This window comes from Ceratotherium simum, chromosome X, assembly GCF_057802395.1.
Source record: "Ceratotherium simum simum isolate JZ-2026a chromosome X, ASM5780239v1, whole genome shotgun sequence".
NCBI lineage: Eukaryota > Metazoa > Chordata > Mammalia > Perissodactyla > Rhinocerotidae > Ceratotherium > Ceratotherium simum.
This window is the reverse complement of record NC_141940.1, coordinates 45,014,791-45,086,879: the sequence shown is the minus strand read 5'-3', so window position 1 is coordinate 45,086,879 and position 72,089 is coordinate 45,014,791. Positions and strand designations below refer to the sequence as shown.

General features: G+C 38.1%; 2 protein-coding genes across 2 annotated transcripts in view; one reads left to right on the top strand and one right to left on the bottom strand.

Moving 5' to 3' along the window:
- The first annotated feature begins 32,889 nt into the window (after positions 1 to 32,889).
- TNMD (tenomodulin) lies at positions 32,890 to 47,743 on the top strand. The gene is made up of 7 exons (XM_004441005.2): positions 32,890 to 32,937; positions 33,103 to 33,234; positions 41,967 to 42,107; positions 42,316 to 42,417; positions 45,510 to 45,663; positions 47,059 to 47,225; positions 47,534 to 47,743. Exons 1-7 carry the CDS (start codon positions 32,890 to 32,892, stop codon positions 47,741 to 47,743), a joined length of 954 nt encoding a protein of 317 aa, XP_004441062.1.
- A 23,626-nt stretch (positions 47,744 to 71,369) lies between these two features.
- The window catches only part of TSPAN6 (tetraspanin 6), a 6,643-nt gene continuing 5,923 nt past the window's right edge, over positions 71,370 to 72,089 (bottom strand). Inside the window, exon 8 of the mRNA XM_004441003.3 lies at positions 71,370 to 72,089. This exon is cut by the window's right edge and continues 97 nt beyond it. The gene's annotated coding sequence lies outside the window, so the exon portion shown is untranslated.

Below are 72,089 nucleotides of genomic sequence, written 5' to 3'. Positions count from 1 at the left end.
TACACTGCCAGTATCCCCAGCAGTCTTATCCCTCCGTGTTCTCCTCTGTTCGATTACCTTAGTGTCTCTGAAATATACTATGAAGCCTGTCTGTGTATCCTTTACAGAGTGACTGACACATTCTACTTTCCTTTCAGTCTTTATCATTTAAAGAAGCACATTTGTACCTCTAATAAAAAGAAGCACTTGTCGTTTGACGTTTCTGTGTAAGTGTATGTGACACACCTTTCTCATTACCAGAGCTCTGTCAAGAAAGCTGGCTTGTTTGTTGTCTGCAATTCCTGGTGGAAGTAGGTCCTTCAAAGGAAAGAACATAAATGGCCATCAACATGCGGAAAGATGCTCAGCCTCGCCAACTGTGAGTGAAATACACATTAAAACAACACCAAAATACCATTTTTCAAACTGGCAAAAAAATTAAAGGATTGAAATACCCAGTATTCATAAGGGTTCTAGAAAACAGGCCCTCTTATACATTTAAACAGGTGATGAGAGTTTAAATTGGTACAGCCTTTTTAAAAGAAAATTTGACAACATCTAGTAACATTTAAATACATAGACATTATGACCCAGGATTTCCATTTCTAGTAATTTATGCTAAAAAAAGCCTTGTGTTATACAAGCATATTTGTTGTAGCATAATTCATATAGAAAAAAAACTAGAACAAATGAAATTTCTGTTAATGGGGGAATGGTTAAATAGATTATGACAATGGGATACTATGGAGTCATGCAATGAGGGAAATCTATATGTATTGACATGGGAAAGTATCCATGATAAATTAAAAAATATAGAAAGCATATAAAATATCATTCAATTTTTATAAACCAAAATAATTTATATATCTGAATGTATATTTTTATATGTGTATATTAAAAGTTTGAATTCTTACCAATCTGTTAATAATTATTACCTCTGGACTGTGAGATTAAACACAGAACAGATTGGTGGCTGCCATATGCAGGGAATGAGGGGTGGGGGCAATGGGTGAAGATGGTCAAAAGCTGCAAACTTCCAGTTAAAAGATGAACAAGTCCTGGGGATGTAATGTACAGCATGGTGACTATAGTTAATAATACGGCATTGTGTATTTGAAAGTTCTTAGGAGAATAGACCTGAAAGCTCTCATCACAAGAAAAAAAATTTGTAACTATGTGAGGTGATGGATGTTAACTAAACTTATTGCGGTGATCAAAAAAAGGAGGGGGACGGTGAACCTTCAGTTCTGTAATATTTGAATTTTTTTAACATACTAGCTGTTTGTAGTGTTTACATAGGTATATTTGGAAGCAAAGAAAGAAAAAAGGAAGGAAGAGAGGAAGAAGGAAGGTTAGCGTTAACTTGGAAGCCTCACTTAAACAAAATAGAATTGCTTTTGGAAAATAGCCAGGAATCAGAAGGCGGCCGTTGTATCTGACCTCTTCTAGACTTGAGCTTACAGGGAAAGCCCTCAAGGACACTGAGCAGGAAGCTTCTGGTGAAGAGCCCAGTCCCTCCTCACAGAAAACTGGTGTTCTTAGGTTGCACTACTAGTGATTAGAGCAGCCACATGCTTTAGGTAGAAAAGAAAGCATGACAATTGCTTTAGCCTTTGAAAGATAAATTGATTCAAATGCAAAAGCAGAATTCCCTCATTTCTTCTTGTGTTCTTGGTTTTAATATATACATCTACATATATGTATATATCAGCAGAAAACCTCTTCCCTCGGCTACACACGAAAAGTGGACCCTCATGTGGTCAGAGGTTACTGAACAGGTCTTGCTATTCCCAATGGCTCAAGTTAGGCAGATGAGGTCCTTGCAAAGTCATACGGAGAATCTGAGCAGATGGGTATCCCAAACACTGAGAGAAGACAAAAGGCAAGGGTTCAGGCAGAGCGTCAAGCAGGTAGCCTCTCTTTGCCTCTAGGCTCCAGACTGTGTGAACATCTCATTGTTAGACCTACGTTTCCCATAAATATATATTGGGGGGAAAAAAAAGAAAAAGAAAAACCCTCTAATCTTACCCTAAAGACTGGCATCTTTCCTGATAAGATTATAACTGAGAACTCAGTCAGCATCCTGGCCTTTCTCCCTGTTGCACATCTGAAATGTGGCCAGGTGGCATTGTGTCATTAACCAGAAGCAAATTAATGTAAGCAACAATTTACCATTGCTTTCATTTTCATCATGGAGACCATTTTTACCAATCCTGACCTTCACAATGATAGGAATCAATATTAAACTTATAAAGCTTAGCCTACTCAAAGGATGAGGAAAATAATGAAATCAAAATAATAAGCACCCAGAAGAAGCACAACTTATGTTGTTACAGCCATATTTCTTCACACAACAATAATGATTTTCAGAATAGCAGTAACTAGAGTTTGGCCACCCCTTGTGTGAGCTATTAGCCTGAGAAACACAGGCTTGTGATTATTAAGGAGGAAACAGTCATGGAATTTAGACAGAAGGGATGTTCAGTCAATACATAAGTCTATATTTGGTGAGTGAAGGCTTATCCTTTTTAAAAATAGACTAGATTACACTCTGAGTTCAACCAGGTAGAACCATACTCATCTAAGAAAAATTTTAAAAGATGGCACAGATTGCATGCCATCAGTCCAAATGTACCTCAACAATTCTAGTGGCAGGAAATCTTCACAAGATACTTTAAATTTGAGCTTTCCCATCAGCTATACTAAGTGATGAACCCTTAGTTGTGCCCAATCATTTAGGAGTCTGGAGTCTGCAAAGGTCAAGGAGTACGGGGTGGGGGTCTTTAAATCCTTGCTACTCAATGTTTTGTCCCCAGACCAGCAACATAGGCATCACTTAGGAGGTTATTAGAAATGCAGGCTCACAGGCCCCACTGCAGCCAGCCCTATGGAATCAGAATCTTCAGGTTAACAAGATCCCCAGGTGATTCATATTAAAGTCTGAAAAGTGTTGCTTTGGATGTTAGCTGGGAGTGGGACTTGCCTTATTTCAAGCACCAGAATCACGCCTCTAGTAGCCAAATCCCAGCACCTACCCTCATGACTAGTTCTGATGGCCCAACTCTTAGAAGATGTAAGTGCACAATGGTATTATCTAATGGTCTAATTGACCAAAATCTATTAAGTCCCTGCTGTGTACTCAGCCAAGTGTTAGGCCCTTAGAGAGTAACAAAAGACAAGCCCCTCTATTCTCAAGACTGAATCCTCTGGTTGGGGGAAGAGAAGAGAGGCAGATAGGTGCCAATCCACCTTTCCCACCTTCTCTCCCACTCTTCCCCCTAATGCGTTTCATACTCTAGCCATACCTGGCTGATCCCTGTTCTCCAAATGTGCCTTGGGCTTTTCTGGCTTTGTTCTCAATGTTCCCTCTGCCTGGAAGTTTTGCTGTCCACCTCCATCTTTGACTGTTGAAATCCTACACACCCATCAAGAGCCAGCTCCTGCCTACCCTAAATTACTCTGTCTACCATTCCCCGAGAGTGCATTCCCATATGTGCACCTTCACCATTATCCAGTAACATTTCGCTTCGGACTAGCAGAAAAGATTCATGAAGCTTTCCGAAGCAAAAAAGAAGTGTATTTTCGCCTTTCTCCCAGCTAAACACAATAACGCCCTTAATTCTTGTACTTAGGATTGTCTTTGACCTCTTCTTCTCCTTCTAAATGTTTGAGTTTCATTTCCAAAGCACTACTGAGGTAAAGCATTGCCAAAATGTCTCTCCTAGTTTGAAATCAAATTTTAGGGCTTCATGGAAATTTGAAATGTTTCACTCAGAGATCAAAATATAGTCCCCAAACACTGGGCTGCACCGAGAATATTACTCACCCTCCCACACGGTTTACACAAAGCAACAAACACACACTTGAACCGAGAGCCTTAAAATAGTCCCTGAGCAAGGCGCCTGAATTGACGGTAAACACGGGGTGTACTTTTCAGTGGATACTCTAGATGGTAGCATTGTGCATATTATTCTTTCACTTCTTTTTATTGGTTTCCTAATGCTTCATTTTATGTATCAGGAACGGCACATGTGTGGAGGGGAGATAGAAGGTGAAATATTAATTTTCTATTAATAGGAATCCATAATGAGGTAAAAATTAATAACAATATAAAAAGTTTCCAAAATTCTATTGCTTCTCAAGCCAGTTTCTCATCTCTTTTCCCCATTGCTCAAATTCTCAGAATTGCAGTCCACACCATTGACTCCACGGCCTCACCTCCCACTCATTTGCCAACTCTTTACCATCTGACTTTGCCCCCTCCCCACCCGGCCCTTTTGAAACCATTATTTCTTTAAGATCTCCGGCGGTCTCCTGATTCCTAGACCCAACTGGCTCTTCTCAGGGCTCATCCTAATTCATTTTTCCGAAACATTTACAAGGCGATTACCCCCTCCTTTTTTCCTCCCAATTTTCCCAACTTCTTTATTTTGAAAATTTTCAAACCTATAAAAAGTTGAAAGAATACTACAATGAGCAGCCACATATCCTTCACCTAGCTTCACCAGTTAACATTTCACCATACTTCCTCCATCCCTTCTTCTGCCTCCCTCCGTCTCCCTCCTCCCTTTTCTCTCTCCAGACATCATGACACTCGAAAGACTTCAGCATACATTTCTGAAGTTGAGGATATTATTGCACTTGAACCCTAAGTTCCTCAGCGTGCATCTCCTAAGAATAGGATTATCCTCCTACAACACGCTTCTTGAAACCCTTTGCTGTCTTTGCCTTCCCTTGGCTCTCCTTCTACCCCTGACCACAACTTTCTGGATGCATAATACAGAGAGGGGGGGAGGGCAATGAAGAGTCTGGTCCTGCTTCTGCCACAAACTAGCTTTGTGCTTTGAAAAGAAAAACATTTTACTTAACTATGAAAGTAATATAAGCTTACCATGGAAAACAGGGAAAATACAAAGTTTAAAGAAAATAAAAAGTATCTAAACCTACCATCTAGAGATGATTACTCTACATTTTTTTTTTACTATTTCACAATGCATAATATATTTTCTATAATTGAGCTAGTAGAATAGATAACACATTCTATCCTGGCTTTTTTTCACTTAAGGTTGAAAGTAAGCATTAAAAATTCTTCATAAAAAATTTTTATTGGCTGCATATTGTTCTATTGAATATAGTCTTGAGGAAAAAGGTACTTCCTTTTTAAAAATGAGCAAAGGGCTTAAATAGACAATTCACAGAGGAAAACAAATGGCCAAAAGTTCATGAAAAAAAGTGTTCAGCTTAACTAGTAATCAAAAATAATTTTAAATTAAAATAAGACACTATTTTCACCTACTAAACTAGCTAAGATGTTTTAAGAAAAAAATAATAACCAGGGTTGGAAAGGATAAGGAAGAATAGATACTCCACAAACACTGCTGATTAGAGTACAAACTAGTATAATTTTTTTGGATAAAATTTAGTAGTATATAATTTTAAAACCTTGAAAATATACGTATATTTTAACCAGCAAATACACTTGCAGGAATTTATTCTAATAAGATAATCGGACAATTGCACCACAATGTACACACAAAGATGTTCATAGCAGGGGGATTTATTAGAGATTGTTTCTAATTTTTTTTTATTTTTCTAAATAAAAAATAACATGGAATTAACTCAGTAAATTATGGCACAGTGACACAACAGAACACTAAGCAGCCATTAAATATATTGTTGTATTAACTATTAATAGAATTCTGAGGAAATAAGATTATGTGAAAACTTTGATATTCTATGTTAGACATTTCAATATTCTTTGAGATTTTTTTCCAATGAAGACTCATTACTTCTGTAATTAGTAGGGAATAAATATTTTTTAAATGTTATAGAAATATATTCATTAGCATGAAATATATTAACAATAAATTGATAATTGAATAAAGTCATTTATAAAAAACATGCATCGCATGATGCTATTTTAACATCTTTAATGAGATAGAATTCACATACCATAAAATTCACCCATTTAAAGTATACAATTCCATGGGTTTTGGTATATTTACAGAATTGTGCAAACCATCACCATAATCTAATTTTAGAACATTTTCATCGTCAGTAATTTACTCGTTTTATGACTGAACAATATTCCATTGCGTGGATATACCACATTTTGTTTACCCATTCATTGGTTGATAGACGTTTGGCTTCTTCCCATTTCTTGGCTATTATGAATAATGCTGCTATGAATAGTCATGTGCAAGTTTTTGTATGGACATGTGTTTACATTTCTCTTGAGTAACTAGGAGTGGAATTGCTAGATCATATGGTTAAACTATGTTTAACTTTCTGAGACACTGTCAAACTGTTTTCCGTAGAGGCTGCACCATTCTTCATACATATCAGCAATGTATGAGGGTTCCAATTTCTCCACATCCTCACTAATACTTGGTGTTATCTGTCTTTTTTATTATAGCTATTCTACTGCATATGACATGGCATCACTTTGTGGTTTTGATTTGCATTTATTTTGTGACTAATGATGTTGAGCATATCTTCATATGCTTATTAGTCATTTGTATATCTTCTTTGTAGAAATGTCTATTAAAATTCTTTGCCTGTTTTTTAAAAAATTGCATTGTTTGTCTTTTTTATCATTGAGTTATAAGAGTTATTTATATGTTCTGGATACAAGTTCCTTGTTATATATATAACTTTGCAAATATTTTCTTCCAGTCTGTGGGTTGCTTTTTCTTTTATGGCTGGTGCTCTTGGTGTCATATCTAAGAAGATACTGCCTAACCCCAGGTCATGAAGATTTACTCCTATGTCTTCTTGTAAGAGTTCTGTACTTTTAATTCTTATATTTAGGTCTATTGATCCATTATGAGTTAATTTTTGTGTATGGTGTAACCTAGGGAGTCCAAATTCGTTCTTTTGTATGTGGATATCCAGCTGTCTCGGCGTTATTTGTTGCAAAGACTTTTATTTACACAGTGAATTGTCATGACTCCTTTGTCAAAAATCAATTGATCATAAGTATTAGGGTATATTTCTGAACTCTCAATTCTCTTCCATTGATTTATGTCTCTATCCTATGCCAGCACAACACTGAGTTACTATTTTTAACCATATACACATATGAAGAGAAAAATAATCTGAAAATAAATATATAAAATTATTAAAAATAAAATATTCTATTATAAGGCTGTACCATATGTATTTAACTACTTCCCTCCTGTTGGGTATTTTAAGCTGCTTCCATATTTTCAATATTATAAGTAACATTGTGATGAGCATCCTTCCACAAAAACTCCTGGACTCACTGGAGTGGACTCACTGAGTCAAAAGTAAGAATATTTTTAAGATGATGATAGATATAGATAGGAAGGAAGGATATATACATGTTGAAATTACTTTACATAAAATCTGTATCGATTTACATTCCCAACAGGATATGTTACTTGGAGCAAGTCACTTATCTTCTCTGTGCCTCAGGTTTCTTATCTGTCAAATAAGGTTAACAAAGGTAGCCCTCCTTTATTTACAAGGATGCTGTGAGCATCAAATGAAATTCTTGGTAGAACAGAGCTTTAATAAGTTTTAAAAGTGCTACATATAGGGTATACAGACATATAGCGTATTATTATTTCCATTTATTTTGCCCGATTATATTCAACAAGCATTTATTGAGCACCTATTTCCTATAGAGAATTATGAGAGACTCAAAAATGAAATAAAAAATAAAAATAAATTAAAAAGTGAAGGAAAAAAACCATTTTGGAAATGAAAATTTATTGAGCAGATTGTAAGCTTCTTGGAGGCAGAAACCATATCTGGTAAAGGATAGAAAAGAAAACTAGTATAGTATAAGGAAATGTGATAGCTGCTATAATAAATGTTATAAACAAAATCCTTTTAATTTACAGAAGTTGAAATTAATTTTAGATGGGGAAATGAAAAAGACTTCTTAAAAGAGGTAGCATTTGAACTAGGAGTAAAATTTAACGAGGGTTATCATGTTGGGTTCTCATGCCTCATTGCAAAGACATTTTTGAAAAGAGATGTTTCCTAAGTCTACTCTGTTTCTGATTTGTTTTTCTTATTCTTATTTTTTCCTAGTGTTAAGATTTTATTCAACTAGAAAGTTAGGATTACTGTATCAGACCTGGAGTGGTTAAAGACACCTGTTGATGGTCAAATATTCAGAATACAGACATTTGGACGTGCCTTTCCCAGCAATTCTACTCCAGCTTTTCATACAATTGGAAAGATCTATTTATATAGTTTGACCTCATCCACCATATGAGGAACTGTCAAAATTATTGACTCTGATCAGATAAATTTTTATTTAAACTTATTACCATCATAATCTTATAGTCTTATTACTATCATAAAATGCTCGTTCTTGCTTGTTCTGCTTGTTCTTCAATCCTGTCGACATTGTATTGGGAGACAGTTATCCATAGGTCTATCACATTCCTGCATGTCTTGCAAGCATTGCAAGCAGAGACATTGACTATATTTTCAAGAATTTTTATATAGCAAATATCCATGAAAGACAGAGATAGTGGTCTCCTCTAGTGTGAAGGGCAGATTTGTTTATTGTCCAGTGTAGTGTAAGTTTTCCTCCCACTTTGCTCTTGTAGATAAGATCCCCTAGCCAAACAACCCTCCTTATCAGGGGGACAAGGCCCAGTTCCTGCTTATCCCTGAGTAGTGGGTTTCAGTTCCCTGCCATCCTGCAGAATTATTCCAACAAGCCAACCACATCTTCCCACAGGAACCAGGGGGCACCTTACCCTCTTGATGCTGCAATTATTGCCTCCCATAGCCCCTGGTTATTAACTCTGTTCCTGTGTGCAATCCGTGTGCCCTACAAGGCATGTGGTGTCCTCCTCCCCTGGTCTGTGAACATATGTGACTAATAAACTGCTGTGGATCTCATCTGTCCAGTGTCGGGTGTCATGTGCTTGACTATCCCCATAACCTTAGGGTGGGAATTCATTCTTCACCGATGGAGTAAAGAGTAGGTAATTAAAACTTCCAGTATAATAAAAATGTTTCTCTCTAGAGTAAAGGTTGAACAGGTTAATGTGCAGCGCACTATAAAAGATTTGAGTTCCCTAAGTGCAAAGTTCCTCAGCTGAGATGCAAACCCACTGTTTACACAGCTTCCACCCAGCCCCCTCTGCATCTTCCTGTGGGAAGGGGGCATAGGTGTGGCAAGGAGACCTGGCATGAACATGAAGCTCATGCTGATTACTGTGCAATGAGTAATGAAGTCCTTTGTCTCTGACCCAAGAGTTTCATGAAACTGGCATGCAGGTAAAGTCTCAGACCCTCCACCGTTCTTGACACATTGTACAGCCTGATATAACTGCCTTGTAGTGTTTTCCTGAGTGACATTTCTTTATTGATCAATCAGCATAAACCTATTTTGAAATGGTTCTGAGTGGAGCATAGTCTGGTTCAGTTCAAGTTAAAGACTTTGGTCAACCTGGTTCACTGATATCACAAGTTTTCTTTTTCATAGGTTATTAAGACCTACAGTATTGACTTCTACTGGTTTAAAAATGTCATTGCTACCACTAGGACACTGAAGAATAAATCACTGAAATCATTTACTGTTGCCTACGGTAAAAGATTCCTAACTAAATAAAGATGAAATTTACTGGGACATACAGAGAGGTTCTTATTATCCAAGTGTTCATTATCAGAGTCTACACAGTAAGTTCCTGCAGGGAGCAAAAGTTGGCATAACATGAAAAATATTCATCAATGAACTCACTGTAATAAAATTAGGTCTCAGTTAAACATCGTTCCTTGACTAATGCTAGTGTCCATCCCTGGCCATTGTAGCAATGGTCTTTCTTCTCTGTAAATATCCAACAATGCACAGTGCAAATTTGCAAAGTGAGATTGAAAATTTTGCAAAAGATGTAGAAGTATGAAGTAGATAAAAGATGTTGGCGAACTGCTCAAATAACTCACAAAGTCATTGGCAAATGATGACCTGGCAAAGTTAGATCAGTTAACAATTGAAGAGAAAATGGACAAGGATGATGATAGCACTGACATTTCAAAAGAGAATTATTTGAATAATAAAAGCTTATGAGAGTTCCTTGGGGAAAATGATGTAGCTCTCAAAACTTTTTGCAAAAATGACCCTCTAATGAAAGTCAAAAGTGAAATGAAGGGTATTGTAATCATGCTATCACATAAGTTTTTCAGAAAATTACACCTCAAAAAGCAATAATTCATTCTTTGTTTTAAGAATTAGAAAATAGTTGAATTCAAACCTGAATTGAGCTAAATGTAAGATAAACCTCCTGTCATAATTGTTTGTTTCACTTTTGAACTAAAATCTCAATCAAACCTTTTCTTTTTCCACTCTTTATCATGAAGCATCTCTCGTGTATAGATGGTAGGTATATATAACAAAAGTTACAACTGTGGCTTATAATTGACCCCAGTTTAGGAAGCACTGCACTAACACAAAGGTACCAGGCACAAATTTTAGGCACCTTGAAAAGATGACATCCAATGGCCAAGGATGAGTTGAGTAGGACAGCAGAGCTTCACATTAGTGATGGGACAAGTCCTTTCACATTATAATTGTAAACAGGTCCCAACTATTCAGACACACTTAAAACTCTCCAAGAACAAATAGCTAAAAGTAATTAAGGACAGGTTTCTTTCACTCTCCTCCTCCTCCCTCTGTGTGTCACTGCATCTTTCTCTACTCTATGAACACTATATCGCCCCACCCTGCCCTATTCTTACCCTTTTTACCTGAAAGCTTGACCCCATCCCACTTTCTTATAGTAATCCAGTCTGGAGGCTCATTTTCTTTACTTTGCCTCATCTTAAGCAATGATACTTTTGAAATTATAGTTTTATGTCCTAGCTACATTTTTCTGTACAATTTAAAATATATAATAATATCCAACATTTACTGAACAAGTACTATGAGCCAGATACTATTCTAAGTGCTTAATTAGATACTATCATCTTCATTTTATAGATGAGGAAACTGAGGCACAGAAGATTAAGTAACATGCTAAAGGCCATCTACCTAGAAATCTGTAAGAACTAATAAAAAAATTCAGCAAGGTTTCAGGACACAAGATCAATACAAAAGCCATTTGTATTTCTATACACTAGCAATGAGTGATCCAAAAATGAGGTTTTAAAAAATTCCATTTACAATAGCATTCAAAAAGAATAAAATACTTAGGAATAAACTTAACCAAGGAAGTAAAAGACTTGTACACTGAAAATTACAAAATGTTGCTGAAAGAAATTAGAGAAGACACAAATTAATTGAAAGACATCTGTGTTCATGGATTGGCAGGCCATATTGTTAAGATGTCAATACTATCCAAAGTGATCTACAGATTCAATGCAATGCCTCTCAAAATCTCAATGACATTTTTTCCAGAAATAGCAAAATGCATACTAAAATTCATATAGGATCTCAGGAGCCCCAGAATAGCCAAAACAATCTTGAAAGAGAAGAATGAAGTTAGAAGTCCCACATTTCCTGATTTTAAAACTTACTACAATGCTACAGCAATTGAAACAGTGTGATACTGGCATAAAGACAGACCAATGGAACAGAAGAGAGAGTCCAGAAATAAACTTTTGCATATAAGGACAAATGAGTCTTGACAAGGGTACCAAGACCATTCAGTGCAGAAAGGATGGTCTTTTCAACAAATGGTCCTGGGAAAACTGGATATCCAAACGCAAAAGAATGAACTTGTACCTTTACCTTACACCATATATAAGAATTAACTCAAAATAGATCAAAGACCTAAACATAAGAGGTAAAATTATAAAAGTCTTAGAAGAAAACAGGGGAAAAGCTTCAAGACACTGGATTTGGAAATGATTTTTTGTATATGACACTATAGTCACAGGCAACAAAAGAAAAAATAGATAAATTGGACTTTATCAAAATTAAAAATTTTTGTGCATCAAAGGACACTATCACCAGAATAAAAAGGCAACCCACAGAATGGGAGAAAATATTTACAAATCATATATCTGATAAGGGATGTATATCTCAAATATATAAAGAACTCCTACAACTCAACAACAACAAAAGAAAAATCACCCAATTCAAAAATGAACAAAGGATTTGAATAGACATTTCTCCAAAGAAGATATGCAAACAGCCAATAAGAACAAGAAAAGAAGCTCAACATCACTAATTATTAGGGAAATGAAAGTCAAAACCACAGTGAGATATCACTCCATACCCTTTAGGATGGCTATTATCAAAAAAAAAAAAAATGAAAAATGTTGACAAGGATGTGGAGAAATTGGAACCCTTGTGTGTTGTTGGTGAGAATGTAAAATTGTGCAGCTGCTGTGGAAAACAGTATGGCAGTTCCTCAAAAAATTAAACATGGAATTACCACAAAATCCAGCAATTCCACTACTGGGAATATACCCAAAAGAATTGAAATCAGGGACTTGAACAGATATTCGTATGCCAATGTTTATAGTAGCATTATTTACAATAGCTAAAAGGTGGAAACAACCCAAGTGTCCATCAACAGAAGAATGGATAAACAAAATGTGCCCTATACATAGAATGCAATACTATTCAGCCTTAAAAATAAAGGACATTCTGGCACATACTATAACATGTATGAAACTTGAAGACGTTATATTAAGTGAAATAAGCCAGAAACAAAAAGGCAAATATTGTATGATTCCACTTACATGAGGTACCTAAAATAGTTAAATTCATAGAGACAAAAAGTAGAATGGTGGTTGCCAGGGACTGGGGGAGGGGGAATAAGAAGTTATTATTTAACGAATATGGAGTTTCATTTTGGGAAGATGAAAAAGTTCTGGAGATGGATGGTGGTGATTCTTGCACAACAATGTGAATGTACTTAAAATGCCACTAAATTGTACACCTAAAAATGATTAAAATAGTAAATTTTATGTTATGTGTATTTGCCACAATAAGAAGGAGGGGAGGAGGAGGAAGACGAAGAAGAGAACTGATTCATCCTGAAGAACCCTTACCAGAACTTGTAGATTCCAAACACCTCAGAAAACGAGGGTGAGGCATGGAGTTAATACAGGGTAATTAGTTGGAAGTCTATATATGGAGTCATTGAATCACCACCTGAGATTCCAGGCAATTATGCCCACCACCAAAGGTTCATTCTATGGAGAAATTAAACCAATGCAGACCTAGAAGAAGTCAGGAGTGAATGTGGAGCTGAAAATAGATGGATGAAATGAAAGTCTGCAAGCTAAATGCAGGACCCCTCAACTCCTGTCCCCTTTCCCCTGCTCCCAGAATGCCAGCAACCAGGCATCTGGCTCCCAAAAAGATGAATTTGGAACAATATAAATAGGGATACTCTGAGAGATTTCACTCCCACCCTTGCCTCCATCCACCTCCTCCCCACCACCAGTCTCCTATAAGAAATCATTTTATTAGCTTCTTGTGTGTCTTTTTAACATTTCTTTAGATAAATATAAGCAAATATGAATATATATATTTTATTTTCCCCTATTTATGTCACAAAAGATAGTATGCTATATACTGGTTTTCACCTTAAAATTTGTGTGTGTGTGTGTGAGGAAGATTGGGAACAAATGTTAGCTCAGGGTCAATCTTTTTAGGTGGGACCTAAGCTAACCCTGTGCTAACATCCATTGCCAATCTTCCTCCTTTTGCTGAGGAAGATTGGCCCTGAGCTAACATCTGTGCCCATCTTCCTTTATTTTGTATGTGGGATGCTGCGACAGCATGGCTTGATGTGCAGTGCATAGTTCTGCGCCTGGGATCCATCACATCAACATGACAAAAAAGAAAAATAAAATCATATCAATAGATGCAGAAAAAGCACTTGACAAAATCCAACAGCCATTCATGATAAAAACTCTCAGCAAACTAGGAATACAGGGTAACTCAGTCAAGAACATCAGCAAAACAACTATAGCTAACATCATATTTAATGGTGAGAAACTAGAACATTTTCTGCTAAGATCTGGAACATGGCAAGGATGTCCTCTCTCACCACTCCTTTTCAACATTGTACTGGAAGTTCTAGTTAACACAGTAAGGCAAGAAAAGGATATAAAAGGTATACAGATTGGGAAGGAAGGAATAAAACTATCATTGTTTGCAGATGACGTGACGATCTATGTAGAAAATCCAAAAAAATTACAAAAAACTCCTGGAATTAATAGGCAATGATAGCAAAGATGCAGGATGCAAAGTTAGTATACAAAAGTCAATCATTTTCCTATATACCATCAATGAACAAGTGGAATTTCAAATTAAAAACACAATACCATTTGTAGTAGCATCCAAAAAATGAAATACTTAGGTATAAATCTAACAAAATATGTACAAGATCTATATGAGAAAAACTAAAAATTATGATGAAAGAAATCAATTAATAACTAAATAAATGGAGAGATATTCCATGTTTATGGATAGGAAGACTCAATATTGTCAAGATATCAGTTCTTCCCAAATTGATCTATAGATTCAGTGCAATCCCAACCAAACTCCCTGGACATTTTTCTGTGGATATTGAAAAACTGATTTTAAAGTTTATACAGAGAGGCAAAAGGCCCAGAATGGTCAACACAATATTGAAGGAGAAGAACAAAGTTGGAGGACTGACACTAACCAACTTCGAGACTTACTATAAAGCTACAGTAATCAAGACAGTATGTTATTGCTGAAAGAACAAACAAATAGATCAGTGGAACAGAATAGAGAGCTCACAAATAGACCCACATAAATATAGTCAACTGATATTTGACAAAATAACAAAGGCGATACAATGGAGCAAAGACAATCTCTTCAACAAATGGTGCTGGAATAACTGGACATCCATATGCAAATAAAATGAATCTAGACACAGACCTTATATGCTTCACAAAAATTAACTCAAAATAGATCACGGAACTAAATATAAAGCATAAAACTATAGAAATCCTAAGCATCACAATCCCTGACTTCAAAACATATTACAAAGCAATAGTAATCAAAACAGCATGGTACTGGTACAAAAACAGACACACAGATCAATGGAACAGAATTGAAAGCACAGAAATAAAGCCACACATCTACGGACAGCTAATCTTTGACAAAGGAGCTAAGAACATACAATGGAGAAAGGAAAGTCTCTTCAGTAAATGGTGCTGGGAAAACTGGACAGCCATATGCAAAAGAATGAAAGTAGGCCACGTGCTTTCACCATTCACAAAAATTAACTCAAAATGGATCAAAGACCTGAAGGTGAGACCTGAAACTATAAAACTCATAGAAGAAAATATAGGTGATACAATATTTGACATTGGTCATAAAGGAATCTTTTTGGATACCATGTCTACTTGGACAAGGGAAACTGAAGGAAAAATAAAGAAGTGGGACTTCATCATATTAAAGAGCTTCTACAAGGTAAATGAAACCAAGATCAAAATGAATAGACAACCCACCAGCTGGGAGAAAATATTTGCAAATCATATTTCTGACAAGGGGTTAATCTCCATAATATATAAAGAACTCACACAACTGAACAACAAAAAAACAACACCATCAAAAAATGTGCAGAGGAAATGAACAGACACTTCTCCAAAGAAGATATACAGATGGCCAATAGGCATATGAAAAGATGTTCAACATCACTAATCATCAGGGAAATGCAAATCAAAACTACACTAAGATATCACCTTACACCTGTTAGAATGGCTGTAATCACCAATAACAAATGTTGGAGAGGATGTGGAGAAAAGGGAACCCTCATTCACTGCTGGTGAGAATGCAAACTGGTGCAGCCTCTATGGAAAACAGTATGGAGATTCCTCAAAAAATTAAAAATAGAAATACCCTATGATCCAGCTATCCCACTACTGGGAATCTATCCAATGAACCTGAAATCAACAATCCAAAGAGGCTTATGCACCCCTGTGTTCATTGCGGCATTATTCACTATAGCCAAGAAGTGGAAGCAGCCCAAGTGTCCCTCAACTGATGATTGGATAAAGAAGATGTGGTATATATATACCGTGGAATACTACTCAGCCCTAAAAAAATGTAAAATCGCCCCATTTGCAACAACATGGATGGACCTGGAGGGTATTATGTTAAGTGAAATAAGCCAGAGAAAGCAAGACAAACATCGCATGATTTCACTCATATGTGGGATATAAACCAACACACGGACAGAGAGAATTGTATGGTGGTTACCAGAGGTGAGGGGGTTGGGGAGTGGGCACAAGGGGTGAAGGGAGGCATTTATATGGTGACTGACAAACAACACTGTACAACCAAAATTTCACAATGTTATAAACTATTAAGACATCAATGAAAACAAAACAACAAAAAAAAACTATAGAACTCCTAGAAGATAACACAAGAAGAAATCTAGATGTCCTTGGATATGGTGATACATTTTCAGGTACAACCTCAAAGGCACAATTCATGAAAGAAATAATTGATAAGCTGGAATTAATTAAAATGAAAAACTTCTGCTCTGAGAATGACACTATAAAGAGAATGAGAAGACAAACCACAGACTGGAAGAAAATGTTTGCAAAAGACATATCTGATAAAGGACTGTTATCCAAAATACATAAAGAACCCTTAAAATTCAACAATAAGAAAACAAACAACAGCATTAAAAAATGGGCCAAAGACCCTAACAGACACCTCACCAAAGAAGACATACAGATGGCAAGTAAGCATACGAAAAGATGTTCCACATTATATGTCACTAGGGAAATGCAAATTAAAACAACGAGATACCACTACACATCTACTAGAATAGCCAAAATCCAGAACACTGACAACACCAAATACTGGCCAGGATGTGGAGCAACAGGAACTCTCATTCATTGCTGATGGGAATGCAAAATGATTACAACCACTTTGGAAGACAGTTTGGCAGTTTCTTACAAAACTAAACGTACTCTTACCATATGATCCAGCAATCACACTCCTTGGTATTTACCCAAAGGAACTGAAAACTTATGTTCACACAAAAACTTGCATACAGATGTTTATAGCAGCTTTATTTATCATCGCCAAAACTTGGAAGCAACTAAGACGTCCTTCAGTAGATGAATGTATAAATACACTGGTCCATCCAGGCAATGGAATAGTGTTCAGCACTAAATAGAAACAAGCCATTAAGCCATGAAAAGACATGGAGGAATCTTAAATGCATATTATTAAATGAAAGAAGCTGATCCGAAAATGCTACGCATTATACGATTCCAACTATATGACATTCTGGAAAAGGGAAAACTGTGGAGACATTACAAGATCAGTGGTTGCCAGACTTTAGCAGGGAGGGAGGGATGAATAAGAGCAATAGAGAGGATTTTTAGAGCAGTGAAACTACTTTGTATGATACTGCAATGGTAGATACATTTCACTACACATTTGTCCAAACCCATAGTATGTACAACAACAAGCATGAACGCTAATGTAAACTATGGACTTTGGGTGATTATGACGTGTTCATGCAGGTTCCTCAATTGTAACAAATGTACCGCTCTGATGTGGGATTTTGAGAGTTGGGAGGCTGTGTGTATGTGAGGGCAAAGGGTATATGGGTAATTGCTGCACTTTCCATTCACTTTTGCTGTGAACCTAAAACTGCTCTAAAAAATAATTTTTTTAAAAAAAGAAAAATCAAAGGTAAATATATAAAAAGTGGGAGAGAAAAGATAACAAAATTCTAGGATTGATTCAGGGATCTAATATTCACCCAATCAGAGTTCAGAAAGAGAGAACATGAAGAGGATGAAATTATCAAATAGTGCAAGAAAATTTTCCAGAATTGAAGGATACAAGTTCCTAGAGTACTTTGTGAGCCCACCAAGTATCTATCAAAATGCACAAAAAAAGACTGACCACTTTGAAGTGATTAGTTTATCATCAATAGAAGCTAGTCTGTAGTAAGCTTATGTTGTGAAAGATATGGTTCTTTTTCAGTAGCTCTAATTTAAGGCTTGGTAATTCATCACAGCCACTTCAGTGGAGCTTTCATTAGAATCAGTTGGCTGAGCCAAGGTGCTAATGAAGCCCCAGTCATGGGCTCCAATCTCTGGATGGACCATTTAATTTCTTCTATTCCCTGGTCAGCCTCTTAGCATTGAACATGAAGGAGACAGAGTTAGAAAGTACAGATGGGTCAATACAAAACCACCTCCAATATGAGAAAAAAACACTCCAAGTACCTGTCCTAGTGGAAGTTCTTTATCTTTATATATAAATGGCAGCCTCCTCATTTTGGATAACCAAAATTTACAAATTATTTTATATATAGTAGTCAATTACTATCCACACATTAGGCTGGATCTGGGCCTTGAAATATTCTCTGGAGAAGGAAATAGTTGGGTTCTCTGTGTGTTTTGGTGGTTTCCTAGTTTTCTTTATTCACATAAAAATTCAAGCAAGAGACCAAAAGTAATTTTTCAGGCTAGCATTTCCAGGCACACGAATTTTATATGCCAGTCAGATTTATTGTAATAGGAATAGAATGAATTAAGTCAGCTGCTTCTAGATGATGTTTGTGATTGATTTTCCAGAGCACCTTGGCCACTGTTCGTTTATCTCCTACTGTTCTCAGTAAAAAAAAAAAAAATTAAAAAGCTCTTTGGACAGGCACCTGCTATTTTCCACCTATCCTCCTTGGCACCTACTACTGCACTGCACCACATGTTCTTTTCACCCAAATTGCTTGACTTTACCACGTCTCTCAGGTTTTTTCTCCCTACGGTCGTTGCTCTTTTGTCAAATTCTCTTTGAATAATCTCTTTCTTTTCCTGTCTCTCTCTTTCATGCTCACTTCTAATGACTCTTTTGGTAATATCCAAAAGGCTTATTTAGAAAGAAAAAAGATCAGTAGGAAGAAAAACATCTTCTCTTACTCCAGATTTTTCTCCCATTTTAAAATATGATATTCTATTCATCTTGGAGATTTTTTTTAAGTTTTCAAAAGTGAATATTAATCAAGCCACAGTATGAGGCAGTGAGGAGTACCATTCACTTTTTTATGCTTCAATCTTATCCAGTGTAAAAAGCAGTCACTAAACTACCCAGGGCTGATAACCCTTGAATATAAGTAACTTCTTTTTTTTTAAGCCACTGCTTTCTCATTGGTCTCTGCCTAAGCACTCACAGTAGAGTCCTCCTTATAAAATGAAGAAACTGAGGGACAGAGATTCATTGTGATTTGATGAGGGTCACATGGCTGGTCTGTGGCATTCAGAAATAGCCTGGTAAACCCAGTACACCAGACAGTCTTCCCATTCAATAGTAAATCATTAAAACTCAGATTTAAGTATAATACCTTGCCTTGGTCTCAGTGCCACAGCAGTCATTTTATTGTTTCTGGCAGAGAAGGGGGGGAAAATGAAAACTAATACAGTGGTTGAAAGTTAAATCTTTTTAACAGACTGACCTTAAAAAGAAGCTCACTATTTTCCTTCAATTCTTCCTTTTGCACCCCAGACTTGGTCCTACTTGAAGAACATATGAAAAAATATTAGTTTGTCTTCTCTGGGGATAACTATCCAGGGAAGAGCCCTGGAAAAGGATTCAGGAGACCCAGGTGCTGGTCCTAGGTGGGTCACTAACTAGCTATGTTAGTTTGGGAAAGTTATTTCATGACTCTGGTTTTCAGTTTTCCTACCTGTAAAAATAAGGGTTGGAGCAGAAAATTCCTAAGGTCATTTTAGTCCCAACCTTCCTTGATGCTATGGTCAATAAAAGAAAACACACTCTGTGAATAAACACACGAAGTAAATAGGGAAGTAAGAAAAGAGACTAACTGGTTGGTTAGGACATAAGACAATGCACAGAGAACAATCCAAAGAGGCATGAAGCTGAAAAGTATATGATGCTGTTAGCAACCTAAGAATGGCTTTAGATATCATTTGATATAGGTCACTCACTTTACAGAGAACCTGAAGACTTGGATTAGATGGTCAATTTCCACCCTTAAGTTGTCCTTTTTCGTGGGTTGATGTAGTTACTGATCAAAGGTGATATAGGATGATCTGAAAGCAAGAAGTCTTGACCCTAAGAGATGAAGAATATAGAAAGACTGAATCTGACCAATGAAAGACCTTAGCACCATTCAGTAACCTACAGAGGATGGACGCCATTGTTTCAGCTCAACACCAATGACATCATTGGTAACATAACAGAATGTTTGACACTTGGAAAACATTCTGTGAGGCTGTGCACCCATGTACACAAAAGTAGCCAAATAATCTCATGTTGCTGTAATCAGTGTATCTTTTGGGTATGTCTGTTCTCTGTTACATTGGAGTAAATGAGTCAGCTTAACTAACTTTTAGAAAGTGATTCTTCTACAACCATGCTTAGGTATGCATAAGAATTAACTGAGGGAAGTTGTTAAAATGCAGATTCCAGGGAACCACTCCTGGGATTGTGATTCAGTAGGTCTGTAATTACACCACCAATCTGTATCTTTAAAAGTATTGCTGGTGATTCTAACTCAAATCAGAGCATACTTTGAGAAACTCTGGGGTAGAAAGAATAGATGAGGCCTCTTCTACCTGGAACCTGCTCATATATGGCCCTTTAGAACAAGATCTTCCAAGCAAAGTGTTCCCTAGTGAGTTTTCCACCACACCCAAAAGCCGTAAGCAATACACAGAAAAATCAGGTATAATCCAAATCCAAAGATAATATTTACTGGCTGAAATATATATATAGATTGCTGATTATCCCCGCCACCCCACCCCCATCTTTAGCATCTTCACCATCATCTTTACTGGCTTTGTTCCTTGAGCACCACCTTACTAGTTTTGTTCCTTGAGCATTTTAACATTCTCTAATCTGCCCCAGACATTATTTTACTAAGCTTTTCAGCAGCGTTTGAAACATTTCATATTTCTCAAACTAATGAACATTCCCACTTTTTTGAAACTCGTTCTTCCCTTTACTTCCATGACACCATACTCTCAAGATTTAACTCTTAATTTTCTGGCAGTGACTACTCAGTTTCCTTTGTGATCTCTTCTTCTTATCCCCATTCTTTATTGGATATTGATCTCTGTTTTAGGCCCTCTTCTCATTCTAAACACTCTTATTGGGCAAGGTCATCTCTTCAAGGGGCTTCAATTAACATCTCTATGTTAACATCTACTAAATTTGAGTCTCCAGACTAGATCTCTCTCCTAAACTGAATAGTCAATCATCTACTTGACTTCTCCACTTGAATAATGCCCAAGCTCCTCTAATTCAGCATGTCCAAAACTAAATTTGCAAAACCCAATAGATCTACTGGCAAATCTAGCCAGGAAAATTAGGCAAAGAAAAGAAATAAAAGGCATCAGAATTGGAAAGGAAGAATTAAACCTTTCTCTATTTGCAGAAGACATGATCCTATAGTGAAAAAAACTAAAGAATCCACTAAAAAACTATTGGAGCTAATAAACAAATTCAGCAAGATTTCAGGATACAAGTGCAATATACAAAACCAATTGTATTTCTGTACACTAGCAATGAATGATCCAAAAGTGAAATTAAGAAAACAATTCCATTTACAATATCATCAAAAAGAATAAAATCTTAGGAATAAGTTTAACCAAAGAAGTGCAAGACCTGTAGACTGGAAACTAGAAAACATAATTGAAAGACATTAAAAAAGACCTAAATAAATGAAAAGACATCATCCTATGTTCATGGATTGGAAGACTTAATATTGTTAAGAAGCCAATACTCTCCATACTGATCTACAGATTCAAAGAAATCCCCATCAAAGTTCCAACTGCCTCTTTTGCAGAAATTGAAAGGATGATCCTAAAATTTATGTGGAAATGCAAGGGACCCATATAGCCAAAACAATCTTGAAAAAGAACAAAATTGAAGGAGTCACACTTTCTGATTTAAAAACTCAATCCAAAGCTACAGTAAACGAAAAAGTATGATACTGGCATAAGAATAGACACATAGGGGCCGGCCTGGTGGCAACATGGTTAAGTTCATGCACTCTGCTTCAGCAGCCCAGGGTTCACGAGTTTGGATCCTGGGAGAGGACCTACACACAGCTCATCAAGCCGTGCTGTGGCGGCATCCCACATACCAAATACAGGAAGACTGGCAACAGTTGTTAGCTCAGGGCCAATCTTCCTCACCAAAAAAATAAATAAATAAATGCAAACCTCCAGAAATAAACTCAAACCTTCATGGTCAGTTGATTTTTGACAAGGATGTCAAGACCATTCAATGGGAAAGGACAGTCTTTTCAACAAATGGTGCTGTGAAAACTGGATATCCACAAGCAAAAGAATGAATTTGGATCCCTACCTCACACCATATATAAAAACCAACTCAAAATGGATCAAAGACCCAAATGTAAAAGCTAAAACCATAAAACTCTTAGAAGAAAACATAGGGATAAATCTTCATGACCTTGGATTTGGCAATGGAGTTGTAGATATGACACCAAAAGTGCAGGCAACAAAAGAAAAAATACATAAGTTGGAATTCATCAAAATTATAACTTTTGTATTTCAAAGACATTATCAAGAAATAAGGCCACTGGTAGAATAGGAGAAAACATTTGCGAATCATATGCCTAACAAGGGATTTGTATCCAGAAAATATAAGATAATCTCTTACAACTCAATAATAAAAAAACAAATAACCCAATTTAAAAATGAGCAGGGGCCGGTCCGGTGGCATAGTGCTTAAGTTCGCAGGTTCCATTTCAGCGGCTCAGGGTTCACTGATTCAGATCCTGGGTGTGGACCTACTCACTGCTCATCAAGCCATGCTGAGGCAGCATCCCACATAGAGGAGCTACAACTCTACAACTCTGATACCTAACTATGTACTGGGGGCTTTGGGGAGAAGAAAGAAAAAAAAGAGGAAAATTGGCAACAGATGTTAGTGCAGGGCCAATCTTCCTTAAAAAAAAAAACAAAACACCAAGGGCATATGGCAAGACGTTCAAATAAATGGTATAAATATATTTTAACAAATGGGCAGGGGCCAGCCCGGTGGCGCAAGCTGTTAAGTGCGCACGTTCCGCTTCGGTGGCCTGGGGTTCGCAGGTTCAGATCCGGGCGTGCACTGACGCACCGCTTGGTAAGCCATGCTGTGGCGGCTTCCCATATAAAGTAGAGGAAAATGGGCACAGATGTTAGCTCAGGACCACTCTTCCTCAAGAACAAAGGGGAGGATTGGCATTGGATGTTAGCCCAGGGCTAGTCCTCCTCACAAAAAAAAAAAAATGGGCAAAGGATTTGAATATACATTAAAAAGGATATACAAATGGCTAATAAACACATGAAAAAATGCTCAACATCATTAGTGATTAGGGAAATTCAAATCAAAACCACAATGAAATATCACTTCACACTCACTAGGGTGGCTGTAATAATAAAAAAAGAACAATGACAGTTCTTGGCAAGGATGTGGGGAAATTGGAAGCCTCATACATTGCTGGTGGGAATGTAAATGGTGCAGCCACTGTGGAAAACAGTTTGGTGGTTCCTCAAAAAGTTAAACATAGAGTTACCAGATGACCCAGCAATTCTACTCCTAAGTATGTACCCAAGAGAATTTAAAAATATATGTTCACATAAAAACGTATACATAAATGTTCATAGCAACATTATTCATAATAATCAAAAGGTGGAAACAAACCAAATGTCCATCTACTGATGAATGATTAAACAAAATGTAGTATGTTCAAGCAATGGAGTATTGTTAGGCAATAAAGAGGAATGAAATGCTTATCTATGCTACAACATGGATGAACCTTGAAAACATTATGCTAAATAAAAGAAGACAAACATAAAAGGTCATATAACATATAATCCCATTTATATGAAGTGTCCGGAATAGGCAAATTCATAGAGACAAGAAGTAGATTAGTGGTTGTCAGGGGCTGGGAGAAGGGAGAAAAGGGAAGTGATTGGTAATGGATACAGGGTTTCTTTTGGGGATGATAAAGATGTTCTGGAATTAGATAGTTGCACAACTCTTGAATATATTAAAAACCACTGAAATGTACAATTTTAAATGGTGTATTTTTATGGTATGTGAATTATATCTCAATAAAAAGATCAAATATAAAAAAACAGTGGGTCAAGGGATATTAACAGGCAATTCACAAAAGAAATACTAACAGGACTACAATTAAAATGAGACGTAATTTTTTCAGTCTAAATCCAATGATTGTCATCCTTATAAAGAAAGGGAGATTTGGAGATACACAGATCCACACGCAGAGGGAAGAGGGCCAGGTGCAGACAGAGGCAGAGATTGCAGTGATGCAACTACAAGCCAAAGAATGCCAAGGATTGCCCAGAGCCATGAGAAGCTAGGAAAAGGCAAGGAAGACCTGTGAGAGAATAAATTTCTATTGTTTTAAGACCAAGTTTGGGGTCGGCCCCGTGGCTTAGCGGTTAAGTGCGTGTGTTCCGCTACTGGCGGCCCTGGTTCAGATTCCGGGCGTGCACTGACGCACTGCTTCTCAGGCCACGCTGAGGTGGCGTCCCACATACAGCAACTAGAAGGATGTGCAGCTATAACATACAACTATCTACTGGGGCTTTGGGGGAGAAAAGAAGGAGGATTGGCATGGATGTTAGCTCAGGGCTGATCTTCCTCACCAAAAAAAAAAAGACCAAGTTTGTGGTTATTTATGGTAGCCCTAGGAAACGAATACACTCTACTAAGTATCTATCCTACAGAAATGCTTGTAGAAGTGGGCAAAGATATTTACAGTGTACTAGTGGACTCATTGCAGCATTCTTTATAATCTCAAAAAGCTAAAAGTATCCTAAATGTCCATCAATAGATAATCAGTTAAATAAATTACAGTACATTCCATTGTATGTGGAATGTTATTCACCTATTAAGAATGAGTTCTTCTATACAGAAACTGAAATATAATAACGTACACTTGAAATTTACACAATGTTATAAACCAACACGACCTCAGTAAAATAATTTTTTAAAAAAAGAATGAGTTCTTGTATTGACAAGGAAAGATTTCTATGATATATTTCTCAGTGGCAAGATCAAGTAGCAGACTTGCTAGGTAAGTCTGTAATTGAATGCTTTTGTAAGATCATATATTTTAAAAACTATTAATACTGTATACATACACACATACATGTATATGTGTGTATTTTCACTTGAATAGCAAAGGATATGAAATAATACTCATTAAACTGTTAACAGTGGTTAATACTGAGGACTTGCATAGGTGAGGAAAAACTTTGATTTTTTTACCTCCTACTTTTTTTTTTCCTGGTGAGGAAGATTAGCCCTGAGCTAACATCTGTTGCCAATCCTCCTCTTTTTGCTGAGGAATATTGGCCCTGGGCTAACATTCATGCCCATCTTCCTCTACTTTATATGGGACGCTGCAACAGCACAGCTTGATAAGTGGCGCCTTGGTCTGTGCCCGGGGTTCCAAGCCCACGAATCCCAGGCCACTGAAGCGGAGTGTGCTAACTTAACCACTACACCACTGGGCCGGCCCCTTTTACTTCCTACTTTTGATAGATGTTTGCCAGTGAGGATGTACTTCTTTTGTATTGAAAAAAAATTTAAACACTCCTTCCACACTAAAATTCTTTCAGTTCCTCAAACATTTTATTCTTTTTCACATTTTCAGGCTTTTGTCCATGATTTCCTTCTGCCTGGAACACCGTCTCTGCCAACAACTTCGCCTGGCTATTCATCTTGCAAGTCTCAATTTCTTCATCACACTCTCCTGGAAGCCTGCCCTGAATACCCTCCCCCCTCCCTATAACCTTGTAAAGCTGGGCTCGGTGGCCCCCTCTCTGTTCCCAAGCACCCTGTACTGCCCTCAGATAGCACTCACCACACACTGGGCTGTGATCGTTAATTTACCTGTCCCCCCCACTACACTGCTTTATGTACTGCAGTATTCTCAATCAATATTCAATATTTATTGAATTTATTAATTGATTTATGGATAGAACATTACTGAAAGTCCTATTTCTTTTATTCCAAAGAGAAAATAGAGAAATATGGAAGACATTAAAGGAAGGAGCCAAAGAAAGATAACTCAGAGATATTTTTCTTTAATCCAGATAAGAGCTAGGTAGAGAGGCAGCAGGAAAAACAAGGCAGCCTGAGAGAAAAAGAGATCTGGAGGGCCCGGCCCAGTGGCTTAGTGGTTAAGTTTGCACGCTCTGCTTTGGCGGCCTGGGGTTTGTGGTTCCGATCCTGGGCACGGACCTACACACTGGCTCATCAAGCCATGCTGCAAAAAGTAGAGGAAGATGGGCACAGATGTTAGCTCAGGGACCATCTTCCTCAAGCAAAAAGGAGAAGATTGGCAACAGATGTTAGCTCAGGGCCAATCATCCTCACAAAAAATAAAAAAAGAAAAGAAAAGAAAGATCTGGGTAACTCGGTCTGTTATAACTTCGTCTCTCCCATGCAATCAATATTCCACCCACAATGGACTACTCAGTACTCCCACACCCCAAACACATACTTATACACCTTTATGACTTTGCTCGTGTTATTCTTGCAGCCCAGAATGCCCCTCCACATTTCCCTGTACCCAAATCCTATTTTTCACAGCCTTTCAACCTTGCAGAAACTTTTGACAGAGTTCACCACTGCCTTCTTTGTTAAACACACTCTTCTTTTGGCTTTTGTGACACTGCAGTGTTTTCCTCCCATTTTCCTGGCCACTCTATTTCAATTTCATTTGGCAGCTCTTCCTCCTCCATCATCTGACTTCTAAACCTGGAATTTCTACAGTGAAATCCAGCCAGCCAGAGGATGAATGGAAAGGCCATGGTTAAAGGACCAGTGTAACCCACAATGCCGAAAGACTGTGGAGCAATATCAACTCTTGAGGGAACCAAAGTGTGACCCAAGAATTTTATATCCTATCGTTTTGTCCTTCAACAGACAGGCATGCTATTTTTTGCATGCTATTCTCAAGTATGCAAAAGTTCAAGAAATGCAACACTTACAAGAGCTTCTTTTTAAAAATCTAATAGATAATAAAATCCAGACAACCAAGATATATATGAAAACAAAGAACTCAGGAATAAAGGAGCTGTGATAAAAGGACTAGAGGTAAGCATTGAATTCATTTGAACACAGAACCAAGACCAAACGACTTAGAGAATTCTAGGTGGAGAACAGAATGTAAATGTTATAAACTATGAGAAAGTAAAAATAATAATATAGCCAACAAAACTCAGGACATGGGAGGGGAAATGCAAGGGGGCTCATTTTGCCATATTTCATAGTGATAGAGCTCATTTCCTCATACTTATAATAATAGTTTATTATGTACCAGGCATTGTACCAAGTATTTTATATGGATTAATCTTATTCCTCACAACAGCCCAATGAAGTAAGCACTTTTTAGTCCTCATTCCAAAAATGAGAAAACTGAGGCACATAGAATTAAATAATTTGCCCACCTTATAGCTGGTAAGTGGCAGAAATTGTTTGAACCCAAGCAGGCTATTTCCAGAACCCATACTCTTAACCAACTACCCAGGGAATCAGTCAACACTATCAAAAATTGAAACATGGAGATAAAAATATAATGACTACAGCCTCTTTATATTTTTGAAATCTTTGATCTTAACTTTAAAATAGTCTTTCAGAGATTACCATTTCTTGAGGGGGAAGAAACATTTATCTGAAGTTTATCAATTCCTTTACTTTCACTTTGATTTATTTTCCTTTTGTTCAAGTATTTTAAAAACATTCATACTTTTAAAAATAACATGTATATTATTTCTATTAAAAGTTTTCTACCTATCCATTTATTAATCCTATATAATAAAAGTGATGCTCAGAATAATGTTCATTAATCTTAGCAGCTAATGTTTATGAAGTGTTTATTATCTGCCAGATAGCGGAGTAAGCACTTTAAGTGGATTATCTCATTAAATTATTACAACAATCTTATAAATACGTACAATTTTTTTTGCTGAGGAAGATTCACCCTGAGCTAATATCTATTGCCAATCTTCCTCTTTTTGCTTGAGGAAGATTCACCCTGAACTAACATCTGTGCCAGTCTTCCTCTGTTTTGTTATGTGGGTCACCGCCACAGCATGGCCACTGACAAGTGGTGTAGGTCTGTGCCCGGGAGCCAAACCTGGGCTGCCAAAGTGGAGTGTGCTGAACTTAACCACTAGGCCACAGGGCTGGCCCCAAATAGGTACTAATATTATCATCCTTTATTCAGATAAGGCTACTGAGGCATAATAATTGTTATTCCTGGTTAGTGCAGATTTGGAGGGATTTTTTTCCCTCTTTTTTGCACTTTTCTATATTGCTTGCTTATTTTATAATGAATACGTATCTTTTTTTGTAAAAACTTGAAAGCCATTCTAAAAGTGTGTTTTTAAATAAATACTATGAAGATTCCCCAGGGTTCAATCTTGAGCCTTTTTCTCTTTCTATTCTGTAATCTCTCTCTAGACCGTGTCATCAACTCCCATAGCTTTGAATACCATCCACAAATCTGTTTCCCACTATGTTTTCCACAAATCTATATTTCCACTCCAGGGCCTGTCTTCCGAGCTCCAGACACATATGCCCAACTGCCAACTAGACATCTCCTCTTGTATGCTTCATACATACCTCAAACTCAACATGTCAATACTCATTACCCTAAACTGGTCCTTCTTCATATTTCCTAATCCCAGTGAGTGGCACCACTCTCCACCTGAAAGCACAAACTATAAATGAATGAATCATCTTTTGTTCCTTCCTTTCTCTCACCCTGTATATCCAATCTATCACCAAGTACATGCTACCTCTAAAACATATCCCAAATCTACTTCTCTCCATCCCCATTACCACTTCCTTAGTCCAAGCCCATCATCTCTTGCAATTACCTCCTAACTGGTCAATCTTTTAAAATTATTGCCCCCTTATAAGTCACTCTTCTCACAGCAGCCAGAGAGATGTTAATAAACGTAAAAGCAATTATGGATCACCCATGCTTAAAACCTTTCAATGAATTCCCATTGTTTCTTAGAATAAACTTCAAACCCCTTACCATGGCCCTTGTGGCAGAAACTATAAATTGCCTACCCAATATGTTTCCCCCTTATATAACAAAACCAGGATTTTTGTTAGGAGTACTAATAGGCTGAGTTGAAAATAAAACCGCCCCAGACTCCATTTCAGTTAGGAGTGGCCATCCAACCCAGTTCTGGCCAGTAAGATAAGCAGAAACTTACAGGATAAGGGTTCAAGGAAAACTATTACTTTCCTGAAGGAAAAAGATGGACTCAGCTCTCATGTGTCTCTTGCCTTCCGCATCCTCTCCTTTTTCCTGCCTGGAGGTGGAACAGCCATCTTGGAAGCATGAAGATGGAAGCCACACTCAAAGAACCACAGAACAAAAAGATGGAAGCTTGGATCATGGAACTTGCATGAGCCCTGGACTGCTGACATTGAGGCTCCATTATGTCAGAAAAATAAACCCCTTATTTTGTTAAACCACCATAACTTTATTTCTATTAATGCAGCCAAAACGGTCCTAATAGATACAATCTTGTATGATATGGTCCCTGCCTACCTCTTTAGCCTTATCTCAAGCAACTTTCCTCCTCATTCACTGTATTACAACCACACTGACTTTCCATTTACTCTTCAAATACAACCTCTTTTCTGCTTCAGGGTATTTGCATGTGCTGTTCCTTCTGCCCGGAATAGTCTTTTCCCCAGTCTTCACTCGCTAACTTCTACTCATTTATTCAGGTCAGAGCTTAAGGGATGTTTCCTCAGCATGGACTTCCCTGAACCCCCAATCCAAATTAGGTGCTTTCATAGCACCCTTAATTTTTCCTTCTTAGGATGTTTCATAATTTATATTTTTTATTAATTTACAGGATTTTTTCCCTTTTAGTTTAACTTCTGTCTCCCAACTAGACTCTGAGCTCTCTAATGCCAAGGTCTGTATTTCTCTTGTCCAGTACAAAATATATATCCAGCCCATATAACAGTGCATGCCACATAGAGGACACGGAGTAAACAATGCTAATAAATGAAAAATCTACTGAAATTTCATGTGCTTTGTGCCATTTTCCCTTCTCTCTTGGATCATAATTAATCACTCCTCCCTCTATGCTTCCATGGCATATTGCTTTGACCTCTATTTTAATTCAATCCTTTTAACAAATAAGACATGTTTTAAAGGATCTCAAAGTCGGTTCAGGAGAAAAACACATAAAAACTAATTATGATACAGTATAATAAGTGCAATATTTGAAGTATGAGCAAAATACAAAAATAGAACAAGGGAAAGGGTGATGAACTCAATGAAGTGGTAGAGATGAGGCCAGGAAAGGCTTTCAGGAGCTAGTAACATCTAGGCAGCATTTTGAAAGCCAAATGGGAATTTTCCAGGTAGACGAGGGGAGGAAAGGAAATCCAAGCAAAGAGTATAGCATGTTCAAATGCCCTGTAGTGTGAAAAAGTAGAGGATGTAAAGTGTAAAATGTAAAGAAGGCATCGTAGGCATAGTATGAGTAACATTGTTGAGGGGAATCATCTAACACAGTAAACATAAGTTTCTCCATGAGACTACTCTCATGCCTTTCTTTTTTTTTTAAGCTTGGCCAAAGAATTGTAAAACAAATAGAACTATGACTTATATTTCATAAGTTACATAATCAATTTCATGCATGATCATGTCTACAACAATCAGAAAATTAGTTTCCATCACGACATTAGGATGTGGATGAAGTCACATATACATGCTCCATGGCTCTGCCCATGGAGATCTGAGACCCCCAGTTGGCTCCATCTCTATGGAGGAAATTGTCCAAAATCAAGGCTGGAGAGGTAGGCAGGGTACAGACCATGAAGTTTCTATGATGTCACCATAAGTAGCTTTGATTTTATGGACAATGAATAGACACAGAAGGAGTTTAGGCAGGGGAGAGATTATCCTCAGATTTGAGTCTTAGAAAGATCACCTTGAAGGCAATGGATTGGAGGCAAGGAAACCAATTAGGATTCTATTACAACAGTAAAAGTAACTATGAGAACCTCAACTAAGGCAGTGACAATTGAGGATGGAGAGAATAGAATTGGGGAGATAATGCACAGGCAAAATTAACTAGACTCAATAATTGATTAGGCATGGGGATGGACAAGAGAGGAAGAAATTAAGGCTCATTTGGAGGTTTCTATTCTAGAGACTGATCATTGTGTCTTTTAGTAAGAGAGGTAATACAGAAAGAAAAGGATGTTTGGAAGGAGAGATAATTAATTCAGTTTGGAACATGTGGTATTTGAGGTGCCTGTGGAATATCCAAGTGGAGATGTCTGGCAGGTTAGATGGACACATGGGTCTGGAGCCCTAAGAGAGCAGCCTGGGTTAGAGATATGGATTTGAGACTTGTCAGAGAAGATGACAACTTAAAGTAAGACTTTAGCAGTTAAGATAGAGAAGAAAGAATAACCTTCAAAAACTTGAGAATTTAGAATCGATAAGATCTGGTGAATGGTTGGATAAAGGAAATGTGAAAAAGAGAGAGGAGTCTAGGACAAACCTCAGGTTTCTGGTCTTGGAGCCTGGGTGGTAGATGGTTCCACTGTTATGGACTAAATTGTGCCCCCCCCCCAATTCTTATGTTGAAGCCGTAATACCCATTATCTTAGCATATGACTGTACTTGGAGATAAGGCCTTTAAAGAGGTAATTGAGGAAAAACAAGGTTGCATAGATGGGCCCTAATACAATATAACTGGTGTCCTTAGAAGAAGAGGAGATTAGGACACAGACATGCATAGAGGGAGAATGCCATGTGAACATGAAGATGGCCATCTACAAGGCAAGGAGAGAGACTTCGGAAGAGACCAACTCTGCTGACACCTTGATCTTGGACTTCCAGCATCCAGAGCTGTGAGAAAATAAATTTCTGTTGTTTAAGCCACCCAGTCTGTGGTACTTTGTTATGGCAGCTCTAGCAAACTAATGCAGCCACCAACCAAGATTAGGACTATGGGAAAGAAAGTAGGTTGGGGGAAGGAGTTGTTGAAAGAAGAATTTGATGTGGGACATGTTGAGTTTGAGATTCCTGAGGTACATCCAGGTAGAGATATTCGAATGGCTTTGAAATTCAAGAGATAGATTGGGGTTATGGATACAGATTTGGAAATCATTGACATGTAGGTGATACTATAAAATAAACTGTAGGAGTGGATGATGAGATCATCTAAAACGTGTGTATAGAGTGAGAAAATCTCAAGGATAGACTCTAAGGAATATCAACATTAAGGAACAGACTGAGGAAGAGAACCTAGGAAAGGAAAATAATCAAAGAAATAAGATGAAGAGAGAGAGAAAACATACAATTAACCTTTTTAATCCTGTTTTTAATTATAATTAATTGAGTACATACTGATCTCAGCCCTCAAAGAGCTTTGACATAGTGGAGGAGGAAATACTTTATTCATTTCTGAATCTCCAACACCAAGCACAGTACCTGACATTTAATATCCCTACAACAAATATTTGTTAAATCGAATGGAATTGAAATTAGGACTTCATTCCCTTTTTTGTTTTGTTTGCTTATTTCTGGAGTGTGCAGCATGTATTGCCACTGATATTTTAAGTTCATAGTGAAAAATCATTTCAATGTGTCCTAGGCTTGGTCCCCTTCCAAACCAACCCCCAGGACAATAGTTTTTATTATTACCTTCTGTCTTTGCCATTCTGGATGGAATTCTGTGCACAGAAGTTATATACATATATGGGTATATCTATGTAACAAATCACAGCACAGGAGCCCCCTGGGCTCCCTCAGGCTCTGGTATGACATATTTGAGCCATATAAATTCAGCTTCTCCTCTGGCATCTGTTAGCCGACTCACTCGCAACTCCACCTCAGCAGTGGTCTCTCAGTTCTCTCAAAGCAGGGAAAGAGTACTGTGCGCTGAGATACCATGGCTAAGAATCCTCCAGAGAACTGTGAGGACTGTCACATTCTAAATGTAAGTTGATTCATATTTTCCCCCTTTTGAGCAGAAGCAGGGTTTCACAGATTTGTCATATTGCAATATGAACATTAGAAAGTGAAATCAAAGGTGACTTTGAATCATGGCTTGCTATTCTAAGGACAAATGTGTATTGTTTTATTCTCTCTCTTCTTTGCTTAGGCAGAAGCTTTTAAATCCAAGAAGATATGTAAATCACTTAAAATTTGTGGATTGGTGCTTGGTATCCTTGCCCTAACTCTAATTGTCCTGTTTTGGGGAGGCAAGCACTTCTGGCCGGAGACACCCAAAAAAGTAAGTAAACGTACATTATTATCCAATACTTCTGTTTTGAGTTTGATTGAATTTAATTAGTGATTGATATGTATATTACTCTGAAAATGAAAATCATTAAGTCCCTTTGGTGTTTATTTTCTGGTGGTATGAAAAACTGAATCAAGATTTTACTCTCTTTTATTTGCCTAATTATTTTGGAAAGGGAAACAATGTGTTTTCTGTATTCCGGTTAGTAATGATAGGATGTAGAATTACCCATTCTTTTATGATGCTTGGCTTTAAGGAGTTAAAACTCCCCTTAGAAGCAAAATTTTTACTGTAAGAAAAAATACTTTCCATCTTTCTTTCAATTACCTGGGCAGAAACTGATGGAAAAGTAATTATACCACCACATAAGAAGAAACCACCAGAAATGGCAGCAAAGGATTTTCAGGGATTATGTTTCTGACTTAATGCATCTACTGTGAGAACAGGAAGCAGACTCCTTTTCAGAAGGAGCAATTCTTATACCTGAGTTCACATTTATTTATGACTTAAAAAAAAAAAAAAAAACTAGCGCTGTTCAGCTCCTCACCAGCCACAATTGTCACTGTCCCACTGAGATAGTAATGCCACAAGGTAGAAACAAGCAACACCAAGTCATTATCACAGGTATCTCAGAAAGCTTCTGATATTAGGGTGATTTGGTGAAGCTTGGCTGGCCATTGTAGTTGGTATTAGTGTACCTTAGTGTCATTGTTACTCCTGGGCTCACACGCAATGGGCAAGTTTAGATGTGACACAAAGAAAATCATAGCGGCCGGCCCAGTGGCGTAGCAGTTAAGTTCACGCACTCTGCTCCGGGGGCCCAGGGTTCGCCGGTTCAGATCCTGGGCACAGACATACGCACCACTCATCAAGCCACGCTGGGGCAGCGTCCCACATAGAGCAACTAGAAGGATGTACAACTATGATATACAACTATCTACTGGGGCTTTGGGGAGAAAAAAAGGAAAAAAGGAGGAAGATTGACAACAGATGTTAGCTCTGGGCCAGTCTTCCTCAAAAAAAAAAAAGAAAGAAAATCAGAGTCCCTCATGCTAACAATTTCCATTTGAAAGAGAATTAATAAATGTACCAGCTACAAGGTGTGAAGATGGTTTTCTGACTTTGCCACATTTTTCTCTCTGCATGTGGGATGTTGTTGTTGTTACTGTTTTTATTAATTTGTTGTCATGAAATGCTCATTTCTATTTGATAACAGATGTAGGAAGGGAAAGGCACAAATCCAGGAAGGAGGATAGGAAACAAGAAGAAAATGTGCTGTCGTGGACCATTAGGAGCCAAAGGAGCGATAGGAGCAGAGGGAAGAATATAGATCAATGAGAAAGGAGAGGCAGAGGGGGAGAAAATAGAAAATCAACTGGACAAGTGTCCAGAAGAAAATAGAGAAGTAAGGCATAGTCACACTTGTGTTCTTCACCTCTGCTGCCATATCCACTTACATTTAGTCCCAGAAGCTACTTTATCAAGTTTAAGTAGCAGGGGAAATGAAAAGCAAACCAGCCTACTTTGTTTGCCTTTTTATTTATATCTTGTTCCAGAAAAGATTTCAGGCATTACCCAATGCCTATTGTTAGTCCCTTCTCTCTCTCTCTCAATCTCTCCCACTGCTCTCTGCTTCTGAACTACTTACTGTTCACATGTCTTTCTAGAAAAGCCACCTATATTCTGGCTAGCAAGGTGGGCAAAGCAATCGATATCAGGAAGGAAACAGCAAATGAATAAGAGTGCCAAAATGCATTCCGATCCAATTCTGCTACCACTTAGCTAATTCCCAAGGCGGCATGCTGCCCTGCAAATTGAATCTTGGATTCTCTTGACAATCACAGATGAGTTAGAGGACAATAAACCCTTTCATTCTCCATGGCCATAACGTACTTAACTGAGTGTGGTAGGTAGCTAGCCCTTTTGACCACTCATACATGCCTGCCTAAACATGGGGCCAGATGGCCTGTCTTGTTTTATTGTAGCCATTGGTACAGCAAATGCTATTCTGAAAGGATTCATATATTTTTCTGAACTTACAGTGCTATTTGCCTCAGTGCAACTATAAATCACTAAGTGGGGACCTTGCTTTATCTTGCAAGGTGCCAGACTCACTAACAGGGCCCATGGTCCCCTCTGCTTCCGTATTATATCATCTTTGCTTCTCACTCCAGTTTGCTTTTTTAATGGATTATAAGGAGCAATCCTGTGATTTCTCAAACCACAGTAAAACCTAGTCAGTGCACACACAGAAGAGGAATAAAGTTTATCAAGAATCACATCTCTTGTGAAGTAATCCATCTTGGGACGTAATTTTCGAGAGGGATTCTCAGAAATGAACAAAGTTATTATAAAGTAATTTGGTAAAGGACAATAGTGTCTTGTGGGGCAAGTTTTTCCACCATGAACAAAGGTTGTTTGTTCTCCATTCCAATGGGGAGTTGCAGTTTACTGTCTTTGATATTTAAGTCTTGGCCTTCACCACAAGACCAGGCTGGGTCCATTGCAAACTAAAGAACTAGCAGGAGGTGTGGGTGCTTCACTCAGTCTACTACTACCTTCAATTCCCAGGCAAAGAGCCTAAGAGACCATCTGTGTTTCCAATGGCTAAGACTGCCAGTAAGCCTGCCTCAGAGCTGACTTATGAATCCTGGGAAGAGAAAAGTAGTCAGATTAGTCTTGGAAGATTTGCAGAGGAAAAGGATCCAGGCATCTTGCACAAATTAAAGACTCTCCTCTTAAGAGTATGACCTAGCAAGAAACAACAGTTAGCAGATTAAAACCCAGGCTCTTCTGGACTTTCCTTTATAAGCATGTGGGGCCTGTGGGGACTGCAGGGCCCTTGGTGGAGAGAATTATTGATGCTGCTCTGCTTATGGACAGCAGGGATTTGTTTGCTGTCCTTCAGCTTCCTCCCAGCTCTTAGTGTTTGCTCCTGTAGTCTCAACCACACCTCCTTTTTATTTTGTTTTTCGACATCTGTTTATAATAAACAGTGTTTATTTAACATCCCACATCTGGTGTTGCCATTTCCATGCCAGTAAGTCTTCCCCCTCCTTCCATTACCTTCCACCTTGGTGTGTACAAAAGATCCAGATTCTTGATCCCAAAGGGGAAGTAACACATGCTTGACTCCCTCTCCTCACACACCTCAGGCATGAGCACACGCACATGTGCACAAGCACGTGCGCGCGCACACACACACACACCCACACACCATAGAGAGAAAGGAATCAAAATGAAGTGAAACAAGGAGAACTAACTCTGGGTGACTTGCTGTACTCCTTTACAGGCTACAGGCCCCCAACCCACAGCCACATATCGGAACCACTTGAGCTGAATGAAAGCCGGTCCATCGAGCTCTGTATTCAGCTCTCTTAACCAAGCAGAGGGAACCTCCTCAGTCCCAGAGATTTTCAGAGAACATCACAATGAGGCTCCACTTCCAGTGACTGCCCAGGGATATTTGAAGGAGATTCCCTAGAGAAACATTCTTGCTTAAAACTCCCTGTATTACACATTTAACTTGAAACAATTAGAAGCCAACTCCCCAGCTAATTAATCCAACGTGGAGAAAACAAGTCAGAAAAATCCCAGCCCTTAAACCAACAATTTATAGATGTAGCACAGACCTTGTAGCCTATCCCCTCCGATCTTTTTTAGAATGAGGCAGATGAATAATAAATTAAATTAATGAAATGCTGCCCTTCCTGCCATATATAGGAACTGCCTGGTGACTTTAGGGCTGTTTAGAAACCACAGGTCCTAAGGCCCACACAGCAATCAACAGATTCCTGGGGATGTCCCCTCAACTTCCACATACTACCAGTATGAGATGAGAAGTGGTAGGCATAGGTGAGCATCCTTCTGCCCTCCCTCACACCTCAACGGCAGAGGATCGTTAAAGCAGGCTCACTCAGAACTGTGAACCCAATATCATTCTAGGCTGAAAATCCTTTGCTCAGAATTAGCACTTTCTTGCTAAGTCTGGATCCAGCTTTCCTGTGCCTATTTCTCTAATGCTAGCATTGGTCAGAGATCAACTTTCTTCACTCCTCTTCTGGGCACACAGGGGATACAACCTGGGCTTTCCTACACAGCATTTTGGTGGATGAAATGTGGGTCTGGAGAAGCATTCATACCCTCAAGGAAAAGTTGAAGTTGTAGCTGGAATCTCTTTAGCAGGGGGACAGAGTTTCACTAGATGGTGCCATGCCAGTATTTTAAAAAAGAAGATTTCTTTATTTTCCTCCCAGACCATTGCGGGAGTGAAGTTCACCCTTGTCCAGCAACTCTCACTGGGCCAGCTCTTGCTTTGGGCTACTCAGGGGCAGCACCGATTATGTAGAGCAGGACTCTGGCTACTATGGGCACATTCTTATCCAGTGTCTTCATTCTCCTAAGGCAGCATTTGCTGAGCAACTTATGTGGCACCAGCAAGAAAAGCCTGGGTCTTCAAAGGGAGCTGTCCTTTAGTGGCTGAGACTGGGACTGGGGCTGTAGGATTCCAGGTAATCAACAGATAGTAACAATCCAATGGTCAACCTGACAGGTGTCAGCCCAAATCTAGGTAGAATTGATTTTGTCAACTATGCAACACTACATCTGGCAAGGGGTGGGAGATAAAGATGGGAACTGAGCCTCCAGAGACATTTAGTGACTTGCCCAAAGTCACACAGCTTGTAAGTGGCAGAGTTGAGGATAGGACTAGAACCTGGTCTAGGGATTCTTTCCACTATTCTTCAGCTGCATTTAAGAGGAAGGGATGGTGGGGGTAGTGGGTAGAGGAGAACTTCCCAGCCAGCTTGAGTCTATAGATGAAAGAAATGGTTTTTTTCTTGTTGAAAAAGAAGAATGTCTGTGCTGCTTATGCCAATTTTTTTCAGGGCTAAGAACTGGTGATTGAAGATACAGAAGTCCAACTTTGCATAAGAAACAATCTATCTGCTCTGTGTTGGTAAAGAAATACCCAGAGGCCCTTTAATTCCCACAGGCTAGGTCGGTAATAATATGGTACAGTGCATTCCCTTTCCTTCCTTCCAGCCTAACACCTGCTACCTGGCTATTCCGAGCATGTACTTCACCTTTGGACAGTGTACCTCATAAACAGACAGTAAAGGATGAAGGTGGAGAGAAGAGCAGCTAGATTAATCACAGGCTTCAAAAAAGGAACCTAAGCCAAATGTCCTCAAATCCCTTTCAGGACAGGCTAAAGCTACTTGCCCCTAAAACAGATCCATCACGCTGAGGTCTGAGGCAGCTTTGCTCTTCATAAAAAGGTTTCTTTTCTGATCTCAGAGATTGTCACAAATTGAGGCAAGAAAACAGGGCAAACTGTGAAAGGGGGATGTTAGGGCTCATTTGTTGCCTGAGTGGAGGATTTAACTGGACTGAGGAAAGAATTCCTAGGCAGGGAAGAGAAATGAGTTTGTGTTCTCTCCATGTTTGGTCGGTGTGGTCTTCTTAAATCTCTCACTGCCTGGGCTTAACCACATATCTACCTCATTTCACTTCTGAGTCATAATCTACTCCACTGGCTTCCCTGTCCCACTCCAGTGTTCTGCTCCTTGTAGTTAAGACCAGCCTTATGTGTGGGTGGAGTAGGAACCCATTTGAGTGATGCTGGAAAGATGCCCTTGTCCCCAAAATATCTCTATTCCTGGTGATATTGTGTTTAAAATCCACAATTAGTAATTCATTCCTTTGAGTTAAGTATTACACTCAATTTTTTTTTGACATACAAATTCCCATCACTAACATCTTAGTGTGAAATCATTTGTCAGATTGATTTCTTCTTTGACATAAGGTACCTGAAGCACCATGAAATTTCTAGATGTCTACACAGGAGGCAAAGGGGTAGAGGGAAATGGAAAGAGGCAGAAGGGCTGGGAGGGTACAAAGTAAACAAGATATTAAAAGAACAGAAAAGGGAAACTAGAAGCACCAAAGATTAGCTTTCCCTATTTGACAATTTGACAGAAGTGTACTCCTCATCATACTCTGTCCTTGCTCTCTGGAGTAAAGCTGAGTTGGGGCCAGTCTGAGATGAGCTACTGGGAGCCCACTCACCCCTCCCTCAGGCCAATCATCCTGTCTTTGCTCTAGTTTGTGCCTGGAGAGGACAAAACCATTTATTCCTTCATCTCCAGAAAGACCCTCAGCCCCTGAGCCAGTGAGCTTAGTAGAGAGAAAAGTACTCGTGAGGCCAAAGGCATGAGCTCAGTCTCTGTATGGGCCAGTGAAGCTTGCATAGCCATTACCCAGGTAATGTGCTCCACAGGGACCCAGGCGAGACAGTATGTCTGGATTTGCTCAGACCCATCCCTGAACAGTCCAAAGTGGGCCACCGGCATCATCTTCCTAGACAAAGGGCAGTTTGTTCCAAAAGGACACCTTTGATAGTGTAATTCCATCTGGGTGAATATATAGCTCCCCACCCCTACTCCCCACTCAGGATTCATACATAAATGAAGTCATTCTGATCACACTCTATTTAGCAACCTACCATTGCTAACAAAAGTCAACAAGCTGGTTAACGAATACAATCAGAATGGACCTCTTCTCCCCCACCAAAAAAAAAACTCTTTGAAGGAATGTTGAAAATAATCAAGATCTGCTGAGCTTGGCAGTTTCCAATAGTTTTCATGTAGCAAGGTGTCCAAGTGAAGTGCACTGCCAACAGTGCAGGAAAACTCATTCCACAGAAGTACACTGAAATTCTAAATGTCACCAGTATGGTTCCATAGTCTTCCACCAATGATTGAAAATACAGCCTGTATATTCTCTTTTGCCCAGGTAGGCAGTGTTCCAATATCCCCTAGTCTCTAACCTCATTTTTCCATGCAACAATCCATCAATGGTGTTACTGATGAAACAAACACCCCACCCTACCCCCAATGACTAGTGGTGTCAACATTTGTCTCAACAATGGATAGCATTTCTAAAAAAATTCCCCCCTGTTGGGAGATCTGACAAGACTGGATCTGAAGTAGATGCCTCTCTCCTCTACTTAGGTCAGGCCGACTGGGAGCTCAATTTGTTGCCATAGGTAGAAGTTTCTCAAGCTGGCTGCAAAGCTGGAACTGAGGACACGTTTATAACTAGAAGCAAATAACAAGCCTACAGGAATTTGCTACCTATCACAAACCACGCCAGACTTCCTGAGTTAACTCTGCAACTACTGGAAGGTTCTAAATACTGTTTTCAAATATGATCTCTTAAAAGACCTTGCCAATGCTCAAAATCTCTCTTTAGGAAGATGAGAATTTGCCATTGGTGGGAAAAATTTATTTAACAAATACTTAAGCACTGACCACGTCTCTTGTTTTCCTATTCAGCAACTACATAGACTTTTCATGCTTGAAGTAACATTGTTTCTACAAACTATTCCAACTTGTTTTCCTACTGGAGTTGGGGAAAATTTGACCAGGTTAAAGCAACATTCGGTCACAGACACCAGCAGACATTAAAAAACAACCCAACCCAGTGCAAGCTGAAAAGACTGTCACTGGGAACCATGTCATTAGAAAGCAACGTTGGCTGTGTAGATGACTTAATTTTTCAGGCTTTTAATTTAACAATTTTTTTTCATAAGGAAAAACAAGTATGAAGAAACTTGATAGCCAAAGACCTCCTAACGACAGAGATAAGATAGACTTCCACATAGCACCATCAGGTCTAGCCTGGTTTGTGACGGGTAGCAAATTCCTTTAGGCTTCTTATTTGCTTCTGGGTATAAATATGTCCTCGGTTATAGATAATGGGCTTCTCCTAAACAGAGACACTCTATGGACCTGATCCTCTTTGTCCTTAGAAAGAGAAGTGTCGCTTTTAGAGGGCAAAAGAAAGACGGGTTTTGTTTCAACCACTCAGGAACGACCTGATAAGCAGCCTTTCCAAGGCACTCTGCTTGGGAGATCTTACTACTTAGTGCAGGGCCCTTGATCCAGTTGTTGAATTCTATATATGGGCGAATCTGAAGAACTTGAAGCCGACTGAATCAGGTTTGGAAAACAGAACTCAGGAATAAGCTGAGTGGAGTTGGTTAGCTCATAAAAGAGAAGGTTAAGGGAAGGTAATAAATGTTTCCTGAAGTTTAAAGGGCAAAAGGAAGCAATTGAGGTCAAGGTAAGACTATTTCCTAATATTGGCCAAGGAGAATGGTCTTCAGATTCTAAAAAGGACACACCCAAGACTGTTGAGGCAATATTAAAGCCCTGGATAGATAAGGAGATAAAGAGCAATACCTAAGCATTCTAAATGTGTTCAAATCTCATTCTCAGCCCTAGTGAATTTCATGGGGAGTGAGGGAGTGACCACTGAGCGCTTGGAAAGGGAAGTGGTAGCTTAAAGGAGCAACATAGGCTTTAGGTGATCCCTCTGCTTAACACAAGGGGAAAATACTTTACAGGATGGTTTACAAAATATCATTTGCTATTTAGTCAATGCTGCCAAGAAAACCGTTGGAATTCTTAGTAATTAGTTCAGCAACTTGGCTTGAATACAAAATACTGGCTCTGAAGGGATCCCCATATGAGCTCCAGCGCCAAAAAGCACCTCACTTTAATCTCGAGTCTTAGAGAATTCCCAACGGTAAGCTGCTGAGATGGCACTTCACTACAAAGGTTCTGGAAAGAGAAGGTGCCCCAGATATGACCCAATTAAAGTGTCTTATGAAGGGACACACTGAGTATCTTAGAGCTTGTTTTCCTCTGTTCTCCCAGACATATGACATGGAGCACACTTTCTACAGCAATGGAGAAAAGAAGAAGATTTACATGGAAATTGATCCCGTGACCAGAACTGAAATATTCAGAAGCGGAAATGGCACTGATGAAACATTGGAAGTACATGACTTTAAAAATGTAAGTTGGATATATTCCCCCTAAGCCTTCCCACTTAAAATATTAGAACATTTGAGTCAAGTTAAAAATAGCCTTCAGCCTCCATTTAATTTATAAGACAAAGCTTTCTCTTTGAATTCAAATTTTGCCAGCCTGGGGCCTGACAGATCATGAAACTCATTAATTATGGCTATTTCAGGAAGTTTTGTTATTTTTTTCTGTTTTACAGGGATATACTGGCATCTACTTTGTAGGTCTTCAAAAATGCTTCATCAAAACTCAGATTAAAGTGATTCCTGAATTTTCTGAACCAGAGGAGGAAATAGATGAGGTGTGTAAGAATAATTATAGTGGTAGTAAAAGCCATCATTTGTTGAGTGCTAACTATGTGCCAGACATTGTACTAAATGCTTTACTCTCATTTAACTCTCACAACGACCCTATAGATAGGTACTATTATTATCCCCATTTTCAGATGAGGAACCTGAGACTTAGAACTGAAAAGTGACTTGCCCAAGGTCACATACCTAGTGAGAAGCAGATTGGGATCTTGAATTCAGACCTTTCAAAAAACTAAACATGCTTTTAGGTGCAACATTATACTTTTATACCTGGGTAGCTGTTAACATTATGGACATTTTCTCCCAAACCAAAGATTTCTAGTAAGAGGGGTGAGACAGAGGAACAAAATCAATCCTGCCTAAGATAAAGTCCTAAAAAGAAAAGTCCCAAGGCCACCTGGGATCCTTGCCACTTTTGTCACACTGTGACATTCACCTATTTTAAAGATTCCAGTTCTTTCACCTCATCTTATTTTATGCTGGACTGCTAATGGAATAATTCACATTTAACCTCACTAGGAAAGGTAAAAGCAAAGAAGGTAAGAATTACAGTGTAATACAAATTCTCTGAAAACACACTGCTAGGCCAGGGTGAGGTAAGCGAGGGTCCCCACGCAGTCACCGAATGGCCCCTGAAGGCCTAGTGAGAGATGGATTATTATTGGCTAAAATACAGCCATCAATAAAGCCCTTGAGATTGAGAATGACTGAAATCACACTGGAGAATAGACTTACAGTTTACATGGACTAAGAGTGGTGTGGCTCAGTGGTTATGAACATGGACCTAACATCCTATGTAGCTACCTAGAAACTTGTCTTTATCACTTAATAATTTTTTCTTCTTGAGGAAATTGCATGGCCTCTTTGAATTTCTGGTCTTTATCTGCAAAAATGGGAATAATAACAGTAGCCACCTAACAAGGTTGTCAAGATTCGAAGTTTGAATGAATGAATGAATTCACTTAAAGTACTTTCTTAAGTCCTCAATAAAATTTAGCTCTATTATTATATTATTTAAAAATTAAAAAATAAATCCCTTGAAGCTCTTAATTTTTCCCTGATATTCTGTCTATAATTACAATATGTTGCTATCAGTGGAGGAAGAAGGGGAACCTTAGCTAAGGCCATATCGTGGCAGCATACCCCCACTGTAGTGAGGAAGAAGCAAATGTTTGTTTGGATGTTTTGTTTGTTTTACTGTTTAACTGGTAAATCTAAAATAAGATTATGGCAATGGCACAGTGGCCTCTCTATATACTGTAAAAACCTCTTTCTCTTTCTTCCCTCTCTCTCCCCCATTCTTTCTCACTTTTCTCCTACCCAACTCTCTCCATCTTAATTCTCATCTACCCATTTACCTTTTTCTTTTCCTTTCCTCATTTTTTGGTTGGTGAGTTTGAGTGAGGAACATTTTTTCCTTTCCCTTACCCAAGTCTCCGAGCTGTCATTGGCTCCCATAGATATGCTACTGGTCTCCTCCTGGCCAGAGAAGCTGGCCATTGTTACTAGAATTTCTAAGAAATAGAAGAAGATTTCCCCAAAGATAATGTTCTGCTCCCAAAGTCTATGACAGTGAAAAATTTTGTAGATTTTTTTTTTAAATAAGCATAAGTTAGATGCATCTGAGGAATAGAACAACATCCAGGATATTAGGAACTACTATCAGAGGCAAGGATAAGATGAAAGGAGAATCAATAGGATAAAAAGCTACTATATCCAATATCATATACTGCTTTTTACAGAAAATAATGTAAGAATTTGAGTAAGGCCAGCCAGCAGTGAAAGTCTGAACAGGATTTATTTTTCTGAAAAAGACAAAGGCAAAGGCCCATGATGTCTCATTTTAGCCCTAATTTATTCTTCAGTTAATTCTTCTGAATCTTTTAAATAACACAAGTATGCGTCTTGCGATAGACTACTTTATCTTCAACAAAATCCTATTTTTTATGTTCAGGCTACAGATTTTTTTTTTATGAGGCAAATCTGTGGTCCTGAATGACAAAACTCCTCCTATTCTGTACTTCCCTCACCACTGTATCCATGGTTTGTTTGTGCATGTTAAACACACAGAGCAGGTATATAAATAGCCCTGATTTTGGTAACAAAGCTACTCAGCATACCAACCTCATTTTATACAGTCCCTTTCAATGCATCCCAAGGTCTTTAGAGACTCAAGGGCAAAGGAGCTAAGACTTGAAGGTTTTAAATGACTAGGGGAAAAATTATACAAAGCCATATTTCAGAGAAGAAATAAAAACAGTGAAATCATAAAGCTAGAAAGAAACAAAAAAGAAAAGGAAAAGCCTTATTAAGAGTAAGACAAGTAAGTAAGAACTAGATACACAAGACAATTACTTCCAATACTAGGAAATGAAGAGAAGACAGCGTTCTTGACAATACATAGAAGAAAGGCTACCTAAAGAGAAAACACTCTGAGACAAACTCTAAGCATCTAGAATGAAAGGAGTAAAATAGTGGTAAGGCCAGTGAAGTCACAAGCTGGAGACTTGACTTTAAAACAAAAAAGACATCTTTTGTACTACAACTAGCTACCATTAACAGGCAAATCTTGTAAAACCAATTGCTATTGTTCAATTGCAAAGTTCAATTGCTATTGAATTGATCTCAACAGTTTGGATTATAGGAGTTTTTTCAGGTTGAGATCAAATCCTGCTTGTCACCCTAGTTGCAAGCCTAAAACAAGGCAGGCACTCACAACATCCATTTAAAAGAGAGAAAACAAATGTAAATCACTCAGGGTTCCAGAAGCCCAAATTAAAACATACATGGCCCAGTGGGAGCCCAGAAAATGATGGCGAGCCTTCTTGACTTCAAGGGAAATGGTAGCAGAGAAGGCTCCTGTTTCAGTGAGCAGCCTTACTGTTAGACCTGAGAGGGAGGGAGCAATTGTTAACTCTCCCAAGGACACCTACTGTGTGCAAGGCACAGAACTAGTTCACTGGCAGCTCTGGGATTGGAATTGTTATTCAGACTCAAAATATAGTGTTTTCCAGTATCCTTTAATGTCCCATTGTATTAATTTCTCTGCCTGTCCCCACCCTAAACTACTTTCTTCTCTCAGAATGAAGAAATTACCACAACTTTCTTTGAACAGTCAGTGATTTGGGTCCCAGCAGAAAAGCCTATTGAAAACCGAGACTTTCTTAAAAATTCCAAAATTCTGGAGATTTGTGATAATGTGACCATGTATTGGATCAATCCCACTCTAATAGCAGGTATGGCCTCCTCCTTCTCCTCTTCCTCCTCCTCCTCCTCATCTTCCTCCTCTTTCCAAAGTCAGTAACAGATTAATGTTCCCAGGATTCAGAGACTACATTTCTAGGAAAATAAGTGATCAGCTTATATCTTCTTAGATGAAACTGTATATGCTGACTGCCAGTGAGTAGGGAATTTTTCACAGCCAAGTTATAAATCAGATAAATTAATGCTGACAGGCTTTTAAATATCCCAGCAAAGGTAACGCCACCCTAATGTGACTAGTGATAGCAAAAAGCTAATCTATCTTTCTTTGCACATCTATATTTATCGCAGTTGGGATACCAGACTATTGCTCAAACTGCTGTGTGCCCAACCCAAGCACAGAGGAGAGAAGAGCCAAAATAATACTCTGTTGTCTCAAGAAGGATTCTCTATGCAAATGGTGGCATTCTCCCCAGAAGATAGGACCGCAATACAAATTTCTTTGTGTCTGTTTTAGGAGTCACTATAAAATTGAGGGCTAGAGGTCCAGAGTAGAAGAGTCCAGCTCTCAACTTCCAGTCAGCCCATAGAGAAGGCAAAGGTCCCTGAATGTCTTATTCTGCCCAGCTAACATAGAATTTTGCCTCCCTCATTCTGGACAGCATAGATTACTATACTACCCAAGAAAGGCCACTCCCATCAATGAAGGCATCTATCCGTAATCTTTCACCTCAAAAAAAAGCAACTAAATTCAATATGGTACCCTGGATTGGATGCTAGAACTTCTGCTTCAACATCTTTTTTCTAAAGGACATTACTGGAAATAATGATGAAATCCAAATAAAGTCTGTAGTTTAGTTAATAGCATTGTACCAATGCTAATTTCTTAGTTTTGATAATTGTACCATGGTTATCTGAGAGGCTAACATTAAGGGAAACCGGGTGAAAGGTATACAAGAACTCTATGCTATCTTTGCAGCTCTTTCATAAGTCTAAGATTATTTCTGAATAGAAAGTTAAAAACAATTTTTGTTCAGATAGGAAAGACGGAGGAGGACAGAGGTCACCGAATCAAATCAGGCAATCAAAAATTATTTATTGAGCACCTACCGTGGGTAAAATCATTGTGGGAGACAAGAAAGTCCCCTGTCCTCAGTTTTTAGTATAGTATGCTAATAAGGCAAAGCAGTAAGTGTTTGATGCCAAACAAGCAAAGAAGAGGTCTGTGTACATGGGAAAAGTCAGGTTTGTTTTGGAAAATCTCCTTAAAATATCAGCTGAAGGAGCTTGGAAAAGGGGTTCACGCACGTCTAAAAGATGGCAGTGAGAAGACACAAGGAAAATCTCTGTTCCCAAATGCTGTTCCCCAAGCACGTCTTTCAGAAATGTTATAAAGCAGTTGCAGCACAACTTTGTATTTATTACCTTAGTTTCGGAGTTGCAAGACTTTGAGGAGGATGGTGAAGATCTTCACTTCCCTACCAATGAAAAAAAAGGCACCGAACAAAATGAGCAGTGGGTGGTCCCTCAAGTGAAGGTGGAGAAGACCCGTCACGCCAGACAAGCAAGTGAGGAAGAACTTCCAATAAATGACTATGTGAGTTATGTTCACATTACTCTTGTTAGAGGAAAAACAAAGAGCCCTCACAAAACTCACTGCCCCTCAGATCAAAGTCATTGAAAGAAGAATGGTCATTATTTTAACAAAAAATATTTAAGAAACTTGGAATCCCCAGGAGGCTCATTCAAAATCAATCTTGATCTCTATTGATGTATCTCCATGATCAGGTTAAGGCACTTAATTTCTCACCAGTCCCAAACTCATATAATCTTATAGTCCCCCCCGCTTGGTGGACCTCTACCTAGTGAACCTTCCCCTCCAACACTGGCTTCTTCTTCTTTCAGACTGAAAATGGAATAGAATTTGACCCCATGCTGGATGAGAGAGGTTATTGTTGTATTTACTGCCGTCGAGGCAACCGCTACTGCCGCCGCGTCTGTGAACCTTTACTAGGTTACTACCCGTACCCATACTGCTACCAAGGAGGGCGGGTTATCTGTCGTGTCATCATGCCTTGCAACTGGTGGGTGGCCCGCATGCTGGGGAGGGTCTAGTAGCAAGTTTGAGCTCAAGGGCTTAAACTTCTGGCAGCCAACATATAATAAATGCATGCTACTCAATGAATTTCTGCCTATGAGGCATTTGGCTCCTGGTAGCCAGTAATCCAGAATTACTTGTAGGTAATTCCTCTCTTCATGTTCTAATAAACTTCTACATCATCACCAATGGCCTGATTGCTGCTGAACACCCTGGGTAAGTGTTTGCTAAGAATATTTCCTCCAAAGGAAATGGAGCAGATCCGTCTAACATGGATGACAACGATGGAAACTTGCATTTCATCAGGTTTGGGAAGTAGGAAAGGGCAAAGTATAAGGATTCTCCAATACCATATTTTACTGTGCTGTATTGAGAAAGTGGAAATGAGGGGCTGATGATAAAATGTCCCCATAACTGATGCATAAAAACTTATTCTTTTGTGCATAGTCCCAATGTTTAATTACTTGAGAGACATATTGTGGACTTGCTTAAGCATCTATTAAGCCGCTAGACAGGCAGTCAGTCACAGCAGGCCAACACTAAAATATTCCAAGTGCTCAGACTCAGCAAAGGAGAAAGCTAACCTAGGCAAAAGGGTCCCAGGCTCTCCTCCTGTGAACAGGAACTCAACTTTGGACAAATTCAACACTTCATAACTTTCAGGTCTGACTTCTCTTTAGATCAGTGTCTGGTTACATAAGTTTCCAAGGCAATTGTCTGGAACAAGGGGACCCATAAATATCATTTACAGAAACAAGCATCATAGGAAATTACTGAAGTGAGGAGTCAAATGGGATTTTTTTTTCCCTCCAAAACCACAAGGAACTAGCATTATGCCACTTTCTTAAAGGAAGGGTAAGGACTAGTTCCCAATCACCTAATACTTTGCTTGGGAAAGAGAAAAGGGGCAAAGGGGAGAGGAAAAGAAGTGGTTCGAGGGAAATATTAACTTTGATGTCCCAGCCAGTTCTAGTTTCAAAATTCCTGTTCTACCAATCTATCACCCCTTCTAGTTTCATTTGAAAGTAGCCCCTTCATTTCTCAACTTCAAAGTTATTGTGTCATGGAAATATCTGTCTGGCACTTTCCATCAGAAAAGTATTCTCAAAGAGTAAAATCTTCACCAAGATGCCTGTAGGCCAGGAATCATTTTCCCCCATTTAACAGTTGAGGAAGCAAATAGAAATGGATTTGCCCAAGGCTGAGTTAAGATTAGCCAGTCATTAATTGATAATTAGCATACATGCCATACTTGGATTACCAATTTTCACAGAATGAGAGCACAATAAAACATATCTAACAATGCAACATCACTGAAAATATTTTCTTTTTTATTAATGATTTAGAAGACATCTGAGAATTTTGGAGTATTTCGATTATCATAACAGACATTAATTTATAGTTGAAATAGAAAAATGTAAAAGACGTGAGATTAATTTGAGGTTGTATGGACTATATGATGTTATATATCATTGTTTTTTAATAAATTATTCATTTGTAACATTGGTTTTTAAGATCAGCCAATAATTTTAAATTCGTGGGACGCTCAATTTTATGCAGTCTACATTGTACTATATATACTATGCTCTGTGGGGGATAAAAATTAAATAGGAGGTATATTTCTTATTTCCAAAGAAAAATAAAACACCTAAAATATGTAAGTGCAGAAACTACATAACTACTACTACAGTTGTATGTGGCATGCTATATACACGTGCACATGCACACACACACACACAAGAAGTATAGAACGTTCCATGTCACATTTTAGGCCTAAGAGTTCCTACTCACATTATCTTAATTCTGGAAGCATTTCCTGTTCAACTGAGATACCTCAACCTCCACATAATTTCGCATTGGGAAAGTGTGATCCCTTTAATGACACAGACCGTGAATCCAAAAGAAATACAAGGATGTGCTTAAAGAAGCATTCGAATCATCTCATGCTTAGGAAAAAAAAACAGCAGACAAACAAACAAACCTGAACACATTAGTCTGTCACTTCATATAGGCCCAGGCCAGGCTGGAAAAGAAGTATGATATTGCTCTCCTGTCGTAGATTTTTGCCCCTCATTTGAGTCCTGTGCAGACTCTTTACATCATGCCTTGTACTTCTCTCAGACCAACCCCACTGAAGCTAGAGCTACCTCCCTTCCTTCCACCACCCTTCCCTAAGCCCAGCCTCCCCATCACAAGGAGTGACACCAAAGTAACCCTGACCTCCCAAGTGAGAGACCTTGCAGTAATTCTAATGTATCCCTGTCCTCCACTCCAGTCTCTCGCCAAATACTTCCGGCTTGTCCTCCTAGACACCCCGTCAGTTATGGCTTATGATGCAGGCCACAGGCTATCTCTTAGCACAGCTATTACAACATTCTCCTTGATGAAGTTCCCAGGCTGTAGATTGAAGCTAGAATACATGCTTTTACACAAAGTTTATTTTTCACTTATAGATTTTATTAATGTCATTTCCTTTTCTGAAAGTCTATAATAGCTACTTACTACATTAAGGATCAGGCCTAACTTGCATTCAAATAGTCCTTCCTCAAACCACCCTTAACCACCATCTTGTATCCCTTGTCTCTTACCACTACCCTACCCACCCCCTTTGCTTGTCTCAGGTACATTAGCTTCATGCTCTATTTGTGCAGTCATCCCATCTCCTTTACAGAGTTTTCTCTCACTAATTTGAAGAGATTAAAAAACCCCTTTTTCCTCTTACCTAAACATGAAATCTAAATCCTCTCTACTTATTCTATGCCTGTATAAATTAATATGTCACTCAGTGCACATCTCATTTACATATGAGTTTAACTTGCAAGTTCTAAAAAGGGGCCCATACTCTCTCCCATTTTGCTCGGTCCAGAACATAGCATAGTGTTGAAAGTACATAAGTGGCCTTTAAATGGTTTTTGTTTTTTTTTTTTTTTTTGATTGAAGGCAATGAGATAGAAGAGAGGGAAGAAGGTAGAAGAAAAAGAGGAGGTTGTAAAAGAGCACAGCTACAAGGCTCTTCAAAATATTATTACAAAAAGTTGGCCTTGAGTTCTGTTCAAATTTGGGATGAAAGTTCTTATCTTACTTAAATCCACTTTTGTATTCCTTATCTTTTGACACAGTCTGTTTCTACAAGGATGAAGAATTCACCTAATCCCATAATGATCAAAAGCATCAATGATTGCCTGCAGCTCGATTATCTATTTCCATTATACAAATGCAGGCTTTTTGCATTTACTTCTCAATTTTCAATGATTCCACATACAAAAAAGAAAAAAAGGCAAAAAGCACATCTTGTGAAGTCACAAGAAATATCCTATTACCTTTCATATTCTTTGGCGGATCTAAATTCCAATCAAGAAGTCAGGTGAGGTGAAGTCGTCCATTGCTCCCACTCAGCATAAGGGCACTATGCATTAGTGTGCTCAGCGCCTTCCTGCACACCTAAAATGGCTCTTTGGCAGGACTAGGGGCAAAGGAAATCTATTTTGAGACTTTATATATAAGCCTCACTGTCTGGCAGAGTCCAAAACTGTCACTTTGGCTCCTAAAGTCTAATGCTGAAAGCTTACTGAGATAAATATGGACCTTCTCATTCAGGCTGTCAGGAAATGCGTGGGTCTATCTTATTTATACCCTTAAAAAATGATTTCATTTTGGCTTTCCTTTTTTAAGAAGTTTCATTCTAGGGCTTAATTTTGCTGACAACATGCTGTTCCCTAACAAAAAGGAAAGTGGCTCCATATTAAAAACCAGGTATGAATGTACACACAAAAAATATTGTTCGTGGCTCATTCCAAAGTCCTACTCCTAAGTCTCCTCTGGTCTCTTCAATTAATTCGTACAAAAGCTACTTACCCAAGGACTGCATTGATACTTTAGGTCAATAGTCAACCCTGGCATTTGTAGCCTAATGAGTGAATAGTCACTTGTATACTTGCTGCTTTGATATTTGGGTTCCATTTGCCCATCTTTTCTTCCTTTCACTTTGACATTCAGACCTATTGTCCTTGCTAAAAATGCTCAGAAAGAGAGAAGCAAATTGAACCAAGGGAAACAGATCAAACCACAATAAATCCCTCAACCAAAACAAACAAACAAATATAAACCAGCAACTCCATAGTGCTGAGTTGATCTCTGTCTAACAGTGATATGAATATATTGTTTATATTTATCCTTCCTTGCTGATGCTTTCATTTGCCATTCTGAATTTTCCACTGACAGCAGTATTTCTGCTGGTCTTACTTATGGAAATGTTGGCTACTGAAACACAGTTCAGGCTCAGACCCATATCAATCACCAGCGAGCCAAGAATAAGACACTTGCCAAAAGTAGAGGATTTAGGGTACAGGCTCTAGCTATGGTTGAGTTGCTGGAGTAGAGAGTAAAAAAGCAGCAATGTGACTAGCTACAAATAGAATACAGGAATTTGAGCTTGTTTATTTTGCAAAGGGGCCCATGTGGCATGCCGACTCACAAATTCACCATGTCTACTGAAATCCATTCCTTGGGGTGGGTGGTGCCTCTTCACAGCACTGTCGCTCTAGCCATGTGTGTCTATCTGGTGCACCACTGTGATGTAAATCCCCCATGTTCTCAATAATAGCTTTTGATGTTTTGGTTATGCTAAATCATATCATGTTGAAATCAGAATGGTTTGTGGTTGACCTTTTACATTTCCTGTTCCTCCAAACTACTTCTCTCTTTGAGAGTGTCTTTCTAACAGAGCATGTCAATCTAGGGTAACTGTTACACTAATATGATCAACAAGATATGAAGAACCCAGCATTCCACTCTGCTAGACACTGTGGCATGGCAGATAGAAAATAGGTTATCCTCTTTGTTGTCTAGTCATTTACAATATATTTGGCATGATAAGATCTATGCCCTTTAAACAATTAAGAAAGTATGAACCAGAATTTTTTCAGAAGGACTTAGGATAGCAACAATTCTCCATATGCTCTCAGAGATGAAAAACTTCTCTCTTAAAGCCAACAGCGGTGGTTTTCTCAGAATTAGCCTACCAATTTTGCTGAGAGATACAGCAAAGTCCTAATTTCCCAAAGATATTTGTCTTCTGTCTCCTTAGAATCAAGTTCAGCTGCATATAACAGAAAATCCCAAAATGATATGACTTAAACGAGGTACAGGTAGGTAGTCCAGGAAGTCCAGTCAGCTGACCCATGCACCTACCTTTCTGCTCCACCAGTCTCAGGATGTGGTTTCCATCCTCAAGGTCATCTCCTGATTTGAGCTAACTCTGGTTCTAGCCATCATGTTCACATTCCACACTGGCATCACAAAGAAGCTGGGCGGGACAAAAGGCCACACTCTATCTTTTAGGGAGACTTCAGCTTACATGTTATAAGCCTGAACCTAGCCACATGGCCAAATGTAGCTTCCAAGGAGACTGGTAATAGTCTTTATTCTAGGCGCCCTACCACACCAAATGAAATCACGTTTCGGTTACTGAGGAAGAACGCAAGAAGTCATGCTGGGGGAGGCAATTGCCAACATCAGCCACATCTAGTAATTTGTTACAAGATCTAGAATCCCTATTATTAAAGTCATCCCTTTTGTATTAAGTTACTGTCTCTCAAAGTCTCTGTTAACTGCAAATATATTACTTGGAAAGTGGTAAAACATTGACAAATTAAGACCCATTCTCATCTGATCACAAACCGGTTAGATTAATTTTTTTCTCTGAAGAATGTGATCATAAGTAAAGGGAATCAAAAACACTAATGGGAAATAAATAAAGGATACAAAGGGAAAGCATCCACAGGACTCTGAAGTTAAGGCACTACAGGTCAAAAGGCTGTGGGTAGGGAGAGAGCAAAAACCAATTTTGCTTACTTCACACAGTTTTGCTGAGGACTAACCCCACATGTCTACGTTGATAGAATGGTATGCAATTGCTGTAGTCTGTAGATCATACCAAAGACAGTAGATCACAAAGCAAATAATTCCATTTACTATTATCTTTTGCAAGGCTTTTGATTTTCATTTTTACTAGCGAAGGCAGGGAGAGTGGTACTAGGAGGTTTAGAATTGGTTGTAAAAAGGAGACAAGAAAAAAACTTTCAAATAACTATAACTCTTATTTTGGAATCAAAATAGAGCACCATTTTGAAGAAAAGTATGGAGACAGGTTTTCCTTTTAAAAACTCCTCATCAGTTTTTGGAGTGAGATCATTATAAAATAAATATGATTCATCAAAGAGGTTTTGCTTTGACAGACTTAAATTGACTAACGAAAGTTCATCTTCTGTAGAAGATGTGTTTTGGGGAATCAAAATGTGTCTAGTAGAGCAGAGTAAATTTCATGACACATCATACACAGAGCAGATGTGAGAATCTAACGCCAGGAAAAACAAGTTCTAGTTTACTGTCACCCAGGGAAATTTCCCTTTTCTTTCTAGCAGCTGATAATCCACATTTATTTTTCTAAATCTTCATTTTTTTGCTCCATCAATGGATCCCATTCGTCATCCCAATGAATATAACTTTGAGATATAAAAGGCTGTAACAAATTTCTGGACCAATCCCAGGAGCATAAGCCTTTATATTCAGAGAAACTACAATGACTATTTTGGCCACCAGAGAAAAAATAAAGAAAAAAGTTTATTAGTTTGAAACTTATTCACAGTCTTCCGGCCAACCAACACAGACTGATTCCCTACAGCACATTCGTTGCTGGCATTCAATAAATATTAACCAACATTCCCCAGTGTTTTGACCTAATATTATAGTTAGGCATCTTAAGAATGAAACCTACTGCAAGTACAGAGAGATTTCTTCACAGAAATTCTACTTGTCTTGATATTCAGTCCAATTTTTTTTCTAAAACTTGTTTTCCTAGTGTCTACATTTTATTAATGAACTAATAATTCCTTTTGAGTTTGTGAAAAGTTGTACAGAAAACACTGAGAAAGGTTTTCATTTGAGGGTATTACTATCGTAGTCTCAGGTATTTTGATTTGGGGAGTTTGGGAGAAGGGGAGGGAAAGCTGATCTGTGTTAGCTTTTCCCCAAAGCCCCCAAACACTTGCCCTTCCAGGTTTCTTTTAGATTATAATTAAATGGTCTGTAGGAGCTGAGAAAAAAACACCTCAAACCACAGAAAATTGAAATTTATCTTTCATCAAGCATTCAAGTATTTCCCTCCAGGTGTCTAATTCCACATGCCAAGGCACGTTGTTTTCAAAAATAGAATAATTCAACATCTCATAATTTTTCTTACATGTTTCTCTACATTTCACACCCTATTCCAAAGTGCTCAATTGGAATGCATATTACTCATGAAAGAAGGGCTCTATTTCATTTTACAGAGGGGCATGTCTAGGACACCATATTTTTCAGATATAAAAGTTTTAGATTTAAAATTTCCATTCTCCGGCCGGCCCAGTGACGCAAGCAGTTAAGTGCGCATGCTCGGCTGCGGCGGCCCCGGGGTTCGCCGGTTCGGATCCCGGGGGCGCACCAACACACCGCTTGTCAAGCCACGCTGTGGCGGCATCCCGTATAGAGTGGAGAAAGATGGGCAGGGATGTTAGCCCAGGGCCAGTCTTCCTCAGCAAAAAGAAGAGGATTGGCAGATGTTAGCTCAGGGCTGATCTTCCTCACAAAAAAAATAAAATAAAATAAAACTTCCATTATCTGTCATCTTTGAAAAATGAGCAATCCCACCCCGAGGGTCACATTCCTACCCTACAGAGAAGTGGTCCTTGTCTCTTACTATCCAACCCCCAGGAAAAGATTTCCATACTAACAGAGAAAAGACCACCTCAGACTTCTTTGTTATGCAAAGCCTAAGGTCAATAGACAAACTGTGCTCCCTACTGGTAAAATCAAGAGCTACAGCCAGTACCAAAAATTTATATGACAAAAGCCTTATAGAACTAGGAATTAAAATTTTGTTTACTGTGCCCAGAAACAGGATATCTTGCCACTTGAATTCAAAAGTTACAAGAAAAGATTTTTCATTAGCCCAAGGGCAGAAGCAAGTGAAGTCAGAGCAGCTCCTGAGTCAAGCTGAATATGAATTCCCATACTAGTACCATTTCACATTACTGTCAGTGTTACTAGCTGCTTTTTGTGTTCTGACCAAACCATATCTAAATATAGCCTGATTCAGTTTTCTCAAGCTGTAGTCTGCATCAGAAGCTCCTGGGGCGCCTGTTAAAAATGCACAGTCTTAGATGTAAGGCCCAGAAATTCTGATTCTGCAGGTTTGGGAAGAAGCTCTGGAATCTGCATTTTACCAATTCTTCCTTCCCCTGGTGATTCTGATGCAAGTAGCTCATATTCTTTTTTGAATAACGTTGACAGATTCTTTACAAAACACACTGATAATATGGTCAGAATAATTACTGATGTGCATGTCAGTAGCATCATCGTCAGAACAATGATCTCACTGGTGGGATTGGAGGAAAGCCTCTGGTTTCCTTGCTCTCGTACACAATAGCTCTCTGCCTCTACCTTTCTTACTGGCTCCTGTTAGGTGCCTGGGCAAAGGAGAGTATTTTTAATTCATAATACTACAATAATAGCTAACATTTATTGAGTGCTTTCTATTTGCCCAGTACTAAGTGCTTTTCTTATATTAACTAATTTAATCCTGATATTAATGCTATAGATGAGGACTTATTTTTATTCTTATTTTACAAATGAAGAAACCCAGACATTGCCCCAAGTCACACACCCTGTAAGTGACAGAGCCAGGATATGAAGGCAGGCAGTCTGGCTCCAAAGCCCATCCACTTAACCACTATGTTATACTAACTGTCTACATTTGAAAGGGAATGTACTAGCTTTTTTTTTCTTTGTGATTGTATGATTTTTTACTTTGCTCACTAAGGCACAAAAGTACAAAATTATTGTGAGGAGAAAAACAGATTTAAAGTATAGCCCTTTATCAGAGGCTTACTTGATCAAGTTTAATTTCCCTGAATAGTATGTGATCACGCTAATATCCACTATAATGTTTTTATAATGCTTTCTGTGTTTCCTGCTAATTCATTGCCTCACTTAAGAGATTTGAAAACTGAGACATTAAGCAAATTTTTCAAGGTCACCATGGGGTTGATGGTAAGAACTGCTCATCTTCCCCTCCACCCTCCATTTCTGCATGCTCCCCACTCAGTTCCTTTCCATACTGGCCTGATTTGAGTAGCCCAGTATCCATAGCCTGGGAACGGCCATGCATGGAGGATGTAAAAGAACAAGCTCTGTATTAAGCAAACTTGGCATGGCTTTTGGAAACCATGCTAGTGCCCCAAAGACAATAAAAGTAATTGAAGACATCAGCCTAGATAAGGAAGATGTTTTCTTTACAGTTGTCATAATAAATCTCTCTCTGAACTTTACCTGGCATTTAGGTATATCAGGTCTTCAATGGCAGACCTTTGATTTTTTCCCTTTTTTAACCTCACTTTAAACATCACTATTTCCTCCTCAATACTCCTCTCATAAAATACTTTTAAAGCAGCCTGAACATAATAGTATTCTTCTCATGTCCTCTACAAACAATTTGTAAGCCCCAAGTATGTCCAATTCTTCCTAATTGCAACTGTGAAAGAAAAAGGTCACCAGTAGCTAGCTAAAATATTCTAGCAAAAAGTTCCAGTCACAGCTTACCAGGGCCCCAGAGCAATTTACCAGAGGGAGCTGCATTGACTATCCTGAGTCATCATGCCAAATTCCAGGGTGTAAGACTCCGTTTTTCCAACAATCACCATGAGTCTTAATAGTGTGAAGTTATCCAAATCCATGAAACAATAGCAACAGCAGGTTTTGATCGATGGTTTTATCCTCAAACCACTTTTGCAAACCATTGGAAAAACCACTTTGGTAACAAGGCATGCTCTGTGATGGTCCCATATCTGCAACTGCTTTTTCCTCTCCTCTTGCTTATTATAATATAGCCTCGATCTGAAGAACCTTTTAAACTGTGTGTGTGAGGTAAGCAGCTAGTCGCCTTATGCTAAGCTGCTTAATCATATTTATAGCGTTAAAACCAAGTAAAAAATAAATAAGTGAACTAATGGAAAGAGGCACCATTTTCTGAACTATTGAATTAGCAAAAATTAAGAAGATTCTCAGTGTTGACAAGTATATGTGAAGAAAGGCACTTTGATATAGTAGTAGAGACAGTATAATTAGTGCAGCTATTTTGAGGGCAATTTGGCAATATGAATCAAAATGAAAACTGCACATACTCTTTGACTAGCTATTCCTCAGTTGGGAATTTAACCTAAAGATATATACTTGCATTATATATATAAGATCACTCAAAAGGATGTTTATCGCATTGATTGTGCTGGGAAAAAAAAAACTAAGTGGTCCAGTGATAGGACCTGGTTAAATAAATTATGTCACATCCCTACTCTGGAACAATACAGAAGATCTGCATGACCTGATATAAAAAAATCTCCAAGAGGCATTGTTAAATGGGGAAAAAGTAAGCTAAGGAGCAGCTTGTATAATAAAATAATAGCTAACCAGGGAGACTTCTGGAATGGCAGAGTGAAGACTTCTGTATATCCACTCTTCTATAAAAGCAACAAAAATACTGGGAAAATTATAAAAATCAACTTTTTCAGAAATCTGGAAATTAACCAAAGGCCTGACACAATTTGAGGGGCATTTAATCAAGAAAAACTGTTTAAACTCTGTGAGAACATTTTACGGAATTTTTAACTTGGCATACTCCCATGTCCTTCACCCCAGTTCCACAGTAGTCTTGAAAAAAAGCAGACTTACAGCCATAGTAGCTGTAAAGAAAACAACAGCAGCAGCATTACAGCCACCAGAGGGAGTAGACTGGATTTGGAGCTCCTCAAAAAGTCCCATCCCCAGAACGTTGTCACTATTTAACCTGTCTCACAGCTCCCTGGAAAGCTCCATTCATAAGGTGTTTTCATTATTTGACCTGACTCAGGGGTTGCTCCATGAGAAAAGCCTTATCTGTAGAGCATTTATTGAAAGCAATCAGCAGCAATTGTTTAACAACACAGCTGCCTGAGGCGACTATACTAGTTTGGGCAAGCAAGAGGCTAGCCAAAAACTTAAAAGAAAGATCTAGGGAATGAGATGCTCATAGTGGCATTTAAAGAGCTCTGACATTCCTGGAGATCTAGATGGCTGCATGTATGTGCAGGGCTGTGTATATGCCCAGGAAAGACCTGAGAGGACACCAATCTCGCATCTCTGGCTGACCCTAAAGCCCTATGCAAGCTAGAAGTGAAAGCTAATGCAGAGTTGTAAACTGCCTGCCTGAGTGTTGAAGGCATTCTCCAAACAACACAGAGCCCCACCCATCTCCTGCCCCCAGTTGGCAAAGGATGGAAGAACTATTGATTCAAGACATTTAAGGAAATATCTGATGAATCAATATCTAATCAATAAACTGAGTAGAGACTTCCATGGCCATACACTACAGGCAATATAATAGAATTAGTCCAGAACAGTCACTAAACAAAGGAACAGCAAAAACAAACTAACAAAATATTAACAATAAACTCCCGGGAGGTGGGGGATGTGATCTAGTGTTGCCAAATTATATTATCTAAAATGTCCAGTTTTCAACTAAAACTATAAGACTTATAAAGAAAAAGGAAAATATGGCCCATATACAGGGAAAAAAAGCAGTCAATAGAAACTGTCCCTAAGGAATCTCAAACATTGGACTTACTAGACAAACATTTCAAAGAAGCTTTTATAAATATGTTCAAAAAACTAAGGGAAACCATGTCTAAAGAATTAAAGAAAAAGTATGACAGTTGTGCCTCACCCAACAGAGAATATCAATGAAAAGAGAGATTTTTTTAAAAGATCCAAATAGAAATTCTGGAGTTGAAAAGTACAATAACTGAAATGAAAAATTCACTACAAGAGTTCAATAGCAGATTTGAGCTGACAAGAGAAAGAATCAGAGAACCCAAAGATAGGTCAATTAAAATTATCTAGTCTGAGTAACAGAAAGTAAAAAGAATGAAGAAAAATGAACAGAGCCTCACAGACCTGTGGGACCATCAAGCATACCAACGTACATGTAATGAGAGTTCCAGAAGAAGGAAGGAGGGTGCAGAGAAGGGGGCAGAAAGAAGATTTGAAGATATAATGGCCAAAACCTCCCCAAATTTCATGAAAAACTTTAATCTACACATCCAAGAAATTCAACAAACTCCAAGTAAGATAAACCCAAGAAGATATACACCCAGACACATCATAGTCAAACTATTGAAAGTCAAAGACAAAGAGAGATTTTGTTTTTTTAGGAAGATTGGCCCGGAGCTAACATCTTTTGCCAATCTTCCTCTCTTTTCTTTTTTCTCCCCAGAGCCCCACTACATAGTTGTATATTCTAGTTGTAAGCCATTCTAGTTCTTCTATGTGGGACGCCCCCTCAGCATGGCTTGATGAGCGGTGAGTAGGTCTGTGCCCAGGATCCGAACCAGCGAACCCTGGGCCACTGAAGCAGAGAGTGCAAACTTAACCACTATGCCACTGGGACAGCCCCAAAAGAGAGATTTTTGAAAGTAGCAAGAGGGAAGCGACTCATCACGTACAAGTGATCCTCAATAAGATTAACAGTGGATTTCTCATCAGAAACCATGGAAGCCAGAATGCAGAGGGATGACATATTCAAAGTATTGAAAGGAAAATATTGTCAACCAAGAATTCTATATTTGACAAAACTATTCCTCAAAAATGAAGGAAAAATTCAAAAATTTCCAGATGAACAAAAATTGAAAGAATTTTTTACTAGCAGACCTGACATACAAGAAATACTAAAGAGAATCTTTCAGTCTGAAATGAAAAGATTAAGCAATAACTCAAATCTATACAAAGAAATAAAGAGCACCAATAAACATAATTATGTAGGTAAATGTAAAAGATAGTACAAATGTATTTTTTGTAACTTTTGTCCTCTCCTACCTTATTTAAAGTACAATTGCATAAAGAAATAATTATAAAACTGTGTTGGTGGACTAAAAATGTATAAAGAAGTGATCCCTATGATAATAATAGCTCAAAGGAATGGAGAGGAATGGAGGTATATCGGAGCAAAGATTCTGTATAGTATTGAAATTAAGTTGGTATTAATCTGAACTAGATGTTTTAAGATGGTAATTGTAATTCTCAGGGCTACCACTAAGAAAATAACTTAAGATATATAGTAAAAGAAACAACAAAGTGATTTAAGTGATGATACACTAAAAAATACCTATTTATCACAAAAGATGGAAGTAATGGCAGAGGTACAAAAATATATGCCATACAGACAACAAATAGCAAAATGGCACAAATCAGTCCTTCCTTATCAGCAATTACATTAAATGTAAATAGAATAAACTCTCCAATTAAAAGACAGAGATTGACAGCATGGATAAAAACAAACATGATTCAACTGTATGCTATCTACAAGAGAAACACCTTATCTTCAAAGACTCAAATAGATTAAACATAAAAGGATAGAAAAAGATATACAAATAGTATATGCAAAAAGATATGCAAACAGTAACAAAAAGAAGACTGGAATAGCTGTATGAATAGCAGACAAAATAGCCTTTGAGACAAAAATTGTTATTAGAATCAAGGAGGGACATTTTAGTATGATAAAAAGGTCAATTCAACAGGAAAAGATAACAATTTTTAACTTATATGCATCTAACAAAAGAGTTTCAAATACATGAAACTAAAACTGACATAATTGAAGGGAGAAATAGATAATGCAACAATAACAGTTTGATACTTTAATATCCCATATTCAGTATGGGAAGAAAAACTAAGCAGAAGATCAACAAGGATATAGAAGATATGAACAACATTATCAACCAATCAGCCTAACACAAATCTATAGAACACTGTCCCTAACAACAGTAGAAAACATATTTTTTTCAAGTGCACATGGAACATTGTCCCGGATAGACTTATGCTAGGCCACAAAATATGTATTAACAAATTTAAAAGGAGTGAAATCTAAGTCTGTTCTGTAACCAAAATGGAGTTAAATTAGAAACAAAAGAAAGAAATTAGGGAAATCAACAAGTATTTGGAAATTAAACAATACATTTCTAAAAACCTTATGGGTCAAAGATTCCAAGGGAACTAGAAAGTACGCTGATCTAAATTAAAATAATAGCACACATATCAAAATTTATGGAATGCAGCTAAAGTAGTGCTTGAAGGGAAATTTATTCCTTTAAACACCTATAATAAAAAAAAGAAGAAAGATTAGATTTACCAAGAAAAAAAGAGAGAAGACTCAAATTGCTGAAACCAGGAATGAAAGAGCGGACATCACTATCAACTTTAGAGAAATAAAAGTATTATAAGGGAATACCATGAACAATTTTATGACATCAAATTAGGTAATCTACATGAAATAGACAAATTCCTAGAAAGACACAAACTACCAAAACTGACTTAAAAAGAAATAGAAAATCTAAATAGATTTATAACATGTAAAGAGATAGAATTAGTAATCAAATAAACTTTCCACAAAGAAAAAGCCCAGGCTCAGATGGCTTCACTGGTTAATTCTTTCAAACATTTGAAGATGAATTAATATCAATCTTTCACAAACTCACAGAAGGGAACACCTCACAACTAATTCTATGAGGCCAGTATTACCCAAATCAGACAAAGACATTACAAGAAAACTACAGACCAATACCTCTTATGAATATAAGCACAAAAATCCTTAACAAAATACCAGCAAACCAAATCTGGCAGTATATAAAAAGGTTTATACACCATGACCAAGTGGGATTTATCCTAGGAATGTAAGTTTGGTTCCACATATGAAAATCAATGTAAGATATTATTTCAATTGAAAAAAAAAAGACAAAAAGCACATGATCATCTCGACAGACACAGAAACAGCAGTTGACAAAATACGACACCCTTTCATGATAAAAAACATTCAACAAACTAGGAATAGAAGGAAATTTCCTTAACCTGATAAAGGACATTTACAAAAAAACCCACAGGTAACAACATATTTAATTGTAAAGTACTGAAAGCTTTCCCCTAAGATCAGAACAAGACAAGAATATCTGTTCTCATCACTTTTGTTCAACATTGTAGTGGACATTATAGCTAGGGAAATTATTTAACAAAAACAAATAAAGAAATAAAAAATCTAGACTGGAAAGGTAGAAGTACAACTGTCTATATTTACATATGACATAATCTTGTATATAGAAAATCCTAAGGAATCCACACACACACACACACACACACACACACACACAAAAAATGGAAGTACAGCAAGGCCACAGGATACCAGATCAATACAGAAAATCAATTACATTTCTGTACACAAGCAACAAACAATCCCAAAATCAAATTAAGAATGCAATTTCATTTATAATAGCATCAAAAGAATAAAATACTTGGAAATATTTTACAAACAAAGCACAAGACTTTTACACTAATAATTACAAAATTTTACTCAGGGAAGTTAAAGAAGATATAAATAAATGGGCAGGCATTCCTTGTTCTTGGATTGGAAGACTCAATATTGTCAAGACAGTAATTCTTCCTTAACTGATTTATATTCAACACAAAATTCCAGCAGGCCTTTTTGCAAAAATTGATGAGGAGATCTCAAAGTTTTTATGCAAGTGCAAGGAATCCAGAATAGCTAAAACAAACTTGAAAAAAAAAGAATTGGAGGAGCTTCACTTTCCAATTTCAAAAGTCACTGTGAAGCTATAGTTATCAAGAAAGAGAGTGTGGTACTGGCATAAGGATAGACATAATGATCAATGGAACAGAATTAAGAATTCAGAAACAAATCCTAATATTTAAAGTCAATTGATTTTTGACGAAGGTATCAAGGCAATTCATTGGGGGAAAGAATGTTCAATAAATGGTGCTGGGATGACTGGATATGCACGTGTGAAAAGATGATCTTAGATCCTTATCTCACACCATATACAAAACTTCACTCTAAATTTTTCAGACTTAATGTAAGAGCTAAAAACATATAACACTTTTAGAAGAAAACATAAGAGGATCTATGGGACCTTAGGTTAGGCAAAGATTTCTTAGATATGACACCAAAAGCATGGTCCAAAATAGAAAAGAAAATGATAAATTGAACCTCATCAAAATTCGAAATTTTTGTACTTCAAAAGACACCACTAAGAAAATGAAAACACAAACAAAACTAAGAGAAAATATTTACAAAACACATATCTGATAAAGACTTGTATCCAGAATACACAAAGAATATAACAAGTTAATAAGAAAACAAATAACCCAGTTTTATAAATGGACAAAAAACACGAGCAGACTTTTCACCAAAGATTTACGAATGGCTAATAAGCACATGAAAAGATGCTTAACATCATCAGTCATTACGGAAATGCAAATTAAAACCACAGTGAGATATCATTTTGTGCTCAATAAATGAGTGTAAGACAGACAATACCAAATATTGGCAAGAATATGGAGAAATAGGAACTCGCATTGGATGTTGATGGAAACGTAAAATGGCACAGCCACTTTGGAAGCAGTTCGGCAGTTCGTCAAAATGTTAAACATAAAACTACCATACAACCCAGCAATTCCACTCCTAGGTCTATTGGAGAGAAATGAAAACCCATGTCCACACAAAGACTTGCTTGGAACTGTTCACAGCAGCATTATTCATAATAGCCAAAAATTGGAAACAACCTAAATGTCCACCAAGTGGCAAATGGATGGACAAATATGGTATATCCATACAATGGCATACTATTCAGCAATAAAAAAGGAATGGACTACTAACACGTGCTACGTCATGCATGAACTTCAAAAAATATTTTGTGATCCATGATGACATAAAGAAATGGAAAGATATCCCATGCACGTGGATTGGAAGAATAAACATAGTTAAAATGTCTATATTACCTAAAGCAATCTACAGATTCAATGTAATCCCAATCAGAATCCCAATGACATTCTTCACAGAAATAGAAAAAAGAATACTAAAATTTATATGGGGCAACAAAAGACCCCGAATAGCTAAAGAAATCCTAAGAAAAAAGAACAAAGCAGGAGGCATCAAAATCCCTGACTTCAAAACATACTACAAAGCAATAGTAATCAAAACAGCATGGTACTGGTACAAAAACAGACACACAGATCAATGGAACAGAATTGAAAGCCCAGAAATAAAACCACACATATACGGACAGCTAATTTTCGACAAAGGTGCTAAGAACATGCAATGGAGAAAGGAAAGTCCCTTCAATAAATGGTGTTGGGAAAACTGGACAGCCACATGCAAAAGAATGAAAGTGGACCATGTGCTATCGCCATTCACAAAAATTAACTCAAAATGGATCAAAGACCTGAAGGTGAGACCTGAAACTATAAAACTCACAGAAGAAAATATGGGCAACACACTATTTGACATTGGTTATAAAGGAATCTTTTCGCATGACATGCCTACCCAGACTAGGGAAACTAAAGAAAAAATAAACAAGTGGAACTTTATCAGATTAAAGAGCTTTTATAAGACTAATGAAACCAGAATCAAGATGAACAGACAACCAAGCAGCTGGGAGAGAATATTTGCAAAACATACATCTGACAAGGGGTTGATCTCCATAATATATAAAGAACTCACACAACTGAACAACAAAAAAACAAACAACCCGATCAAAAAATAGGCAGAGGAAATGAAGAGACACTTCTCCAAGGAAGATATACAGATGGCCAATAGGCACATGAAAAGATGCTCAACATCACTAATCATCAGGGAAATGCAAATCAAAACAACACTAAGATACCACCTCACGCCCGTTAGAATGGCTATAATCACCAAGACAAAAAACAACAAATGTTGGAGAGGATGTGGAGAAACAGGAACCCTCATACACAGCTGGTGGGAATGCAAATTGGTGCAGCCTCTATGGAAAACGGTATGGAGATTCCTCAAAGAATTAAAAATAGAGATGCCCTATGATCCAGCCATCCCACTACTGGGAATCTATCCAACGAACCTGAAATCAACAATCCAAAGAGGCTTATGCACCCCTATGTTCATTGCAGCATTATTCACCATAGCCAAGAAGTGGAAGCAACCTAAGTGTCCCTCGACTGACGATTGGATTAGGAAAATGTGGTATATATATACAATGGAATACTACTCAGCCATAAAAAAAGACAAAATCGTCCCATTTGCAACAACATGGATGGGCCTGGAGTGTATTATGTTACGTGAAATAAGCCAGAAAGAGAAAGACAAACACTGTATGATCTCGCTCATATGTGGAATATAAACCAACACATGGACAGAGAAAACTGGACTGTGGTTACCAGGGGCAGTGGGGGTGGGGAGTGGGCACAAGGGGTGAAGGGAGTCATATATATGGTGATGGACAAACAAAAATGTACAACCCAAAAATTTCACAATGTTAGAAACCATTAAAACATCAATAAAAAAAAATCAAAAAAAAAATATTTTGTGAAATGCAGAAGCCAGACACAAGAGACCACATATTGTATGATTCCATTGATATGAAATGTCTAGAAAAGGCAAATCTATGGAGACAGAAGGTAGATTAATGGTTGCCTAGGGTTAGAGGTGGGAACAGGGATTAACTGTAAATGAGCACAAGGGATCTTATCACGGGGATGAAAATGTTCTAAAATTGATTGAATCATTGAATTGTATACTTGAAATGGGTGAATTTTATGATACATAAAATATATCTCAATAAAGTTATTTTTTAAATTATAGCTAACGTATATATAGCATCTAGTGTGTACATACACTGTGTTAAGGGCTTAGCGTGTGGCAACTCATTTAATCCTCATAACAGCTCTAGGAAGTAGGTAATATTATTTGTCCCTCTTTCATAAGTTAGGAAACTGAGGCACAAAGAGATTAGGTAACTTGCTGACGAGCACTCAACCAGTAATTAGTAGAGATGGGATTCAAACCCAGTCAGTCTGGTTCCATAATCTGTCATCTTAACCATAGCTTCCATTTGTGGGAGAGAAAAAAAAATTACAGATATACTTGTATACAGCAATACGTGGAATGAATCACAAGGAACTTTTATCAGTAATTCCCTTTGGGAAGTGGGAATGAGGGTGAGCAGGAGAGAGAGACAAATTTATTACTTTATACCACTTTGAACTCTGAATTTTTTAATACATTTTATAATTCATGTATTCATTTTGTAGATAAGAAACATCTATTTTTAAATCAAAGCATTGGTCATCTTTGATTTGTCAGATTTTTACATTTTTAATTTTCCCTAAACTTTTTGATATTTTCTAAATTCTTCAGGGTATGTCTTCAGGCCAGCTTCTCAATTACCATGACATGTTTTCTGTTCCATTTGGTTCTGCCAATGTCAGAGCCCCAGGATGGGGTTGAGGCCAAGAAGGGTCAGGGTAGGGGTTGAGGAAGACTTGATGAAAGAAGGGCCTGTGTTGCTTGCTCCCCTGCTTGGGCCAGACTGTGACTGGGCTGGATTCAAGGACGCACTGAGCGGTGGTGTGCAGCTCTGAATTCCCTAGATACCCTGGGGTGCACCCCGGGGGCTGGCTGACTCAGAAATTTCTGCTATCCTGTAGGGGGATAGATTATCCACACGCATGTGCACATGTGCAAACAAACCCAGTTAACAAAAGCACACGTTTGGATTTGTGCCTACAGGATGAGTGATTCTGCCTCCAGCATATGTGTGTGTCTGTGTAGCAGAGGTTTGGTTTTTTGGGGTGTTTTTTCCACTTAATATTTAAAGATATTCACAAGGGAATATGTTATGAAAGCAGCCAAGTGTTGTGAAGTATCTTTAGTAACACAGGAAATATTAGCTCATAAACTTTAGGAAGCATACGACTGTGTGACAAAATGCTTAAAAGAAAATGGGAGGGGTTCATGTTTAAACTGTGATGAACTCTTTGTAATCATTTCTTTGGTTCAATAATATTGTGGGGGTGGGGAGTAACAACAGGGTTTGTTTTTAATATGTACTTATTGTATGCTAACACCCTACAAGTGCATGTTGTGAGAAAATAGAACACTTTTTCATGAAGGCTTCCTTTTGAAAGATTTCATATTTAATCAAGACTGATCAAAAAACATTTGCAGGAGAATCTTTTTTTTTTCTTACTTCTGTTCTCTGGCTATGGACTAGCGTCACATAATCCCCAGAGGCTTTTTGCTATTAAGATGCAGCAAAATTCAATGAAAGAGGCATGGGCTTCAGAGTCAGACAGATTTAAGTTCAAATAGATCTGCAAGTTATTAGCTGTGCGACCTTTAGCCTTTTCGTGGTTTTTCCGAAGAATGGGGATAGCACTACCTCCCCACAGAGAGTAGTTGATTGGAGCACCTTACACAATGTCTGGCAATTAGTAAGTGCTCAATAAACACTAGTTCTCTTACCTCCCCTGTGGGGGAGAAGAAACTGAGTAGGAAAAAAGTCTCTGTGCAAAGTTTTGCATTCTGTGATTTGCTTTGAGGATGTTGCTACTAGGCTCGTCTTTTCCCAGAAAAGATGATGAGAAACTTGTTGGAAGAGAGGAGTCTTTACAAGTCACTACTTCAATTTTTTTTTAATAAAAACTTTGAGGACGTGGTCATGAGAACACCATCAGATCAAGTATGACAATCTTACCCAAAGAATTCATGGTCACCTGATAAACGCGTTTGGTAGAGCCAATGATGACTCTTAGAGCAACTGGTCCATTTCTTCTAATTCCCATAAACTGCCTTACTCCTGGTGAAGCAGCCAGTTCAGTCAACATCAAATGAGTGCCCAGTATCCATGGACTACATGTTATAAGAGTAGCTTTTGAATTTTTAAGTGTTCAGAATGCTAAGCTTTTGGGTGTTGGAGTGGGAGGGGGACACAAGGAAGCTGCTGTGATCAAAACACAACTCAAGTGTTCAACCAGAGAGCAAGGAGTTAGGCTTGATGATCACAACATTTAATCCCTCCAAGGTCAGCAAAATCTAAGAGCAGAAAGCTAAATGCAAGCCTTTGGGGGCAGCCACACTTGAAAAGTAGGAGGAAATTAAAACAGCAAAGTAAACCAGAAAGAGCAGTAAAAGGGAAAAAAGGCAGAATATTACAAGGTCAAAACAAAAAACAAAACAAGAATCTTCTGTGGCATCAAGTGCAGCAACGAATTCAAAAAAGAGAAGCAGCAAAAAGTGATTTGACCAGGAGGAAGTTAGCAGCGGTTTCCGAGGTTAAGTGGTTTCTGACTCTGCAGGTGGTTGCTATTATGTAAACAGTGGCTTATATGGAATGAGATATTTAGATCAACAACTTATTTCACACAGAACATTAAAGAGCCATTATAATTAGATTCACTCACTCATTCATTTATTTCATTAGCATTTGCTGTGCTCTTAACAAGTGCCTAACTCGGCTAGGCTCCATGGGGTAGGGGTCTCTAATACAAAAGCCATAATTAAATCATAATGGCTTCTATCTCACAAGGAACCTGGGCAAAGTTTTAGACCAATGACTTAAAAATGAAAGTCTCGTTTCTTGTAACTGTTTCAGTTTATGTATTCTTTTCTGATACATTAGCCCTTTGTTTTCCTTTTTAAAAGATTTTATTTATTTATTTTTCCCCCCCAAAGCCCCAGTAGATAGTTGTATGTCATAGCTGCACATCCTTCTAGTTGATGTATGTGGGACGCGGCCTCAGCATGGCCGGAGAAGCGGTGCCTCGGTGCGCGCCTGGGATCCGAACCCGGGCCGCCAGCAGCGGAGTGCGCGCACTTAACCGCTAAGCCACGGGGCCGGCCCTGTTTTCCTTTTTTTTTTTTTTTTTTTTTTTTTTTTGTGAGGAGATCAGCCCTGTGCTAACATCCGCCAATCCGCCTCTTTTTTTGCTGAGGAAGACGGCCCTGGGCTAACATCTGTGCCCATCTTCCTCCACTTTATATGGGACGCCGCCACAGCATGGCTCGCCAAGCAGTGCGTCGGTGCGCACCCGGGATCCGAACCAGCGAACCCCGGGCCGCCGCAGCGGAGCGCGCGCACCTAACCGCTTGCGCCACCGCCTGTTTTCCTTTTTGAATTAAAAATGTTTGGTCGCCACATCACAGGCAAAGTGTGAACCTCGGAGAACAAGAAACTTAAAAAAAAATCAAATCTCAATGTATCTTATGTATGCTGTGAGGAAAAGCAGAAATTGTATTTATACTTTGTGTTAGATTTTTTTTTCTACAAATTCCAACAAAAGCTTACACAGAATAGTCCAAAGGAACCCAAGTTTCCTCAGTTTCACAAAGAAATAAATGCATGTATTGCTTTGCCTCTCATAATTTAATTGGTTTGGTTGGCTGCATCGCTGGCAATGTAGCAACTTGGATTCTACCAGGAGGTTAAAAAACATCGTCTCAAATCCTGTGTGAGCTCTGAAGAAAAACAGAAATGGCATTTATACCTTGTATTCGGTATTTACTTCTGTAAAAGTTTGATGCCTACAACATAAACCCAACCCCCACAGGAATAGGCCAAAGCTGCCAAGCTTTCCACACTTTCAGAAAACATACCTATGGAGCTCTGCTTCTCAAAGTGGTGTTCAGAGCTTCCTTTGCAGCAAGCAACCTGGTGCCTGGAAGCGAGACAACCCACAGGACACCTTTGGCACATCGAAGGTGGAGGCAGATTTTACAGTCCAATGCGCACATGCACACATTAGCTATAAACTTCTGTAACTGGCCATCTAAAACAAACCCACCTTAAAAATACATACAAGAGCTCACCTTCAGGGTAATGTGTGGTGTTTTTTATCTTTCTAATTTCCTTATTTTCTATGTGTGTTTTTTTCTTTTCAATAATCAGGGAAAACTTTTAACTTAAAAAAGAAACTACTTAAGGAAAACTTTGAAAGGCTCTTCTAGGCCATCCTAGTGAAAAATACCTATTTAAACACTGCTCCGATTATCCTTTAAATATTTGCTTCTTCAGCTTCACTAATTCCAATAGCCAAAAATCTGATTTACTGCACTTGGAAAGCCACTATTTTTCAACTGTTTTCTCACTCTACCTTCTTATGTCAAAAATCACCCATCAAATGTTTTAATGGAGACTATCCTCTTTCTGTAGCAACTCCAAGCATTTTAAAACATGTACCCAGAAGTCATTATTAATCTTATTTAACTAGCAGTTTTTTATTTACTTTATAACTGTGATTGACTCCCCCTTACCAGCAAATTCAAGGACTGTGTGGAGATGTGGCAACCAGAGATGAACTAGGTTCTACTAATGGACGTAGAAAGAAACCCAAAACCAGAGAATTTCCCCATTTCAACTCAAATTTTAATTATTAATTTCCTTATTACCCTGAAGGTACAGGTTACATGTCTCCCTATCTAACTTCCTAACGTAAACTATACAATCAAACAAGTTTGATCTCTCGGAGAATGCTAAGCATATGCTATTTCACAACAAGGAATGTAATCCTTTCACAGGGAACAGTTATTCTAAACAGGGACATTATTTTAATGACACAAAGAGTCAAGACCTCAGCTTTACATTTCATATCTAAAACTATACTCCAAGTAGAAATGTGGGGCTTAGCTTTCTCAGTGGAAAACAACCATCCCACTAGATTTTCTAAAAGTTAATTTAAACACAATGATTTTAGTGGAAAACAGTATTTATTACATGAAAGATTTATATTTATTAATCAAAGACACAAACCAAAACTAAGACTACTAAAGTTGACCATAATATTGACAAGTAAGTCATATCAACCTGGTAAGGAAACACCAGCTAAAGCTAATGAAGATAAGTTGCTTTAAATTCCTAAGAAAAATACAATAATTCCGACACCATTAAGTAACAATTAGAACCTTTCAAACAATAGGGGGAATAGAAACATCAGTATAAACACCTTAATTTGGAGGCAGAGAAATGTCAAGTGTAAGCGTGCTGCAGCCCGATGTGTCACAGAACCCTGGTAGTGCCTTGGGTCAGAGATGGCTACCACCATCTGGCAACTCTGATGATGGGTGCCATCCGACTACTGGCTGGAATTAAATGACACAAGGTGACCCTCTGCCTATCAGCAGAACAGAGACTAATGAAAACATTTTAACTTCTCGATGCAAGTTGGGGTCAATTTTCTACCACACCACATCAATAGCAAATTCAGAGGGGTCAATTTTCCATTTTATAACGCTACATCAAAGTAGCAAATTCACAGTGCCTTTTGAAAGCCCCACATTGAGAGAAATAAAAGAGGAACACAGTATTGCTTCTTTTACAATTTACTAGCTCTTCCAGTGTTTGAGAGTGATACAGGGGTTTCAATGATCTAACATGAATGGGACAGAAGGTGGACTTAGAACATATTAAACAAATGTCTTGATCGACT

Bases quoted from the DNA above. Each gene is read 5' to 3' on its own strand.
- TNMD (XM_004441005.2), top strand. From the start codon at position 32,890: ATGGCTAAGAATCCTCCAGAGAACTGTGAGGACTGTCACATTCTAAAT. The intron at 42,108-42,315 runs GTAAGTTGGATA...TCTGTTTTACAG, and splicing joins AAGTACATGACTTTAAAAAT to GGATATACTGGCATCTACTT. The intron at 42,418-45,509 runs GTGTGTAAGAAT...TTCTTCTCTCAG, and splicing joins CAGAGGAGGAAATAGATGAG to AATGAAGAAATTACCACAAC.